We start from the raw sequence: 72,089 nt of genomic DNA on the forward strand, positions 1-72,089 counted from the left end.
CATCAAGCTGGCCAGACGACGACCTCGAGTGGGACACCAGAGCAGATGACAAAAGGAACCGGAAAGCAAACGTCTTACACACTTCGGTTTCGTCAGGTCCACCGCCAATTGATACAGCCAAGTACAGCACTTATCAACGACTGATAAGGGTTACTGCGTGGATCCTTCGTTTTCTGAACAACATGCGGAAGCCGGAAAACCGACAATCCGGTTGTTTGGTTGATGAAGAAATGAAAAGAGCGGAGAAATTCTGGGTGCAGCAGGCCCAAGCGGAACACTATGCGGAAGAAATTGCTCAGCTTCAGACGGATCGGACGGTAGCACCGGAATCCAAACTCGCCGCGCTGCGACCCTACCTCGATGACAGCGGGATTATTCGTTTGCAGACACGGCTACAGTACGGTTCAGAAGCAGAGGACGTGAAATGCCCCGTCATTCTTCCACGCGAACATCACTTCACGAAGTTGGTCGTCGATCAAGGTCACAGGAGGGCCCTGCATGGTGGACTACAGGATACATTAAACGACATACGAGAGCGCTGGTGGATTCCACAGGGCAGACAAATAACAAAGAAAATTATATTTCGATGTGCCACCTGCTCACGTCATCGCCTGCAGGCGGCTTCAGCTCCGACCGCCCCATTGCCACCTGAGAGGATTGTTCGAAACCAACCGTTCGAGGTAGTGGGAGTGGATTTCGCGGGCTCAGTAATGGTGCGCTCCGGAAGTGGAACATCGAAGTCATACATTGCTCTTTTTACGTGCGCTACCACGCGGGCAGTGCATCTGGAACTTGTCTCAGATCTCACTGCGAGGTCATTTCTTTTGGCGTTCCGTCGTTTTATCGCCCGTCGAGGACTTCCCACTACCGTGTACTCGGACAACGCACTCACCTTCAAAAAAACGTCCCGTGAGATTCAAAAGCTCCAAAGCAACGTCCGGAAGAATGAAGTGCAGGACTATTTCGCCAATCATAGAATAAAGTGGAGGTTCATAGCCGAGAAGGCAGCGTGGTGGGGTGGATGGTGGGAGAGATTGGTCCGCACCATGAAGCAATCTCTCCGAAAAGTCCTTGGGCGACAGTCCTTAAAGGGACTATGAAACGATTTTTTTCTTCGTTTCGTTCGAAAGAAGACATTTTTCTGAGTCTAGAACCGAAATTTTACTTTCGTCGCGCGAGCGGATTTCTCGGGAGCGAATTTAAACGGAGCGGCGAAGGGAGGACAGCTAGCGCCGCGCCGTGGCGAGCTGCCGAGCGGGGACACAACGGGCAACTTGACGCGACCACGGCCGGCTCAGCAACACGTCATCGTGACGTGTTGCCGAGCCGATGAATCTCGCCAGGAGCATGCGCCGTAGGATCCCGCGTATGCGTTCATCGGGAGTTGCCATTGTGCAACAGCGGTGACGTAACGGGGAACCGAAGTGCGGTCCGTACAGTTACACCATCGGCAGGGAAATATGCGCGGGAGAGGAGGAACGCGGAAGAGACATTTCCAGCGCGCGCTCCTCGCAGAGTGGAGCGATTTCGTCCGGAAAAATTTGTGGCATATTAGTTTCTCTGCGGGAAGTACAGTTTCCATCGAAAAAAAAGTATGGGGGTTCGGGAAATTTCATAGTCCCTTTAACGTTCGAGGAAATGATGACCGTTTTACAAATCGCCGAGGCTTCGATAAATTCAAGACCTCTCACATATTTACATGCATCGCCGGATGAACCAGCTGCGTTGACGCCTGCTCATTTGTTGATTGGCCGACGATTGGTCGCACTTCCAAACGGTCAAGATCAAGCACCGCCGCGGTCGACAGTGACAGATCTTTCCCGCCGATGGCGATATCGGCAGAGAGTATCAGACCATTTCTGGAAACGATGGCGCACGGATTATCTTCTTCACCTGAGGTCCGCCCACATCTCCAAGCCGGTGGGGTACCACACATTGAAGCAGGGAGACCTGGCTCTTCTTCACGAGGAAAGGACACCACGTAACCTGTGGAAGACTGTGCGAATAGTGACCCTCCACAAAGGGCGAGACGACAAGGTGCGAGCTTGTACCATCAAGTTGCCAACTGGGAACATCACAAGGCGGCCAGTGCAGCTACTGTATCCCCTGGAGACTTTGGAGGAATGACTGCAGTCATTCGGCGGGGGAGGATGTTGAAAATGTATATGAATACGACGAGGTGGTAATCGACATGGTGATGCGCGTGGGACAACTTGGGTTTTCTTTTTCACTTGTGCCTAGCTTTGCTCATGTACGGACGTACGTATGAGTTTAGTAAAAGCTTTCTGGGAGTTCATCGCTGTTAGCTTTTCTCCTCCTGTTGGGCTGGCCTAGGTCTGGCAGTTGCTCCATTGCCGGTTCAAAGTTTACCGTACAACAATGGTTTGCTGAAGCGACACGTTAAAGGCGCCCTAGCATCTAGTATGCAGGTTCCCCGGTGTCCCCTGTATTGAATCTTCAATATATAGGGGTTCAATATAAAGATGTTCTACTGTGTCCGATACGACTTCATGCCAAAATGCAGTTTGCCTTGGTGGCTTACAACAGCTGTTACTAGGCTACACGGCAATAAATGATGTGTAACACTTTGTCGGTTAAGATCATCTTCCTTGCAGAGATACCAAGAGAAATGGAAGTAGGACCTGCCAAGGTTTTCAGTTACTGTGGCTCCTATTATGAACGGTGACCCACTAGATGAGAAAACGCATGCCAGGGTCTCATTACGGGTCAACCACGAAATAATCAACTCTGAGTATGTACCTGCTTTTCTTACAAGTTGCAATAACACTCGGGCAATCTTCCTTTTTTAGCGAAAACCTAATAGCAGATAAGAATTCAGCAGACCAACGCTGGCAGTATGCAGCATTAACAAGCGCTCTGGCACAAGAATATCCATACTTGCTGCGGGATAAAGCAAAGGCCGGAACGAAATTGGCTCAAGCACAACCAAGGAATGTGTGGGCAAGGTGGTTCTGATAGCTATCTTAGAATGATAGAAATAATTCAGCCAGAACTACATGTTGTGAGAACAATGACAAATTTCATTTTACCATATTGGTTATAGTGAAGGTTATATAATTTTTTGCACTTTTATATTTTTTATGATACAAATAAATCACTGGATAGTGCATTCTGTAGAGCGTTATCATTTTCAGAGTACATTCATGCATCGGCTAAGCGCCGCACGAAAAATGAGCAAGAGGGTTGCAACTGCTTCTGCAGCAGCCTTGTTGAATGCGGCTGTGAGGCCGCAACTCTGGGAACCACTCGATCCTCTTGAGGTTGTGAGGGAACTCGAGGTGAGGACAATGTGCTGTGTAGATTTGACTTATAGGATGCAGCCGCCCTGCATCTTGTCGAAGGAGGTGCAACTATTCAGCTTTGGATATTCTTGATATTCGACTCATAATCGAGAATTTGATCATCAGAATTATCCAATGAATTGTGCATAATTGTCGATATTCCCACAAAAAAGCACAGAGCCCTAGGTTTCATCTGGAATTTTGCGGAAGCGCCTTGTTCGGTGCACCTCTCATGCAAAATGGATAAACTTTCTCTGCATTTCGTTCTTCCATGTCTAATTGCTCTATCACAGATGTCTGCAAGTCCCTTCGAGTTCGGATTTTCTTTTGTAGTGACTGTAGCGCAATGTCTATACAGAGAAACTATAATTAGAATTAAACCTGTAGTTTGGAACTGACTAGCGTGCTTCACAAAGAGTGGTTAACAGAAACAAGAGGATATATTTGTGGTAGTGGAGAAGTATATGCTACTTTTGATGTAGCACCTGTTTGTAACTCCTCTGCTGCAAAGTCATGGTAAGGGCAGGGTCCCAATATTAATTAGGAGATATTGGGCCGTCCTTGTGTGTGGCAGACTGTGAGCTTTCAGATGCAGTCTTTTACTGGAAGCACACCTTTTGGGAGTATCAGCTTTACATACACACACACATAAACGTTCTATTTCCATTAGTATTTGGGAGGAGTCGAAGCGGAAAACCGAAGGGCTTGAAGGCTGCGTCGACTCCTCTACAGTAGCAGCAAATCAAGCCAGTACATTCATATGCAATGGCCTATGCATCATTAACATATATACACTACATATGTAAGCGTTAATCTATTAACGAGTAGACATGCACACTATAACAATAGCGAAGAACACACTGTCACTAGAAGGGTGATGTGCTCTAGGGAAGACAGAACACGTAAATCAATAAGTATAAAGTAATAACAGACTGTGCACGATTTACCTATAGGGTTTCTAACAAAAAAATTAACTCGTTTCCTTTAAATGTTCCTTTTAAAGCACGAAAGGATATTGTGTGTATGTCAGCACAATTTCGGTGCGAAGTGTTCAGAAGACGAGGTACTGAAGACTGCAACCTTTGGGTTCCATAATTGGCTCGAGAGAAAAGCTCAATGAATCTCTCCGCGTTGCGAACGGAAAATGTTGAGCGCTGAGTGGAACATTGGCGAGGGTGAATAACTCATATACTGTTTTTACAGACTGTTTATATAAGGCTAGACGAGAGGGGAAGTGCTGAAATACGGGGAGAATGCCGTGCTTGCGAAACAGTGTTTGAGCCGTGGCATCATATGGAATCCCCTCGATGAACCTGAGGGCTTTTTTTTGTAAATCAAAGAGTGATATTAAACGGTAGGAACAACTTATTTATTTACACATGGTAAACAAGACTTTCGTGCACGAGACTGCACTTCTTCAGATTACAAAAATATAAACATAAACCTGAATAAAATATAACCTGAAAAAGTGCACTCTCGTGCACGAAAGTCTTGTTTACCATGTGTAAATAAATAAGTTGTTCCTACCGTTTAATATCACTCTTTGATTTACTCACCATCGGCAACTTGACATCGCCTATTTTTTCTGCTTTTTTGTAGTAAGAATAGATGATGGAGAGTACTTTTGGTGTCAGATCTCCAGAGAAGAGTGCAATAACTTTAACGTGAGTGAATTAGTGTCTGGTAAAGCACAGGCTTGCACCAGCTTGGCAATATGTACCTAATGCGCCGAGAACCTCGCTAATTTAGGATGCTATTTCAGAGACGTGGTGGTGCCAAAGCAACTTATTGTCTAAGGTGACGCCAAACAATTTCTATGCATTCAGCGAATCGCACCTTTGACCCTCCCACGTACAAATACATAGTTGAGCTGACAAATTGCCCGCGTGGAACAAATAAGGTGGCGACAGTTTTCTCAGCATTTATGGAGAAGTGGCTATGCTGCTCCCAGTCAGTAATGTTTCCAAGAACACAGCTTGCTTCATGAAGCGTTCGTGATATGTATTTCCAGTAACTAGGAGTGACAAATCGTCCGTATAAAGAACAATATTTGGATGAAGTGTAGTGATGTCATTTATTTAGATGAGGAACAAAACAGGTCCGAGAATGCTGCCCTGAGGAACCCCCGTTGTAATGCAAAGATGCTCCGAAGTGAAAGTGTTATTAATAGAGACAAACTGGTAGTGATGAGCTAAGTCAGACTGAAAGAGAAGAAGGGTGGAACCGCGGACCCCGTAGTGGTTTAATTTGGCTAGAGCAGTATAGGGCCGTTGCAGTGAAGTTTCCACACATTTCGGGCCCAAACGGCCACGTATCCCAACACTAAGTCGTTTCATCAGCGGGTTTTGCATGGTGTTTCAAACGGTATGGTGCCAAGGAATGCTACAAAACCTGTAGGAAATCCACAGAAAAAGTGGTGCTTCTTGAAAAGTGCGAACACGAGACCGTGTATTTGAAAGTGCAGCGTCGTCTGCTAAACTACCGCTTGTTGCATAATTTGGGACGCTGACCTTGCTGCTCACTCGTGCCACCTGGCCCAGAGCAACGGGTCTATTATGATTAATTGTGTGAAACGCTTGGAGAAATCAACGAAGACCCCCAGAGTGACGTTCTTTGCTTCAAAATTGTGCAAGATTAATTCTTTCTGCACGACGAGTGCAAGTTCTGTGTATTTATGTTGACTAAATCCACACTATTTCGGTGAAAGAATGTTGTGTTCAAGGTAAAGCGACAGCGTTTTGTAGATTATTTTCTGCCTGACCTTGGAGAAGTGTGGGAGAATAGGGATCGGCCGGGAGCCTGTCCCGATCACCTTTTTTGAAAATGGGTTGCACTGGCAATTTTCATTTTCGCCGGAAATCTACCTCATTGGATGCATGCAAGATTTATGATGTGTGAAAGACGGGAAGCAATAGTGTGGGCAGCATGTCTAATGCTCTTTACACTTAGACCAAAAGCATCAACGACTTTGCTATTGTTCAAGAGCTTAAAGGGATTATGAAGTTATTTTTTTCTCGTTTTCATCAGAAAGAAAACCTCCTTCCGAGTCTAGAACAAAAATTTTACCTTCATCAAGCGAGGAGTATTTTCGGGAGCGAATTTAAACGAAGCGGCGAAGGGAGGACAGCTGGCGCCGCGCCGTGGCGAGCTGCCGAGCGGAGACACAGCGGGCAACTTGACGGGACCACGGCCGGCTCCCGGCGAAGGATCCCGCCAGGAGCATGCGCCGTAGGATCCCGCGTATGCATTCTTCGGGAGTGGAAATCTCCATGACGGCAGCTTCCGCGCGATGGTCGCAGTCTATCGCAGTCGCATAGTCGCATCCTGTGGTTTTCGTCGACATGCCGAGACGATGTTGGATATTTGGTTGCCCTAATTTACGTCAATATTCGCCTGGTATCCAATGTCTCATGCTTCCCAGTGGAGAGACGGGCGGCTTTTGATGCCACAAAGCAATCGGACCGCGGGAGTGGAAAGACGATGTGGTGCCATCGACTGATCGTGTTTGTAGCGGAATTTGCATGATCGAATTTACGAAGGGTACGCTGAATCTCTTCAACGTACCGGATAACGAGCTCAGCGTCGTCTGAATCAAGGTGTAGCACCATCACAATACCTGTCCACACCGGGGAAAGAACATCCACCTAAACAGCGCAAAGGTGTGAGTATTTTTCATTATTGGGGCTAACAAAGGTCTCTCAGTCCGTGTGGTTCAAATGCTATCATAGATTTCAAGATTGCGTGAATGGGTTAACTCTCATCTGCGTGACCCTGAACCTTGCCGCCGCTTACTGCACAGAGAGAGTATAAAAAAAAAAGAAAATAGAAGTTACCGAATCTAGTCCCTAAACTCAGGTGGCCTGAAACCCCTTAGGTGAGACAGCATGATCATTGTAACCCACTATTCAGAGCAGACAAATGCTGTTCACCCTCTTTCCAGATTCCCCTTTAATGCAGTGTCATGCCTACCATTCGGGCTCTGTATATTGTTCCCAAGTCTTTTAACCTTTTTTTTTTAATTTGATTTACAGTTTGCTGTATCAGGTGCACAAATATGATATTGAGGGGGACATTTTCTTGTTTACGCATTTTATCTTATAATCATTGCTCAGTTAGATTAGATCATTTGCATTCACCAGAACTGGAGTTGTATACTGTGTTATTTTCTTCTCTCAAATCAGAGCAGCCCATGTGTATGGCAGCTGAAGTCATTCACCAAGGTAACATGCGAGGACAACTACAGCAAGTGCTCTGCAGGTCACCTCTTAATTAAAGGAACCTACCTTTGATGCGCTATGTCCTCATGAGATTTTGTTCCTGCGACAACTCTGCGCTTTGTTTCACACTACCAAAAAATAAACCTATCAACCATGATCATACCAGTGGTGTACTGCTGTGTTCAACCAGATCAACTTGCTCTGGGCATCCTTCAAGGCCGTGCAGCATAGAAATCATGAAACTATGCTCTCTCTCCTTATGATTTCTATGCCGTGCAGCTACTTCAGCCCTTATTTGCTGGTAACACTGGTGCCAATACAGTTGTTAGATGAGCTGTGTGACGGTGTAAAATAGAACATATCCTATGTTCTATTAAAAATAAAAATTATGCATGTATAGCATATAATGTGTACATGTAGAGGTCTTAGTTATTGTACTATTTTAGCTAAATGTCGACATTTCAGCTTTTGAGCCTGATGCCCTCGTCCTTGACGCACATACAAGTGTGTCCCAGTGGCAAATGGAACAGTTCTTTCACAAAGAAAGCAGATTTCTGCCAGAAGACCAACAAGCAGTTTGCTTGAAATAGTAGCAATCGCTTGTCTTTTTTCTAATTGCAAAATATTGGGCATGCTACGTGACTACTGGAGGTTTTTGCTTCTTTCCAGTTACCTCAACTGGTGACTTCAAGCTTACCTAACACAATAATATAAGAGGGCAATGAAGCAGGCGAACTGGTGTCGTGAGATTGTGTCCCCCAGTCTTAGGGTTATGGATGCATTACACAGTATTGGAAACCTGGTTGAACGATAAATTTGTTTAACGGCAAACACTTATCAGAAATAAATACGATGTGCAGAATACTCTTGCACAATACGCTACAGCTGAGTTTTTGTACGCGTGATGGTTGGCAATGCTAAATGTTCAGATTTACGACGTGCTCAACATTGAATACAGAATACGTGACGTGCTCATAAATGAATTCTTGCATGAAACATAATCTTAGGCATACAAGAAGTCCTTCGACGGAAGGAAATACAGCCATCTGTAGAACAATAAATGCAGAGTAAATCAAAATCGCCTGAGGCCACGAAGCTGCTTTGAATAATAACAGTAATGATGACGAAGAACACGAGTTGAAACAAAGTAAAACAAAACATTAGACCACCCAGCCTTTTACGATAATTCGTGCAAACAAATCGAGCAACAAAGGGGGCGTCTTCCAAATATCACAGTCGCACTTCACAAAGCACTTCCTTTGTTGTCAGATTGCCAACGCGTAAACATAACTGCAACTGACGTAAATATAACTGCAATGCAAAGCAACCACCAGACACTTTCCATTGGTGACGGCGATACAACCAATACACGTTGCGGTGAATCGCTAGAGGCCCACGTAAATCGTTAGCAAAACTCTCAAAGCCACGGAGGCACTTGAGTTCCTTGTTGTGAACGGCCGCAGTGCAGAGGACGAATACATTCGATCCATTCGATGAAAAAGTACAGCTCACATGTCATACTTGCCAGCTCAACTGTAGTAAACGGTTCACACGCAAAAGCTGTTCATTATAACGTGTTATCCGAACGCCTCCAACCAAGAAAGCGTAAGGCTTCAACTTCAACCCTCAGACGCGCACAGAGACCTTGTGACCTTGACCTTCTATGTGCGACTGGACGGCGACACTCGACAGCTCACAGCATTGCTTGCCATTGCGCAACACCGGTGACGTAACGGGGCACAGAAGTGCGGTCCCTACCATGGTCCCCACAGTTACACCATCGACGGGAGAATGTGCGCGGGAGAGGAGGAACGCGGAAAAGACATTTCGGGCACGCGCTCCTCGCAGAGTGGAGCGATTTCGCCCGGAAAAATTTGTGGCATATCAGTTTATTTGCGGGAAGAACAGTTTCCAGCGAAAAAAAAGTATGGGGGTTCGGGAAATTTCATAGTCCCTTTAATGGTGCCAAGTACTTCGGGTACGTCAGTCGGACCAAGAAACAATCACTCAGCATGGGACTCATCATGGAAGAGTGTAGTCACTGGTGCCAATTAAGTGACCTGACAAAGTGACGGCTAAATGCGAGGAAAGCTCTGTGCCACTAATTTCCCGGCCGTCAACACGAATGGAAGAACAGTGATGCCCAAGTGGAAAGTGCCGACTGCCAACCATCGGCCAGTGGTCGGTTCTTGATCGGCATGCGACTAAGTCGGCCATGCAACTTGGAGCAACGTCGGGATGATGTCGCTCACAGTTGTTGTCGAACGACGTTGTGCAGCGATTCGCGGGCGGGCTATTGAGAGTTTTGTATAATATACTGGCCCTGCACTGCAAACAAACCGAAAACAAAGCAGCTGCTACTCGAAAAAAGAAAAAGTAATAAAGAAAATACGCTTTGACGGTTGGCAAAAAGTCGAATGACAGTTGGCCAACGACTCTTTCGGCAAGCCAACGTTGGCGCAATCTTGCATAGTGACAGGCAGAGCGTGGTTTCGCAAGCCGAAAGCCTGGGGGCAGACCTATACCAAGAACGAGCTCGTTGCCAAGCACTTGCCAATAGACCTGTGCGCCGCCGCCGCCGCCTTTTCTCCGCGCGCTGACGCCGCCGCTGGCGCCAGACCGGCGCGCCGATGTCCCGCGCGCGTTCAATGCTCCGATCGGTTCTGCTGCGGAGCGGAAGCTCAAAGTGGTTTCGCGCACTTCTGCCGGTCTTAGCCTCGCGCGTAGAACGTAGAACAGTCATGGCCTCAGAGACTGGATCTCCGTTTTTGAAGCTTGTGTCGTTGTTTCTGTTGATAAGAATTCAAGTGCATTTACAACGAACGCGGTGTGGCGTTACTTTGGTGCCTTAGTTTTTCAAGACGGTGACAAGAGGGGGAAGATTGGCCCTAATTTGTTCTGCGATGAGTGCCTGACAAACGCAAAAGAGAAGGATGGAGATAAGCCCTTCGATAAGTGAGTATGTTGGTACATGAAAGTCTTCTCACCGTTGCCGAACGAATGCAAAACATTAGTAAAAGGAAACGTGTAGAAAACGCTTGAGCTTTGTGGCTCTTATCCTGTCACTACTGTCGTTGTTGTTTTCATTCATTCGTGATAGTATTAGGTTGATCCCCATGGGCATCGCGAAGGGGGCGCAAGGGGGCCGTTGCCTCTCCTCCCCCCGTTGGCCGGGTTGATTTTGGTGCATGACGACTAGGCCCTCTGTAAAAACCATGTGCAACCATGTTACTGTGCACAGATCACGGGCTTTCACGGCTTGTTCTAGTCAAAATGTGATCAAAGTATATCTATTGTTCGTTATAAATTTGATACGGTTAGACTTTTTTTTTCTTCGAATAAAGGTGAAACCTTTTTGGATGTGGTGTCGACTGTAGTCTAGACAGTATACACCTCGCAGGCCACCAGTGCTTGTGTACTCTTGTAAACGGCTTACGCGTTTACGCCCTCGCGCCGCTGACACCGCCCCCGCCGCCTGTGACGAAACCGGCTCTACGCCGCCGCCGGTCAAAGTGCCATCGGCGCATAGGTCTACTTGCCCTAGCACGGCTAGGTTGGCCAACCAAACTCTTGCCAAGCTTGGTCCAATCTCAGTACGTTTCCTTGGGGGGAAGGAAAGTCGGAATGGTGTAGCACTGCATAAGTTCGACCTACTATTGGCCAAGTGATTGTCTCAAACCAAAAGCAGTAAGAAACAAAGACGTTATATTCATGGTGATATAATACAACCAGCAATTCCTCATTTCAATATTGTTTGCATACGCGTTGAATTAAACTTAGACATCTCACCCTTCATTTTTACTAACAGGCAAAGAGGACTCTCGAATTTGTGGAAGCTTGCATACATAGGTTGTCGCACAGACAAAGGACAAGGTAGAATCACAAATTCTACAACTGACAAAAAAGCTAAATTGCAAGTCAACTCATGCATATAATTCAAAGGACTAGGGACATCTGTCACACTGTTGTGAAGAGCACCCGGAACAAGAACTACTCTACAGTGCGCAGTCACTTGCGGTTCCAGGGCCAGACAAATCCATGTACGTTGGGGGTGTAGGTGGCCTTGGGGGTACATAGCTGTTACAGTCTGAATCTGTTTCCCTGTCCTCATCATAAAGGCATCTCACCGTAAGCCTCGTCGATATTTTTGGCAGTCCTCCGCTTTCTTCTTTTGCCCCGACCCAGCTCTATATCGGTCGAAAGGTCAGATCTCTCTTGAGCCTTGTTTAGTTTCTGCGGTGCTCCTCCTTGTGTATCTATAATATAAATAATATAATATAAAAAGCACAAGCACAAAAAGCACCAAGATTTATAATGTTACATGCATACTTGTACATGTGCTGTAAATATTACAACTTACCAAATGACGAAAGCACAATACAGTTGTGCTTAGCCCAGCTCTGTTGTGATCTTGCGCCGTGTATTACCATCTGACGCAGCCTTGACGGATCCTTCTTGTTTGGCCAAAGACGTTTCTCCCCTGCCATCCAATTAATGTGGACAGTGGCGATGCTTTCTTCTTGATCAGGAAACTTCACAACAAGAAATTTATTGTTCCCTAACGAAAAGCTAAAATGTGAACTATGCATAAAAAATTAAAATTCAGAAACATTTGTAACAAATTGCTGCATAAGTGATTATCATTAATAGCGTCTCCGAGAACCAGCTCCCATGGCACAGTGGTTAGGATGATCGCTTTTTGTGACGAGACTGGGAAATGACACGGGTTCGAATCCTGTCACCGGCTGTGCTGTATGAGGTATTGCAAAGACTTTCGAGACGAGTGTCAATCAAGGATGCATATTAACCCCCCACTGTCCCCCACTCCTTCCTGTTGTCCTCTCCCCACACGTCCAACCATAGTCACTGATGCTTCACGGCATTAACACAAAATATAAAAAAATAACATATAGCGTTACGTTGGGAAACAACTGTGACCCCGATGGGTTGGTCTGTCCATTAGGCCCATAATTGGAAATGAAGCAGTGGGAAAATGGCGAACGACTTCTTGAAAGGTAGTCTCTAACACTTTTGAAAGACATCTCTCAGTGGCCAAGCAGTCAGCGCTGAAAGACCGTGCACTAGCCTAATCCCAAATTATGATGACTTGCATGGGTGATCGCATAAGTCGGATACGTTCAAAAATTTCCTCCCAATGACAACCAGCTGTCCAGTAGTGGAGCTAAAGGCAACGTTTTCGATATGCACAATGGACCCGTTGGTCATCACACATGTGCGATCACGTTTGTTTGTTTGCAATGTGAATTTTTGAAAGACTGTCACTTTTTTGTATTCCAGTCCCCTACAGCCCACTGGTAGAGGTCCGGCACTATGGGTCATGCCATACTGCGTACCGTTCCGTGAAGAGCAGGTGGTGACGTGAGCAAGCTTTCGTTCCTCCATGACACGGTTGTACAATTGTTCTAAAGGGCGGTCTGGCTTCCTTAAAATCCCCCTTAGACTCTACATTGCGTTCTCAAATGGAAAGGCGCTCCATGTATCTAGATGGCCATGTTCACGGGCGTCATTTGCCAGGTGGATCATGTTATGAACCTTGTGCGACACATTATCCTCTCTGTACAGGGTGATGAAGACTTCAACGAAATGCCGTAGCAGCTTCTCCGCATAAACAATATACTGCTCACAAAAAAGAGGACTGCACACAATTGTTATCCCTGTGTGCAACACCATCAAGTTAGAAAGATGGGCCCCTGAAACTTTTGACTGCAGAACTATTGGTCCGATACACAGTACAAGCATTCTAAACTCTGTAGCCTTCCAGCGGTCTAATTCTGTCAGCATGCGAGGCTTTCTTCCAAAATATGAGCACACATACGGCTCAACCTTTAGAAACTCAAGGGATATTTGGTCCTTCACGACACTTCTGAGACGGTAGGGCTTCTCGCCTTTAATCCAGAGCACGAGAAGCTTATGAACAACGCCAAGACATACCAGATGCATGTAGTCCAAGGGGACGGTTTTCACCAGGTCAATTGGCAAATCCTTCCAAATTGTCTCGCGTACGTGGTGCTCCTCATTTCCAAGATTACGGAAACATTCGTCCGTCATTAGTGGAGCGCCGAGGTCAAGAAACCAAACACGACCATGCTTATAGCTTCCCTCAGTCATACATTTTGTGCAGCTGAAGTAGGCGTTGTGACCTTTGATCCCATACGCCTTCGCTGGTGCATCGCAAACAATAGATGCAAGCTTAACTCGCACAGTACTGTCACCTATGCGCAATCCGCTCATCGAAAGGTCGTTCAGCTCTGACACAAAAGGCTGAAGGAAGATGTTTGCACAGACGGGCTTGGAGTTTCCATAGTACACCCCGATAAGGAACGGCTCGCACTTACTGTAATTCTAGACTTTACATTGCATAGGCCAGAGCTGATTTTCTGCGCTTTTAGCGAGTCGTACACCGTCAATATTCACGTTTATTAACACTTAATGGCGGAGAATACGCTGTGCCCTGAGTGAGCGCTGCAGGCCGACGGCAAGCCCAAAATGGCGGTATTTGCCTTCGCAAGCGTTTGCCGGGACGAATGCACCTCCTCCCGATTGGACATTGTGTATGACGTCATGCTCAAACCTCATTTGAGAAAACCGCCGGCAGTGTCGTCTGCTGCGCGATGGACAGGGTGGCATCGGGTATAACCTGAATGGTCAGACCCTATGCACGTGTTGTTTTATAATATGAAATATAATCTGTCACTGCAGCACATCATACCTGCAATCCTTGCATTTTTGTTGGGTGACAGTGAAAACAGTGTGGGTCAACACCATGTCTTGTGTGCTGTTCCCGCATCTTCACTCGTGCACCAGCGGTTCCTTCCTCTCTTGTTACACCCGTCGAAGCGAAGCGGTGACTCCCTATCCTGCATGACCTTTGCGACTTGAGCACCCTTTTCCCCGTTCCTAGACTGGGAAACTTCAACACAATCCTGAAACCACGTGGTTCACACACCAATCACACAAACAAGCGGGACGTGGAGCTAGACAGACAGCGGACCATGCAGCAGACGACGCTGCCGGCGTTTTTCTCCAATGAGGTTTGAGCATGACGTCATACACAATGTCCAATCGGGTGGAGCTGCATTCCTCCCGGCAAACGCTTGTTTTGCCTTCACCTACCTCTTTGACACCTCCGGCTTCACGTGGTGTTTCCAACACTTTTCACTGTTTCACTTAACGATGGTTGGGACCTCAAAACTTGGAGAAGCTTCGTCACAAAGGTATGCGGCACTACACATTCAACCGCCCAAGCTCCAAGCTGATCCTGCAATGCTGCATCCGCTGGTGTTTCAGTAGTTTCAGTGCCGCTTACTGCAATGCTTCTGGCAGGCGAGAGGTGGCCAAATTGCCCTGCAACCTCAGTACCTTGAGGGTGCTCTTCATTTTCGAATCGACGAGCAGACCATGACGATCCAGGAAACGGCTCTTCGGTTACACTGAAGTCTGTACCTTGGGTTTCGGTAAAAACCAAACTAGGAGAATCACTGCTTGCTGCTGACTCAAGTGGGTTCAAGCTATCCACAGCTGCTTGCCTCACACGGCCTGGAAAGGTTGCTTTGGATTTCTCCATGGAGTGCGTCGACAATGCGTCGCACACTCCAAAGCATTCGCCACTTGACTAACTATCCACACTATCTAATTATTACCCAAGTTAAACCAATGTTGGAAACATTTTATGTTAATAAAGGTGAAATGCGTACCTGCTTCGCCGCCCATTGCTCCCGCTCGTCGCATCACCTCACTTAAAGGTACTGTAAAGCAGTAGACGAGCATGATATGCCGGTGATATGACTGGAGACTTTGTTGCTTCTAAATATCATATGCGGAACCATACGATCGACAACGCGCTATAAATATTTTTTTAATTTGCCATGAAAGATACGGCGTAGTGGAGAGGTGCGACGCCTGGTGTCAAACAATTCCCTGTACAGCGGGCACCACTGAAAATTGGTATTACACACTATTACATCGGAACTTCGTTATTTTAGTAACCATATTATTAGTTTTCCTGTTTACGTATGCATTCTGAAACCCCTGTTAACAGTGTTGTTTGCGAAGTAACCCAGTGCTGGCCGCTGTTCAATGGAGGCCCTCCCTACTTCTCTGCTGCGCCTGCGCGCTCCTTCTGTTCGCGGCCTCTTTCGAACTAACAAACTCTCTCTGTGACTCTCTTAACAAACAAGTCCCGACGCTGCCTGGCTTCTTGAACGCCTGACACATTTTTTTCAACGGCTCAGCATTTCATTTCAGTTCCTTTATCCGTTTATCCTCAGATGTGGATCGTTGTGTGGATTGCAGGGGCGGATTTTATTGTGGATTGTGGTGGATTGTTATGTCGGTCCCAGTGTTATACGCATGCAATGTGGTTGCCGCCGTATGTGTCAGGAGTACGGATTCATTTCGAATACCTAGTACAGTGTTGCCCGTAATTTTTAATTGTAATCTTCCAATTAATTGCACCGTCGATTGCAATGAAACTTGCGCAGTTTTTGTCCTGGTGGCTTGGACTATCGAATAGCCACACTAAATGAAATTTGATCGGTGCTGCTTTACAGTACCTTTAATACTTGAAGAACAGCGCGCCGTCAAAACAGAGCACAGGGAAACAAAGGAGGTCGTTTTTCCCGCTTCGCCACGCTACAGCCGTAGTACCATACCTTAAACAATTCACACTAGCTTACAAAAGGGATGAAGTTAGTGATATACATATCTAAAGAAAAGTAAATCCCACACACGCTATTTATTTCTATGCCGTTCTAAGACCAGGCAAAATGCAGTTGTGAAGGGGGATTGTCAACCACCAGTGGCAGTACTGTCGTGCGACTCTCGCTTCACCTCTCTCTCCTCCCTCATCTCCAAAAACTTGGGAAAGGGCGCACATGAAAGAGAACAAGAAGAGAAAGAGAGGTGCGCTTTTTTGTCAGGTACGTCCCGTCAATATCTTAGGAAGAGCGCTCTTAGTACGTGGGACGTTGGGACCTTTTTGGGAAATCCGAAAAATGTTTTGTGTTGTCTGTTCTTCCTCATGAAAGAAATGCTTACGCTCGTCCCATCCAAGAGTTGGCAATACGAGATCCGTTGTGGAACATACGAGCAACAAATAAAGAATGATAAATCGTTACCTTACGCCGCGAGACAATGGTGTATGAATAACGTCCATCCAACGTCGAGCCTACTGCTCTGACTGTGGGGCCCATGGTTGGCCCATCAATAAAAATAGATTGCTAGCTAGGGTGAGGCCAGGGAGACCCCGAGCTGCAACCTATCTCGGTTTTATGCTGACACTACCTTGGCCCTGTGTCGTTTAGGTCGGCCATGTACGTTGGCCCAACCTCCCCCAGATTAACCGTACATTGGGCCGACTTTGTGCCGACGTTGTTTTTCCCCTTGGGTGTTGAGGTTCACGTCGTTCCATGAGAGAGTTTAAGTTCTTCCAGACCACCGATCTATTGCTTACTTCTGACTGCTTTCCGATGTACGCCATCTTGCTTGCTCCAAGCTCGCTATTGCGGGAACCCCTGAATTGTTTGTATTTGAGCGAGTTGGCTTGTGTGCGATGTTCTAAGAATTTCGCAAACAACTGGTTGCCAGTAGCCAGTAGTAGTAGTTGCCAGTAAACCAGAAATATCCCCAGGTACGTCCCACAAAGGTCGCACACGTCGCATATGTCCGCCACGTCTATGCGACGTTACCTGTACGTCCACAATCTGACTTCAAAAAGTGTCTTACTTTCTATATCCCTGGGACATCTCTTTCATGTAAAAATAAAGGAGCAAGCGCGCGCTATTTTTCGTAGACGTGTAGGACACGTGACCCTTAGTGTCATGACGTCAACAAACGGGGAAAATTTTTGGGTTTACTACTTTATTTACCAAGTAATCACATTGCAGACAGTAGCTTGAGTTAAAAACATGATATTTGCCAGGATGGGGTGTCAAGAACGTTCGCATGTATACACTGACGTCGTTTGCAGACTCACAAGTTGACTGCATAGACGTTGTCGCCGTTGCAAACGTGATACGCCACACTACACTTGATGAACATACTTCAAAAATTTGTATTTCGGTATATGCTCGCACTGATATCACTTAAAATCCGCGTACGCGGTGGAGGGACCAAAAAGGAAGCCTGCGTCTCGTATGGTGAAAGGCGAAAGCGCATTTAATTATGGGTGGTATGCATTGGTCTTGGATTATGGCCGAAAGGTCGCTGGGCACACCTCCCCAAGTTGTGTGTGCTGCCAAAAGCAGATGCCTTTTCGTTTTACCTAAATTAGTGTGTGCAGCATTCATTTGCTATGGCAATCAATTATTATCAATTTGAAATTGATTCAACACAAAAATAGCATATATATCCCCGGAACATGCAAATACCAAAAATAGATATCTATGCGACGGTTCTGGGATGTGAAAACAATAGGAACCTAGCAGTCGCATCAATGTACTTAATATGTGAACGGGCTCTCTGTGAAGCTCCCATGGATATCCTGACGTCCAATTTGCGATATCGCCAGGATGTACCTGGGATGTATATGGTTTGCTGGGACAGGACTTACGTGCAGCTCTATGCGCGACCTAGCTCAACATGATGTTAAGCGCCACATCAGGGTCATTTTGCACCAGTACATCAGTAGTAATGAATGGACACAGCTCCCGCAAACACACAGGTGGCCTGAAAACCATTAAATGAATTTTAAAGTGAAATTTGACCCCCCTGTTTCTGTGTGCGACCTGGTAGCGTTTGCATGTGTGATGCCTCACATAGAGCCTAAGCACTCAAAGCGGGTTAATTATTACACAACATAAACTAGAAAATTTAAATTGGATGGTAGGTTGCGCCCCGTAACAGCTAAAAAATGTCATGATGGGAGTACTCTCGTCACGTGATACCTAAGTAATACACAATCAGCTTACGACCGGCTACTAATCTCCAATAAACACTACTTTTAGAATCACAAGAAGTACTGAGACAATTCTTCATAATATCGAAGAAACAGTATAGCAAAATACTGTCAGCACGGTCAGCGCCCTCTGTTTGCTCTCCTCCCAACCATATTGCACGGTGACAGCATTTAGTTTATTACGGCCTTGCGAGGCTTGTGTATGCAAAAAACTTCATTTCCTGCCAAAATTGAACAAAGCTTCACCTGACAGCTATGCCAGGTATGTACTGTAACGTTTGGGGATGCACCAAATGTGCTCTTTCGACAGGGGACGTTGTGTACCACAAGATCCCAACGGAAAATGCATGGAAACAAAAGTTGTTGCAAGCGCTTGGTCATGACATTCGTGAGCCACGCCGTATTTGATTAATTAATTTCTCTGACGGGTTGTACAAAATGGTACCAGAGGACGGTCGAAAACTTCTCACACGGACAGCAGTCCCGACACCAGTGTTTCAACATGTGACGTCTGACGATGCGAACACCAGTGCAGGCGAGGTATGTGTTTACCGATACACTGGAATGATACATTACATGTGGTTCACTTGAAATTCAAATCGATTTTTGTGATGCCTACGTTGTGTAATGTACCAAACACAATATCCCCCTTCCCCTGCGGAGCCCTGAGCTCTCGCAGGAGAGTATAAGTGTCAAATAAGTTATGCGCTATAGATACTGACCGCATTCTTCATTCATATCAGTGACACAGGCTTCCATCGTGACTGACAAGAATGAGAAACTCAGAAGTAAAAGCGTGTCAATGCATGATTTATTGTCAACACCTCTAAACCTTTATCCAGTGATGAATTCAACACCTATTGTCCATACACACTCATGCTCACAGTTGGGTCAAGCTCTCGTTTTGTTTAACATTTTAACTTCTCCATGCCTTGCAGGTGCATGATATGACAATATCTGCAGCACTGGTGGAACCAGCTGTTGAGTCATTCCGGAAATCTGAAGACAACAGTTTTAAATGGCCTGCTGATACAAGTTTGCAGATACCAAAGCTCTTCGACTTTGCAGTGTTGTGCCTTCTGCTTCACCAGACCAGAAGAAGTACATCAAATGTGCATCATATTCAGAACTTCCGGTGCATCTCACAAAGCGGTCACAGATGTTCGCATCACGCTTCTGACCACAAAAGCCGAATGCCCAATTGAACCCAATTTATCTTGGAAACTTCGGCCAGAAGTGAACAAGATGGCTGCAGGGAACGTCCTGCACAATCCTTTTCAATGAGACCAGTGCAGCCAAGGTGTGAGTTCATAGCGCCTTATGCTGTCACAGATTCAAATGACATCTTGTAGTATTTGCTGTTGAACAGGTTCCGTGATTACTCGTGCTGATTAATATTAAAATCACCTCAATAGACCTCACCTACAACACCTACCAGAAAGGTCGCAGGCTCCCTTTACTGACACAGGTGGGATTATCAGAACTCATACTCATGAGAGACTGAAACAACCAAATAATCTTACTGAAACACAAGCTTTTGAATAGAGTCTGTCCTTCATTAGGCATGATACAAACACACATGGTACAGATACTTATACTGATGTACATTAGAGAAAGGGAACAAAGGAGGTAGTGTGGAGGAAATCCAACTTCTTGTTAGAAAGTATTGAGGGCACAAAAAAATAATACAAAACAACATACACAGGCTTTGTGTAGTTGATTTTTCTGTTACAATAATTCTATCTGCAACAATGACATAAAAGGTACACGTAATAAAAGGTAAAAAGAACAAGCTTGTACAATTGCAATATGCAAATGCCATGCTCGGGAATGCTTAGTGGCAATGTAGTCCACAAGAGGATCTTGTAACTGAGGGTTCAGGAAACAATGTGTACAAGCTTCGAGATAATGTGTCTAGGTTTGACCTGGCACGCTTTCAACAGCCATGACAGCCATGAGGGACCACGTTTCGATATAAAGAGCATAGGGAAGACACTTAGCCATGACCATATCTCATCTTCGCAGAGGATGTAGATCACCTCCTGAGTGAAACACCAACAACTTGCAAAGATATGAGCTACAGTGTAATAGTAGAGGTCTGCAAAATGCCTGAGCCTGCACCAATGGCTGCAGTTGGACTGGTAAGAGGGAAAACATGAGAAATTTATAATAAGAAATTGACAAAGTGTTGCAAAGATTGATGTGCACAGGCACAGAAAAGGTATAAAACTTTTGTCAACGATAGGGATGCCTCTGAAGAGAAGCCTCTGTTGATGCTATTGGCATGACCCCACCTAAGGCCTTCGTATACTGATAAAGTCATGAACGCGAGATGTTTTATTTATGTGTGTATTTATTTATTTCTATTTTTCTGGTGCACATGAACGGCCGAGGGCCTCCCTAATGGTGCACTATAACAACAGTCAATATAAAGAAATGAGTTAAAACACCATAATTACATAAAATAAAACAAAACAAATACTACGGCAAAGACAAAACCATGTACATGGCGAGGCAACAACTGGCCTAGCTTCGGACCCATCGTGAAGGAGGGATCGACCCAATGGGAAAAACAATGTTGGCACAAAGTCGGCCCAATGTACAGTGTCAGACTAAAAGTTGTCTGCCCGACCTACGTAAAAGTCACTGGGCCAAGATCGGGGATTGACATTGGCCTAACGTGGCCTGACTTAATCTGCTGGAGTTTGGGCCAACGTGTATGGCCGACCTAAATGACATAGGGCTACGTTAGTGCCAGCATAAAACCGAGATTGGTCGCAGCTTGGGGTTTCCCTGGCTTCACACTACGCAGCAATCTATTTTTATCGATGGGCCGACCATGGGCCCCACAGTCATGAGCAATACGCCCGACGTTGGGTGGATGTTATTCATACTCAATTGTTTCGCAGCGTACAGTGACGATTTATCATCCTTTGTTTGTGCGCGTATTTCTCACAGGGGGCACTGAGCACGCCTCTAAAGCACAGAAATTTCGCACAATGAAACAGCATTTCAAAGTGCAAAATATAGAGTGAGAATCATAAAACCTTCCAATATGCCTGTGACCACCAGAATCAAACAGATCACAAAGGAAATCAATTGCATTCCTCGTATTGTCATCTCTAGGACGGGACAAGCGTTAGCATTTCTTTCGTAAGCAGGAACAGATACTGTACATAGGTTGTCCCACGAGCTTCCACAAATTCGAGAGTCCTCTTCATGTGCGAGTCAAAATGAAGGGTGAGTTTAATTCAATGCGTACACAAACAACACTGAAATGAGGAATTGCTGATCGTATTAGCTCACCATGAAGATAACGTGTCTGTTTCTTACTCTTTGTGTTCGAGACAATGTCGTGGCCAAACCAAAGTCGAACTTATGAAGTGCTACACCATTCCACGCTTCCCTCTCCCCAAGGAAACATACTGAGATTGGACCAAGCTTGGCAAGAGTTCAGCTGGCAAACCTAGCCGTGCTTGGCAAGTGCTTAGCCAACGAGCTGGTTCTTGGTACAGGTCTGCCCCTTCGCCGACGGCTTGCCAAACCTCGCTCTGCCTATCAATATGCAACATTGCGCCATCGTTGGCCGGCCGAAAGAGTCGATGGCCAATATTACGTAAATGAGTCAGACAGACCGAAGCTCCAGGTGACCAACACCAACAAGGTTTAATCCACAAGTGCCCCGAACCCTAACTCGAGCCAGGAGCCACGCGCTAATCGCAATCGCATGCACCTAGTCGCCCATCGTCCTCCTCTAAGTTATGCAACATCATCCCGAGCCGAGACTTGGGGCGCGTCAACTTCGAGGCGACAAAGCCTTTGGACGGGTCGGACGATCGATGACCCGTTGGCCAGGCGCAGCGAGCACGCCCGTACGACGCCGTCTTGCCCTCGTATGACGCTTGACACGCGAGCCAACTTCCAAAACGATGGACGGACATGGTCTTCTTGCACTTGCACGACGTCGCGTTCTCTCAGTTGAGTCTCGGACACTGCTGGCGAGGTGGTTGCGTGCGCTGACCGCAGCTGAAGGAGGTATTCGCGCGTCCAGCGCTTCCAGAACTGCTGCCTTGCCTGTTGAATGACACGAAAAGTGAGCCGCAGGTCGTTCTGGCGTGATGCATCGGCGGCGAATTCATCAGGCAAAGCCACTGCTCGTTTCCCTAACAGAAAGTGGGATGGGGTAAGTGGCTCAAGCTCCCCGGGATCAGCTCCAATATGCGTGAGTGGGCGGGAGTTGACGATGGCTTCTACTTCACAGAGTGTCGTAGTCAACTGTTTAAAGGTGAGGCTCTTTCTCCCAAGGCAGCGTCTTAGGGCTTCCTTCACAGTTCGTATGAGCCGTTCCCACTAGCCTCCCCACCAAGGAGCTCGCTCAACATCGAATCGCCTGGCGATGCGATGCAGGGTGGCAAAATCTGGGACATCTCTTGCGCTAACCAGGGAGAGGAAGGACGAGCATTTGCGAAAGGTGCGAGCGTTGTCGGAAAAGATGAGGGAGGGTACCCCACGCCTAGAGATGAACCGTTGGAAGGCAAGCAGGAAATCAGGCATGCTCATAGAGGACACAAGTTCGAAGTGGACGGCCCTTGTGAAACCGCACGTGAAAAGGGCTACGTACGTCTTGGGAGAAGCTGACCTTGAGATATAGAGCGGTCCCACGAAATCTACGCCGACAACTGTGAACGGATTTGCCGGCGGATGCGAATTTGCCTTCTGCCCGCCGGGCCAGACGCCCACACTGTAGCAGTTTGCAGCCGAGCAATTCCCCCACTATTCTCCAGACTTGAGGCTAGTGACATCGTAGTACGGCTGAGGGGTTGCGGCGTCGAATGCTGCCTCCCCGATTGAGAAACGGGTGTCTCGCTGGTGCGCTGCGGAGCATCACGCCTCTGGATGTCGCACAGTACAGAAAGGTGCCGGCCGTGGCAATTGGCGCAGGACAACAGCGCCGCCGTTCTGCACAGTCTTGAAGGATGACCAGGTTTCCCGCATCGAAAACATCTGCCTGTTCGAGATATACGTAGCTTCTTGTCGGCGGGGAACAAATAGACTGTACAGGACTGAAGCGGGTGATCGGTAGACCCACACAACGGGCACGAGTCAGACGGGGGGCGAGAACTCGAACGTAGCTGATGATCCATTAGCCCCAGAGAACGCCCGCTCGTCGCTGCTAGGGCTGAGGCAGTCGCCGGGCTAGGGAGAATGCTTGGATTTCGGCTTGGGCGCTGGGAGGCCTGACCGGTTGCACGAGTTAAGGCAACTTCTTCCCGCGTCTCGACTTGGACTTTAAGAAAGGAGATAAGCGCCTCAACGTTTTCCGTCGGCGTATCTACTGCGCCACCTCCTCCGCTGTCTCGACGTGAGGCACCGGTAGCGCCGTCGCCGCCGCGTTCTCGACGTGAGGCATCGGTCGCATCTACCCTTCGTTGACGAAAGAGGACACAAAGATCCTCGGGAAGACACCGCGTGATGACGCGTTCAAAGATAACAGCGTAGTGCTCCTTGGGGACGTCCAACGCCGCTAACGCAGACGTGCGAAATGAGACCTCGTCAAGCAGATGCCTTAACTGGGATACCTGTCCAGAACAAGTCACCGGACGAAGAGCTAGTAGCCCGTCGATGTGCTCGGAAGTCAGTAAAACTGGCCGGCCGTACCTGTGCTTGAGGGCCGTGATGGCAGTGGGGTAATTGTCCCCATTGATGCGTATGCCTTCGATAGTGCGCTTCGCGTCGTCGACGAGGTAGGACGCTAGATACTTGAACTTCTCGACAGCGGCTAGCGCCTGGTGTGAATGAATTGACACGTCGAAATGCTCCCAAAATTGTTGCCATTCCTGAAGATTGCCGGAGAACTTTGGGATCTGGAGTTTCAGAAGTGCGACAGACCTCGAGGCATCAGAGCGCTGCTGGACAACGGGCGCCGAACTCGGGATGCGTCTCAACGACCGACGTGCTCGTGTGATGGCCTCTTCGAGGTTCAGTTCGTATTCCAACGCGCCGCTGAGCTCTGCGTCCAACTCGTCTTCTGGGGTTGCCTCTAAGATGGAACGATCAAGGTCGTAGAGAGCTTGTCGTTTCGTGACGAGATATTCGAGAACAGCTTCGATGTCTTCGCCCGATAGATTGGGCTGAGCCAACAGGTCGGTCAGGCGAACCATGGTCCTTGTTAAGAAACCACGGGTTCCACCTCGGGTTCGTTTAAGGCGTTCTATGGCTGGCTGCTGGAGCTTTCGGAGTAATCCGGCTTTGATGTGGAGGGCGGGGGGTTCCCGGGTTTCGGCACCAAATTGTATTACGTAAATGAGTCAGACAGACCGAAGCTCCAGGTGACCAACACCAACAAGGTTTAATCCACAAGTGCCCCGAACCCCAACACGAGCCAGGAGCCGCGCGCTAATTGCAATCGCATGCACCTATAGTCGCCCATCGTCCTCCTCTAAGTTATGTAACAGCCAACTATCATCCGACTTTTTGACAACCGTCAGAGCGCCTTGTCTTTTTCTTTTGAGTAGCAGCTGCGTTGTTTTAGGGTTTGTTTGCAATGCAGGACCAACATTGGCCCGCCCATATTCTGCAAAACTCAATAGCAAACCCGCAAATCGCCCACAACGTCGTTCGCCAACAATTCTGAGTGACATCAATGTGACGTTGGTCCAAGGTGTAATGGCCGACTAAGTTGCATGCCAACGAAAAGCCGACCGCTGGCCTATGGTTGGCTGTCGGCACTTTCCACTTGGGATCGAGAACAGGATATGGTTTAAATCTCGCGATATGTATTACCAAAAAACAGCGGCCTGTGCGTTCTTTTCGGTGAGTCTCTTCGCGACGGCCACCCAATGTTGGCCAGACGATGCATGCTAACGCTTGAACGACACATCAACAAGGTGTCAGGCGTGCTGTGGGGCCAGCGTCTGTTGACCAACATACCCTATTAGTGACATTGGCCCATGCTTGTTTCAATCATTCTTGACCAATCAAGTTGTTTGCCGACAGACTGCCGATAGACGGCCCGTCATCGGTAGTCGGCAAATTCCCATTGGGGAAATTGGCGTACGACGGCAAATAGGTCACCACTGAAATGATCAAAAACCCCGGAATGTGTGTTATATGCAATCTGAAGCCTCAAAGAAGGCGATTTCTCATAACTATTACCACATACATAAAATGTTTTGTGGGCTCTAGTGTTGCAATGTCGAACATAGAAATTGAGCCCTGATACGATTGCAGCTGAATCAATATACAGTCAGACCTCGTTTTACGAACCCTCGATATACGAATTCCCTCAACTTAGGAACGGCTCCACAGGGAACCAAACTTTTTCCGTGTATTTTGACCTCGTTTTACGAACCCTCGATATCCGAACTATGAACGGATTATTAGGGAACGAACCCAAAGTAGCCAAGCCATTCTGACCTCGATATACGAACGGGCGTTATGAACGTACAGAGGACAGGTCAATGGACCAGAGGATAATGAAAGTTCCTCAGTACATGCTGCCAAGGTCAAACATACAATGTCCCAACGCCACTACGTTCCACAAACATGATTCATCATTTCCTGAAAGAATAATTCGGGCGCTTACAGCCGAACGGTTGTCAGTTTGGACCAGGTCTCCGAGGTGGAAACATCTTGCCGTTCCAAGAGAAGGCGTTCAGTCCTTACAGCCGGTGACAAGCGTGATATTTGCCGTTGGAAACAGACTCATCCTTCGGCAAATATGAACGCCATACTGGATTGGTTTCATCGTGAGAGGGGAATACGGATTGTAAAGTCGACGTTGTCTGTTATTCTGAAAGAGTCCGATGCGTGGCTTCAAGTTTCTTCAGCGGACGCTTCGTCAATGAGGAAGACGTCGTTGGAACTGGAAGCACTTGAGCGATCTTTGGTGCTTTGGGTCGAAAGCATGACAGAGCGCAAAGCCGTGGTCAGCGACATGATGCTTGTAGAAAAGGCCCGTTTTCTCGGTCCCCTCCAGGGTAAGCAGCTTGTACATGCGCTCATTCTTTGCTCCATGCGTTTCCTTTTTGTCTCCGTCTTGGTGCTTATGTAGTTTTCTTGTGTTTTAGGCGTGCCTTCTGATTTTCATTATTCAAACGGCTGGCTAATGCGGTTCAAAGGGCGTCATAAGCTATCTTCACCAACGGCTCCACGGCGAGAGCGGCGGCGTTGACCCGACTACAGTAGCTGATGGGCGGAGAAGGTTTCAGACAATTCTCCAAGACTACAGCCCTGAAGACATCTACAACATTGATGAAACGGCGTTGTTTTACAGGCTCGGGCCCACCAGGACATTAGCCGCCAACCCTGTTTCTGGTACTAAACGCAGCAAAGCAAGACTCACTGTTGGTCTTTTATGCAACGCCTCCGGGACAGATAAGTGCAAGCCAGTGGTCATAGCAAAAGCGATGCGACCACGGGACTTCGGAAAGAAGTTTTCTCCAGAAATTTACTGTCACTACCATGCAAACGGGAAGGCTTGGATGACGTCCGATATTTTTGTGGACACACTACGGCAATTCAACAGGCGGCTGCAACGAGAAAAGAGGCAGGCGATACTCCTTGTCGACAACGCAGGGTGCCACAAGCTTCGCAGCGACACGTTTACGAATCTTCGGGTGGAGTACCTTCCAGCCAACTCAACCTCCAAGATTCAACCCCTAGATGCCGGCATCATCAGAGCAGCTAAGGTTGCATACCAGAGGGAACTTATGCGCCACTACATAGCCCTTGCCGAGGCTGGGGAAGAGCAGACGGTGGGTGTCCGCTGGTGCATAAGGACGTTCAGCCGAGTCTGGGCTTCTGTCTCAGAATCGACGACCAGGAACTGCTGGAGACATACTGGAATCCTTCCCAGTGCAGCATGTGACGACGACGGTAACGACGACGGCTCGTTCTCAGACGACGACCTGCCCTTAGCAGAATTAGAAAGGCAGATGCGTATCTTGGACCCATCACTTCCGGACTCGGCCGCAGAGGAGTGCATTTCCTACACTGACGGTGACGATATATGTGAGCCGCTTAATGATGATACTTTGGCGCGGTTGTCAGGCACTGTGAACACAGACAGTGAACACAGTGATAATGAAGAGCATCAGCCTGGCGGCGGAGAACCTGTGACAGCTGGATCAGCGTGGAATCACATCGAGAGCGCGATACGGTACTTTGAGGACCGTGTGGATGAGTCAAGTGTCAGACTTCTGTCATCTCTTCTAAACAGGATAGACCCTGCAGAAAGTATGGTGCAAAGCACAATTACGGAGTATTTTCGAAAATAAAACTTATTCAAATCAATTTCCCGTGGTTTTGTGAGGTATTTGTGCACTGCACACCTCGGACCTCGATTTACGAATACCTCGATTTACGAACGATTTTCTGAGAAACGAAGGGTGTTCGTAAAGCGAGGTTTGACTGTATATCCACATCGATATATAAATCGATATTAGGCAAGATGATAGCCTATGTCCTCTTAGAGCTTATGGACTGGAACGTGTTTGTGGCAAACACCTGTGCACTGAACAGAATAAAAAAAAAGCATACATACACTGCGTTACTGGTTGGTGCGAAGTAGCACTTGCAAATCGATATGAACACAGTATGGGGATGTTCTCCTTCATTGTTTGCTTGTTTATTGCTATCACTTGTATGCTCATTCATAAACACAGTGATCAATAAAGCAACATCACAAGCTTTGATGTCTGTAGAATGTATTTTAGTGTGTAATGGCTGTCTGGTTATTCCGGAAGGGTATATGGCATACCTCTATTCTTCAGTAAAGCGATACTGTTGTGATCAAGCAGTGTTCACGACCGAACCATACAGTGTACTATTGTCAAGATGGGAGGCATTCAATGCTGCCTACAAGAACCTGAAAGAAAAGTGAGAGCTTCATCTCAGTGAAAGAGAATAAACATGCTCATGGGCAGACAGCACCTACTGCATCGCACGTCAAAAAGGCAAAAACCTTTGTGTGCTTCAGAAGGAAAGTTTTCCCTTATGGCATGTACAGCACATGCTTCGAGGACTTTTCTGCAGTGGTTTCAGCTTTCCTAATGGTCCCCAGAACCACCTCGTAAACTGTTTGTGGGCAACGTACCAAACCTTCCTTCATATACCATGGACAGCGTAAAATTATTACTTTACTAAAAACAAACTGAAGGCACACATGAATGAACTGACTTGTTGACTTTGCTGTTCCTCTTAACAGCGCGTACTCGTCGCTTTCTCTCACGTAGCAGTAGGATACCTGGAGCAACTCAGTCTTCAGCCACAGTATTTTAAAGTACAGATTTCTTGAAATGCAACCGCTGCGGTGCTTCAGTAACGTCTCATCCCTATCAAAAATTCCAACAGGCCAGAAGCTGATGGACCAGTAGACACGTAATTTGGAACCTGGACCAGCACAGATCCTGCTGGAGCAGTGGACCAGCAGAAATGCTGCTGCAGCAGCATTCCTTTTCCTGTTTCTTTATATCACACAACATTTCGCTGAAACATTACTGTGCCATCAGAGTACGCAACAACTCACGCAACACGATGCTCACAGTCCTACGTTGAGGATTTGGACACGAAAAGGAACATATGATCAGTCGATCGAACACATGATTACACATCGTTAGTGCATTTATGCGATCGAGTTGCGAGATTATTTTGTTGTATGTCGTCGACTCTTCCCACTGGCGCCATGGATTTTGTAGAATGAATACAAATCACAGCACAGAATGAACAGTACACAATCAAAAGCGTGTGCAACATCGTCCTTATCTATCTGTACCTCAAAGTTCACTTGAGAGTTCACAGTAACATGGTAGGTGTAGGTATACACCGCACAAGTACTTCACCATTTCCACCAGAATGTAAACAATAACACGGTTGCCAACACGTTCTCGTCCTTTACGCCACTGCTGCCGCTAAAGTAAAAACCCAGCAAACCAGATACATCCAACAAATATCCGTAAGATATCTCGCCCGGGACGTTTGGATATCCAGTGGAGTTTGCCACAGATCCGTTTTACATCCATGCGATATCCCTGCGACTAGCATTTCTGCCATGTTTGTAGATCCACTGAAAGTCCCTGCGACGTCTGTCGCGGATATTTGGATATATACGGGAGATTACGAATATCGTACATATTTTGCTTTTAACAATTTTGTGCATCAGATATTTAGTGTTTGTAGAGTGCGTAGAGACCACTGCAACTGTGTTCCAGCAAATAATATTTATTGTGTGTTTTAACCCATTTGATACTATTGGGAACAAAAACATTACCTTAGCCTAACAGGATTCAACACAGTACAGCAACACCGTGGGATACGCCAGCACAAGTGCCGAACCCTGCCCGCCTCACTTGGACCACTTGGAAAAACCCGCAGTAACCTCTATTTGCGAGCTGGATGGAACATATACTGAAATACAAATCGTTACACACACGTTCGTTAGGGGTAGCGTGGCGTAAACCATTTGTAACGGTGACGAGGATGTATCTTCGCAATTCCTGTGTTTCTGCATCAACCCACAGTATACCCAACAACAATTCTGACATCCCTTCCTATCAACTACTGTGTTTTTAATTCAGGTTACCGTCTCTATAAGGACAAACAAATATTTCCTGGATCTCCCATAGACATCCCTAGGATCTGCAGGCTGCTTGTCATGGGACATTCAAACATCCAGAGCGCGATATCCTTCCAACATACCAGGGACATCTGTTGTTTACTGGAGTAAGCCCAAAACGCAATGAAATTGTGCGATATCCCATAGATATCCTATGGATGTCGAGATATTCAGGACGTTCGCGACCTTGTAGGGATGTCCCATGGATATTAATGGTTTGCTGGGAACGAGGCTGGGAGACGCCTCAAGCAGCGCTGCTTTAGCAGCAGAGGACTGCTCTGCTGCCATATCGCCAGTGGCGTAGCCAGACCTCCAAGTTAGGGGGGCCTCTATACAAAAACCCGCCCCACTCCCCCCCCTCCCCGCGCTGATCCTGGATGCGACAACACACAATACTTGCGCACACCGCAGCATGCAGTTGAAAAAAAAAGAACGAAAATAATTGATTTGAACATTCACAATACGATTATACTGTGATGTCCAATTAGGTGGTGTCACCAGATTGAAAGGATTTTGAAAAGCTCATACTTTGGAAACCATTCAAGTGTGCCGCTTAGATAGACGCCATGAACTGCAAGAACTTTCACGATCGTCACACTGGTCCCCCCCTCCATATATTATTTTCTTCTCGGATTTGCACGATTTGCGTAGGTCGGTCACTGGCAGGTAGGGGGGGCTCGCCCCCCCCCCCTAGCCCCCCGTGGCTACGCCACTGCATATCGCCGAGTTGCTGCCGCTCTGCTGCTGTTGCTCGATAAAAGCTATGGAACCTGGCCCTTAGCATGCGTCTCAGCAATACTCGAGGCAACCTAACATCACCACAAAAGTTAAATAAGTATTAGAATTGACACCTCTTACTTGTCTCTCTCTCTCTCTTTACCAGGCACATGATCACCTGTGTCAGCGACTCCTAATATTGTTGGTTTTGCCTTTTTCATATTTACATATTTATGTTTTTTAATGCTTCACCGTTATGCCGGGAACCCTAGCGGAACTGGTGTCGGATAACAAGGTTGGATACAAACACGATCCTGCCCGTTGGCATATTTTTTATTTTTTGAACTGTTTTCTTTATATTCGTAACAATAGGTAACCGATGTTACTTTTCTACACTTTTTGTCACAGCAAAGAGCAGTGTGTTCTTTTTTTTTTTTTTTCGTGGAGACATCTTTCTGGCTATGACACCTGTGTGAAGCCTAAACCAGGGGAGTATGGGTTAGTAAGAAGCGATATACTGTCTCATTAGGGTATCATTAGTGCGAGCTGTGCTATTTTGGAAAGTAAATGAATCGGCGCAGCGAAGCCGAAACTGTTCGCTTCTGTCAGACATATAACACTTTTCGAGTCACTTGGATAAATAACATGACTTTACAATGACATCGCATCTATTTAGTGGATGCTACATACGGAGTACCATGAGCATACGGAGAGCTTATTTCCACATTAAAAGTTACCGACATACGGGTTAGTTACGCTTTACAGCGAAAATCGTCCAGTTCAATCAGAATACTGCATTGTTGTCTATCAGGTCACAGCACTACATTACCTTTCGAAAAGCTGCCTTTATATTCGAACCCCGAACGCAATTACGTCAAGTTGTCCTATTGAATAACTATCATATTTCAAAGACAACTACCTTATTCATTTCCAAAACATTTCAGAACATGTTTTCTAGACAACGATGGGGAATATGGGCAGGAGATGATACAATGTTTTATCTCCTGTGATCTTTCTCGGTCTTTGTGAAGGACATCGTGGTCGCTCATCTTCCATTTTTGAGCGTCATCGGTGCGTCCGAAGATAGTTTGCTACAAACAATCCTCTACAGAAACAAGAAAAATGTCCAGCATGACGGTGGATTTATATTTCTCCTAGTACTTTCACCCGACTGAAGCGACCCGACAGCACCGGAGAGCACAAGGTGACCGCGGCGGCGCAGCGCACACCTCTCCCATAGCACAGGGGTGACACAAATCCGCCATTGTTGTAATTACACTCAAGCGGGTGCTTGTGGCAAAACTGTCATCTTATCCTGGCAGCACGTGATAGAAAACGTAATTTTTAGGTCATGTGACTTTGTTTACATGCCTCTTTACCGCTTGCAGAAATATTCCCGTCGGCATAAAGTCAAGAGGTGACACACAAAAAAAAATATCACAACACAAACGTGGTTGGAATCCTGCCACTGCCTGGCTTTCTTGTCGACCGCTATATTTCTTTCTCACTCATATAGTTACATCTTGAATTTTCTTTGCCGCTTTTAGGACCCCCTTCCATGCCCAGGGAGGGCGCTCGCAATGTCTCTACCAAAGGCGGACTAAGGGTCAGCTATCACTTGGGGACGCCCGACGCCGCCTCAGGACAGAGCCCTTTATTCGGATAGTTTGGCCATTAGCAGGCGGCTAACTTGAAGCGCGTCATGCGACGTCACGACTAAGCGACCTCCTCCGAATGCTCTATTGTTGTCCCGTCGTCAGGCGGTTGCCGTCGCCATATTTATGCTGATCGTTGTTTACAATATAAGGAGGGAAGACACGTGCGTATATCGTCCTTCGAAAGCCCTTCGTCCTTGAACTCTTTCAGTTTGGCCACAATGCCCCCCTTATCAGAGGTGGCTGTGTGTCATCAGCCGGTTATTCCTGTAGATTGCATTCAGAGCGACAACAAAGCTGTCGACGCGCACCAGATGGCTGATATACGGATCCTGCTTGGGTTCAGGCTTTTAGAGCGGCGCAATGACGACTCTCACGTCAAAATAAGCTCCACTCTCCCTATAAATGACCTTGCCTCTGGAGCGGGCGGAAGAAAAGGTACATTCCGCAGGGTACGCTCCGTCAAACCGCACGATTTTCATGTTCCCACCACAGTGGCATTCCGTTGGCCAAAGCACACGAAAAATCAGGGGGCGTGGCCTTTCTCTGTCACCTTATTGGTCGCCGGTACATCGTTCTCGGCAGCTCTCGCCGGAGTAGTCAAAGAAGTTCGGCGCAGTATTTTTTTTTATTTTTTTTATTTGTTGGCTCGCTGTCTGTTCTGACAACACCGGAAATGCGCGTCTATTCCCGCCGGCCGCTCACGACGTCGCATCGGGCTTCGCCAAGTGAGAGCTAGACGAAAGGTGCGCAATCCGCCGCCACGCTTTCGCCGCCCGGCAATTTTTGCTCACCGCTGCCACCGTGTCCCCTGAATATGTGCCCTGTCGCCCGCGATTCTACTGATCGGCGCGACGCTGTCGGTTATCGTTTTTCTTTTTTTTTTTTCCTACGGATTTGACAAGTCGGCTGGGTTGAAACATGCGCAGCTGGAAATAATGTGGCGACCGTCCCATAGACGTCCAGTTATATATTGAGAACTGGAGCTTCAGCTCTCAGTTGCAATGACACAACGGTTATTACTAGTCTAGATGCCAAAGCTCGTGACTTGGTTGCCCCACTTTCTGGCAATATTGCGCACGCCTGTCCTGCTAGATACCAAGCGTGAAAGGAAGTTTCCGATTATATAACTTGGAATATCCGATTATATCATTGTCTTGGAAGTGTAAATTCGTATTCGTATTAATATAATATTTTCACGAATTTATAACATAAATTCGCGAAAATTCGTAAAAAATAGGGGCGCGCGCACAATTTCGCGCATGTTTTCTTGTTGTTGTCCAAAACGACGAGCGAGCATCTCCTCGGGGAGGTGCCATGCGTGCCCATGGCAACTGACCAGCGAGGAAGTTATGTGGTTGCGCTTTCCCTATCGAGCTTTGGAAAGCGCCTTTTCCTCAAACATCATTGCACAAGCAAGTTAGTGTACCTAATGCTATGGACTTGAACAACAACAACTTTATTTCAGGAGGATGGGTGGGGAGTTTCATCGCCGGGGGCGATACTTGTTGTGCAGGAGCCGCAAGGCGGTAGAAGCAAACAGGGACGCAGACTCGGAGTCGAGGGGATCAGGCTCGTTTAATGAGACAGGCCAAGAACGAAAGTGAGCCGAGAATAGAAAAACGAGATGGCATGTCTCGAGATCCGCGAGCACAAAACTAAAACGGCAAGTGCTGCCCCCTGGCAACGACACATTGCAACAAAATATGACCAACACTCCCCCTCAATGAGTCGTCGCTACCTTCAGCCCACACGCAAGAGTTCATGTAGGCCAAGACGTTCACAATGATGATGAGTTTTCTTGCCAGTTAGAGCCTTTGTCATGATGCTACTTGGGAATAGCCGCAGGCAACAAGTCGCGCCTTATGCCTCTCCAAGTCGCCATTCTTGTCATATTTGTTACGAAATATCCATTTACATTTTACGACTCGTCTGTCGCTTGGTCTTGGTACAACCTCCCAGGTCCCATTGCGTTTTAGATTGCCCAGCTCTTCCTCAATTGCCGTCCGCCACTCCGAACTATCCGGCATAGACAGTGCTTCCTCAACGGTAGTTGGATCGGGGATGGAGTCGCTTCGCTTTACAACGCAACAATAGTTTGGGCGTGGCTTCGACGCTAGTCTCTCGGAGCGCCTCGGCATCTGAAGATCATTGGGTTGTTCTCGCTCTTCGGGTACTCCTGGTACTCCTGAGGTTGACGGCTCGTCTTGTTGCAGCACGGGAGTTATTGCCTCATTCGTCTCCCCCTCGTCTTGTGCTTCAAATGTCACCTCTGGAATCTCTTGCAGTTCGTCATCCAGATTGCTGAGGATCACCGTGCCATCGACCATGTTGGGCGCCTCTTCACTGTCGTCTGGTGCCGGGAATTCTTCTCCACATGGTCTACCACCGTACGGGAAACAGTTCTCGTCGAAGACGACATCACGGCTCACAAAGAATTTGTCGCGTTTCCGGTCCCAAAGCTTGTACCCCTTGACGCCCTCCGGGTAGCCGAGGAAAATGCACTCAATTGCCCTTGGGTCCAGCTTTGCTCTCTGCTGTCGCCGACTCTGTGCGCTCCAGGCCTTACATCCGAATACCCTCAGGTGATCGATGTTGACCTCCTTTCCCAGCCACAACACTTCTGGCACAAGACCCCCTACAGCCTTTGATGGACACTTGTTGCGTAGGTATGTTGCCGTGACAACAGCGTCCGCCCATAGTGTTTTGGTGAGGCCTGATTCGATCAGCAGGCATCGAGTCATGTCCAAGATCGTCTGATTAAACCTTTCGGCCACTCCGTTCTGCTGTGGTGTTCCAGGCACGGTGAGCTGTCGTCGAATGCCGTGTTTCACCAGGTATTGGCAGAATTGCTTCCCCGTATACTCTCCACCGTTGTCACTGCGAAGGACTTTGATGGTGGTTCCGTGGAGATTTTCTACCATTCGTCGGTACTCGTCGAACTTCTCCAACACCTCATTTTTGCTCTTCATCGGATATACGACTGCGTACCTCGAAAAATCGTCGATAAACGTCACGAAGTAGTTAGACCCTCCTTTGGACGTTGGAGTGATGTTCCCTACGACGTCCGAATGAATGAGCTCCAAAGGTACTCCAGTACGAGACGAAGAACCGCTACTGGATATGAAGCTCTTTCTTCGCTGCTTTCCCTGCACGCACGTGGAGCATATTTCGTCTCTATGCAGAACTTCTCCGCAAAGTTCTTGCACGGCTTCTTGGTGAAGGTGTCCTAGTCGACGGTGCCATAGTGCGTAGTCCGCCGCTTTGGCTAGCTTCAGCACAGGCCTCTCTTCCTCTACTCTGTATAACCTTCCCTTCCGCGATGCGGATGCAATGAGTTCATTGTTGTGGTCTCTCACCTCACAGCTTCCCTGATTGAATGTGACCTTATATCCACGTTCTTCCATCCTTCCGACGGATAGGAGGTTACCGTCCAGATCCGGTACATACAGCACATCTTTCAGTGTGACCACTGTTCCACCACATTCCTTTGGGAGCTTGAAGGTCGCCTCGCCCTTGCCTAGAATTTCCATCGCCTCTTTGTTGGCGGCTGTTGCGGATTAAAGGAGGTCGAGGCGGGTCTCGTGGTCACGGGCCTAGATTCGCCATTTTGCTTTTCGGTTTTTGGTTCATTAAAACCTTTTCCTCTCGGAAGCAGAGCGGGCGCCTCGTTCTTCCCTCACACATTTCTGGTGCCGAAACCCGGGAAGGTAGGCCGCCTGTTCCTTCGCTTTCCCTTCGACTTGCCATGGAACGCTTGAGGCGCACAAGAGGTGGACTACGTGCACACTTGACGCGCACCATGACACGGCTCTCCGACCTGCTGGGGCAGCAGGACTCGTCCGTCGAAGAGGTTGAAGCCGCGTTGGACTATTTGGTGGCAAAACGGCAATCGCTCTACGACCTCGATAGCAGCATCGCCCAGGAAACCCCCGAAGATCAGCTGGGAGCGGAACTTGACAGTGCGCTCCAGTACGAGGAAGGTCTCGAGGGAATGATCACAAGGGCACGTCGTAGGCTTCGCCAGCAGCAGAATGTTGCACCTTTGGATCAACAGCGTCCTGCGGGGCAGAAATCCGTCGCTCTCCCTAAGCTTCAGATACCCAAGTTTTCGGGAAAATTACAGGAATGGCAACAATTCTGGCAGCATTTTGATGCCACCATCCACTCCAACCAAGCACTGGCTCCGGTCGAGAAGTTTAAGTACTTGGTCTCCTACCTCACTGACGACGCGAAGCGATCCATCGAAAGCATCAGGATCAGCGGCGACAACTACGACTCTGCGGTCACTCTGCTCACACACAGGTACGGTAGACCGGAACTCCTTACGGCGGAGCACATCGACCATTTGCTTGCTCTTCGTCCCATCTCGAGTTCCCAAAACATTCCCCAGCTCCGACGTCTTCATGACGATGTGACCATTCGAATGGCAGCTTTGGATTCTTTGGGGGTAACTAAGGATAAATATGCGGTTATCTTGTACCGCGTCATCACACGATGCTTGCCCGAAAACCTCTGTGTCCTTTTTCATCAACGAAGAAGGGATACAGCCGCAGTACCTCAACCCCAAGGCAACAATGAAAGCACTGGGATAGACAAGGCCGCCGAGGATCTTCAGGCGCTGCTATCATTTCTTCAGGTGCAGGTGGAGACTCGGGAAGAGGTGTTGCTCACTCGGGCAGTTTCGCCAGCGTCGGCTGCTCGCAGCAAGAGTCCTAACGAGCCGGTTCGGCTTCCTACGGCCGCTGCCCTAGCCGCTGCAAACGCCGCACCTCCGAAGCGGACTGCTGACGCACGTTCATCACCCTGTCCCTTGTGTCATTCGCCGGACCATCCGCTGCAGTCCTGCACGGCGGTTTTACCGGCAGCCGATATGCGCCATCGTTTGTCTAGAGCGGGAAGATGTTTCAGGTGCGGCAAATCCGGACATTTTTCACGGGTTTGCCGATCTGCGGCTGGGTTGTCTTGTGCGAAGTGCCACGGACATCACCTTTCCATATTGTGTGACATTCAAAGACGTCCGGAGGCTCAGCATTGTTCGACCACTCTCCCCGCGACTGCAGACATGGAGGCACCGCGCGAAGTGTTGGACGACGTCGTCTCACAGACTGTCATGTCTTCATCACCCTCGAACGTGCATGCAAAATCTGGAATGGCACGCCTTCAGACAGTCTCAGTTTGGGCAGAAGGACCTGCAGGCAAGAAGCGAATTCGGCTGCTTCTTGACACGGGTAGTCAACAAACGTTTATACGTCGCGATCTGTTGAAGGAGCTAGGGTGCCAAATCACTGGTGAGGAGGACCTCTCCGTGTTCTCTTTCGCACGTACGCGCCACCCCAGAAGATTCCACTGCGAACGGGTGCAAGTCCGCCTCGAAGCCATCTCGGATCCGCGGTCGTGCATCGAGCTTGAAGCCCTCGGCATTTCTGAACTATGCCGCGTGTCTACGCCAGCCTTGGACGACGTAACCATGAGCCTTCTCTCGCTGCGAGGCCTCGAAGTGGCTGACACGAGCTGCACCACGGACATCGCTGTGCTGGTGGGTTCCGATTACTATTGGAAGCTGGTCACCGGCCGAGTGGAACGTCTCCCTGGCGATCTTGTTGCGGTGGAGACCATTTTCGGATGGGTCGTTCAGGGAGTCCAGCGGTCACCCGGTCGAACGCTGTCTACCGTGGTATCAGTCCTCTCCCTCTCCTGCGAGGAACAAGAACTCTTCGACCACATGGACCCTTCGGAAGCGTGGCGATTGGATGCCCTTGGCATAAGCGATCCGGTTCCTGATCCCGACGATGACTTTGCGGCCGCCTACTTTACAAGCCATGTACGCCAATGTGACGGTCGCTACGTCGTCCCGCTAATGGTTAAACCAGAACTAGGGCTCCCTGCCTGCGCCAATAACAGGAATACGGCTCTACAGCGCCTCCTCTCGCAACTACGTCGGTTTCGTTTCGACCCAGAATTGCTGGCTCAGTATGACAAGGTCATACGTGAGTATTTTGACGAAGGTCATGCTGAGAAGGTAATCCGTCGCTTCGTTTCAAGACGTGGTGTGCCCACCCTGGTCTATTCAGACAACGCCCGAACGTTTCACAAGTGCGCAGCCATCTTGTCTGCGCCCACCACAGCTGAAGTACAAGATTTTGCAACTCAGCACCGTATACAGTGGCGGTTCATAGTTGAGCGAGCACCTTGGCGGGGCGGATGGTGGGAACGCCTCATCGGCACCGTGAAGGCTGCTCTAAGGCGATGTCTCGGTAGAAGCCGCCTTACTTTCGAGCAACTAACTACAGCCCTATGCGAGGTGGAAGCTCTCGTAAATTCCCGCCCATTAACCCACGTCGCATCTGATGTCGAGGAACTCGTACCCCTCACGCCAAGCCACTTTCTGATAGGCAAACGAGCCATCTCTCTACCGGGCGAACACGCTGCCATCTCACAGCCTGACGCGGAGGACCTCCGGCACAACTTCAGAGAAATGCTGAAGGCGAAGGAACTCTTCTGGAAGCGCTGGAGATACGAGTACCTTCTGCAGCTGAGGTCTGCCCACGTGACTGCGTCTCCTACCCAAAGTCGTTTCAAGAAAGGGGATGTGGTGGTGCTTCAGGAAGATAATGTTCGTCCCCCTTTTTGGAAGCTCGGACGCATAGCGAAGTTGATACGAGGGAGAGATGGGTTAGTGCGGGCATGTTCAGTACGTCTCGCAAGCGGCACTACCATAACCCGTCCAGTTCAAAGGCTTTGCCGTTTGGAAGCAGACGTCTCGTCACCCGCGGCCGGGGATGATGTTGCGGATTAAAGGAGGTCGAGGCGGGTCTCGTGGTCACGGGCCTAGATTCGCCATTTTGCTTTTCGGTTTTTGGTTCATTAAAACCTTTTCCTCTCGGAAGCAGAGCGGACGCCTCGTTCTTCCCTCACAGCGGCTTCTACTACTGATGAGTATTCCTGGAATCCTGTGAGCTTCGTCCTGTCCGATGTCATGTGGTCTGTGGCTCCGCTGTCTAAGTACCGGATATAACTTTCCTTCATGCCTGATTTCTTCGCGGATAGCGCCCTGTGGGATGCCTTCTTCGCCCGTGATGCGTTGACATTTTCTTGAGACTGGTTTCTACGGTCATCACGGTCACCTTCTTCACAGTCCCTGGCGATATGCCCAAATCTTCCACACGCGAAGCATCTCACATGACGTTTTGCCTCATCGCGGCGTCCTCCGGGCGTATGCTCAGAAGGTCTCTCAGTCTTGGAGTCGTACTTTCCGTACCTGGGTCTGAACTTGCTTTTCGACACAAGAGCTTTCGCATCTTCGTCCGTCTCTGAAACGTGCTCTTCGTCGCGCCTCTGTTTTCTCTTTTCCTCGACGAGTAGCCTTGCCTTGACCTCTTTAGTTGTGAGCGTGGCTTCGTCTTGCTCGAGTTTGAGAATGAGTGGTTCGTAAGCTTCTGGCAAACCCATTAGCATCACTAAGGCAACTTCTTTGTCCGTAAATGCGTAGCCTCCATTGGAGAGTTTTCTGTGCAAACCCATTAGCCTGCTCAAATACTCCTTCATCGGTTCTTCGCGCTTCTTCCTCACGTTGACGAAGTCCCGTAGAAGTTGCAGGATATGTAGTAGACCATACTTCATATGGATCTCCCGCAGAATATCCCATGCGGCTTTGGCGGAGGTACAGGCCCCGATATCGTCCAAGTAACTGTCCTCAACCACGAGGAAGAGGAATGTGAGGGCCTTGTTGTTGGTCCTCCTTTCGTCAGTAGTCATCTCAGCGTCTATGTAGCCGGGGTCCACTGCCTCCCAACAGCTCTTCTGCACCAGCGCTGCTTTTGCTCTAATCGCCCAAGCGTGATAGTTTTCCGAAGTCAGTTTCGGTATCCTGAGAGCGCTATCGTCTGAGAGCGCCATGTCTCTCCGCCGCTCTCCTGGTCCCAACTTCTCACTTGCTTCTCCGCAAAGATGCGCTTGGTCAGTGACAGTCGTCGTCGAGTCACAGTCCTAGGTGTCCTGGGCCCATAACCTGTTGTGCAGGAGCCGCAAGGCGGTAGAAGCAAACAGGGACGCAGACTCGGAGTCGAGGGGATCAGGCTCGTTTAATGAGACAGGCCAAGAACGAAAGTGAGCCGAGAATAGAAAAACGAGATGGCATGTCTCGAGATCCGCGAGCACAAAACTAAAACGGCAAGTGCTGCCCCCTGGCAACGACACATTGCAACAAAATATGACCAACAATACTCTACCCCATTCCTGGAGGTAAATAATGGGTCCCGTTACAATGAGGATCCAAGTCATGTGGCCTCCAAAAAGGCGAAGACAGCCTTGAGGGCCGAGCGTTGGTGTGCTGGATGCGGCCAGGGACCAAGCGATTTTGTGAGGGAGAGACGGCAGGAGACTAGCTCGTTGAGGGATGCGGAGAGTACGGAGCGGGAAGATTGGTACTACAAACAGCGTATAGAACAGGCGCGATTCGTAACTGCCGTCTTAACCCTTTTAAAGAAAATCCATGGCGTGATGGCGCTCCAAGAGAAGAGGAGGAAGTTAGACAACAGCACGAGAAAGAAGAAGCTAGAATCAGGAACTTAGATAGTGTTTCAAGATGAAAGACGTGCTTGTAGGTGTTAGGGTTGTCCCGCGACAGGAAGACGCCGAGTCCGCCTACCGAGCCTACCTGGCCCGCGAGCTCATCTACATTCCGGCCTTCTTGGTACTGGGGACCATCTCAGCCTTTGTACTACTTTTGATCGGGGTCAGTATGCTCTTAGGTGTGTTGCAACACTCAACGACGACCTCGCACAGTGCTATAGAACAAGTTACCCAACCTATAGTTGAAGTCATCCGGGAACGACGAACATGCAACCTTCCACGATGTAGAGCTATTGGTCAGGCACTCACGTACAGTCTCAATCACACCGTCCCGCCTTGCAGCAGCATCTGGGATCATGCGTGTACCGGATGGATCACAGCTCCTGAACCGGTGTACCGGAAAGTGATTCTTGGTTCGGCAAACCTCTACGTCGAGGACATGTACAAAGACATTCAAAAAACCCTTTTGACCATGGACGTGGCAACTCGCACTCCGAACGCAATCAAGAAGGCTTGTTTCTTCTACCAGAGCTGCATTCGGCACAGAATGGAAGCGGAAGATGGAATGGATGAATTAAGATTATTGTTCCAAAGGTACTCTCTGAGAGGCTGGCCGTATGAATCATTGGCTGATAACATAATTAGCAGTGTACTTCCCAAGTACCTACACGACACGCAGGACAGCGCAATCTTAGATGTACATAGTGCGAACTCCGCGCCAACAATGTCCATCATAGAATCGCAGCTCAGGAGTAACAGGACAGTCTACCTCGCTTTGGATTGCCCTTCATTCCCCATGCCTGGATACGTATACACACGCACGAAAATGGGCCCAATGCGCAACCGCTACTCCACCTACATGAAGGATGCCATCACCAGTTACTCCGCGCATGTTGGCAATATACCTTAGCAGGAATATTTGCCTTCGAGAGAAACCAGGCTTTCATGGCTCGAAAGCACTGCTACAGGAGGAGATTCAAGCGTGTTACTGTAGCCGATTTGACTAACGACATACCAGGTGCCGACTGGGCCACATTTCTAAACGACATTGTTGGGCATCGCTCATCCTTCAAAGTTTTCCAAGGGACGGCAATTCTAATACGCTCGAAGAAATATCTTCGCTACGTGGCAAGTTTGAGGCAAGGAGCCAAGAACGTGCGTGCTGTAAACTACATCGGTTGGCGTTTGCTGCATCTTTTTGGGCGACACGCGTCGAGAGAACTGCGATGGTACGAGGACATATTTAGAGAAGTTGACATCAACGTGCACCAAGAGCAGGGCCTTTCTAAGGAATGTCTCATGTTGGCCAACGATGTGATGCCCATGGCTCTCGGTAGAGTGTACGTTGAGACTCACACCGGAGTTAAGACATTCCTTAAAGTCAACCGAATGATACAAAGCATACTCTTTGGATTCAAACACATGCTTTCGGAGGCACCTTGGATTGTCAATGGTGAGCTCCAAAGCGCCTATGCCCGTATCGATGCCATCCGAACAATAGTCAGCATTCCACCTTGGATTGCGAACGATGTTCTTCTCACAGAGTACTACAATGATCTGGTCATGGATCCATACAACGTCCCATTCTTCAGGCTGCTGGTGAACGCCACAGCGCACACTGCCCAGAAACGATTTATGTCCCTTGACATCCAAGAGGCCATTATATCGGGAACGGATGAAGAGAGGAAGAAAGCCCAAGACAGGGCTGGCATCAGCATCAAGCACCTCCATTCCTTCATCTTTCCAGCCAGGATAGTACATCTGAACCTACATAGATATAACCCGCGCCAATCCCTTCTGTATGACGTTCTCGACAACGTCATTCTACTGCCCGCTCGCATATTGCAGCCACCGTATTACGATCCGGACGTCCCGTACGCATTAAACTACGGCGGACTGGACGTACTCCTGCTGCACGACATTGTCACGGAGTTCTTCCGTTTTTATTTCAACATTGCCAACAACAACTGGAGGGTAAAGCTGAAATGCATCAACAGCGGAGTATACACCGACAAGGAGGACAGCACCGGCGCAGCCTCTGAAAGACGGGACGTGTTTACTGTCGCTTTCACTATGATGATAGTTCGCGTTGCGTACCACGCTTACCATTACTGCATGGATGCAGAGGACGATCAAGTCATCCCAGGAGTCTGGCCAGAAGCTAATCCCCACCAAATATTCTTCCTCTCCGCAGTAAGAAATGTGTGTTCCCTAATGCGCGACAGACACTGGGCGCGGCTCATGCAGGCAGACATGACCAAGTCGCAAATACCGCTTCTGGAGAAGATAAAGCACTCCTTTCAAGGTTTATCAGAGCTCCACGACACCTCTCACTGTAGCAGGAATAAAAAAGATGAGTTCTACGCATGTGTGGAGGATAAACCCGTCATGGAGGAATCGCCAGCCACCTGAATGTTTGTCGGAGCTTCTGAAAAAATAAACGTCCCCTTGATAAACAATGCGTTCCCTGACTTCTTGTTGAGCATTGAGAGCTGTTCTTTTTGTTGGTACAAAATATGCGGGGATGCACATTTGTGTCTTGATAAGCTATTTCAAAAAAATAGCTTGTTGCTTGCAGCAAAAAAGAAAAAAAAATGCTGTTGCGCCGTTTCTCTTCAGTACCATACGGCAAGACGCAAGCAATCTCTTACTCAGCAGTGCTGCTCCATTCGTTCTCAAATCCCCTTCTTCGCAAAGGAACATAGAACGCGACCCTATTCACTGTCCTACTCGTAATTCTACATCCCACCGGAAATGACATTAAATTACAAGATCCCCGTGCTAAAATCGTTCCAAGATAACCTGAAACGCGCAAAACACACTGTTAGAGTTGCTGCGTTCCCTATTGAAACATCCAGCGGGTTTTTCCGCTGGCCCAGAAAAGGGCCTGCTGGTGCAGCAAAATAGCCTACGGGTCCAGCAGTCTTTTCTGGTGGTCCAGCAAAATGGTCTGCTGGTCCAGCAGAAGAGACTACCGTTCCAGCAGGATAGACTGCTGGTTCAGCACAAGGGCCCATGGTTCAGCAAGAGGGTCGGCTGGTCCAGCAGAAGAGTCCACTGGTCCAGCAAGATGATCTGCTGGTCAGGTCATTGGTCCAGCAGAGGAGCCTAGTGGACCCTAGTGCATGGTGTGCAGATTTATATTGGTTCATTTTATTTCATGCATGGATGCTTTCGTAAGTGTGCTCACCCACACACAAATAGCATACACGCATAGTTACACAACTATATGTACAAATTTATCTCCGTGCATAAATTCCAAATTTTCGAGATAAACCCACTTTCCCCCTGAAAAAGGTTCCGATCAAGAAGTTTTCTCATTGCGGAACTGACACAGTTTGCTACGGACGTCTTACTAAAACACTTAACACTTACACCCTTCAAATACTTACTGTCTTTCAGGGAGATGGATTAAGTATTGTCCTAACCACGGCGCAGCTTTATGCCCTGTTTTCAGTCGCGAAATGTCCTGCAGCACATTTGTTGCACCTCAAAGCAATAATTTTATGCTCACTTCAAAGACTGGCAAGACCTGTATTCCGAGGGGTCTATTATCAAATTATGGTACCAGTAGAACCACAACGCCTTTATCAGCCCATTCACAGATCAACTCCACAAAGTTAATTTTGCATGATGAGCATATCTCAAGTGTGAAATGAAACAAAAAATGCAGCCACATTACAGCCTAACTTTGAAAGGAAAAAGGTGAAAAAAAATACAGCCCGGTTACACTCGAATTTTGAGAACGAAATGCAACCCAAGCCTTTACTCCGTTTTTTTAAATAAATCTGAAAAAAAAATAGCCCCTAAATATATACGCAGGACGTAAAGAGTGCATGTTGTGGATCACCTATGGTTGACATTTGCCATATCGATCAAGCAGACCCTGCCACGTACAACACCTAAACCAAATTATCATGCAATCAATACAATAAAAATCTGACCGCAGTCATTAAAAAGAGGTGTTAGAAAGTTGTGTCTAATAAGCATACGTAGGGAGGCAGCCTTCACGCATTTTATCCTACATGATTGGCATAGTGGCTACATATGTCAGCTATAGTCTACTAACACAACGGCAATTCTGAAACACACTTCATAGGCACTTGTGTGCATTATACATATTAAGCCCACATACAAGGCCACATCAGTTAGAAAAAAGCACGGGGTCAGTTGGCAGAGACTTTAAATTTATCACTCCGAAAACACATTCCAAGATGCCCTTCAAAAGTACTTCTTCAGAAAGCACTTCAAAAGCATATGTAAGCTAAACACCCACAGAAATATTGTATGGATTCATAAACTAGGGAGGTTCATTAGGATTTTCTTACTCTGAATGTAGGGCGGTGCTCTGCTCCTTGTCTGTTGACCTGCCGTTGGCCCTGACATGACCATTAGAGAAAAAAGCACAAAAGCATGTAAGGGTGTCAGTCTGTTTCACACATGTTCGGCGGCTCACACACATACGCTGAACCTTCAATCTTCACAAACACAAGTTGGCTGTTTACCTCATCATCAGGATAGACACACATTCCCTCAGAAGCAGGTGGCCAGTTAGAGCAATAAATATGCGAGGCATGGCCAAATGAAAACTGTGTGATCAGCAACTTCTTGCATAATATAGCAATTCTTTCTACTGGTTCATGAATAACAAAAATTTATCTTACAATACCGTAGCTGTTGTCGTGTATTTTTACATAAGAGGAGCACGTTCTTTCGGCACGTGTGTATTCTGCAGCAGTGTACGAGGTACTCCTTAGGCAGGACTCCATTTAGCGTGGGTAGCATGAAATACCGAGTCCAGTTTCTCTATTCCATGGCTTTCCAAAAGGAAGGCTCGAGTGAGCTTGTGAGCCTTCTGTATGACCCTGGGGACGTTGTTGCACATGAGCGCCTGTTTGCAACACTCAGTTTCTGAGGCTTCTCCAACACAGGTCATCCAGAGTTCTGTTACAAATTGTCCCCCACCAATTAAAATGCAGTGCACGTAATCTGGGGGGCACTCCCCAGAGGAGGTCTAGTCCTTTTAGCTCTAATATGGGGCGTGGTCCCTTGATGCCATCCACGTCTCTTCCTCGAAGTGTAGCCAACTTCATTGCTTTCAATACGCTACCATGGGTCCGATCGATGAGCATTTTTGCTGCACACGCTGCATACTTTAGTGTTCATGTGGAAGGTATTGAATATGAGTACAACGAACAACTAAACTTTCGTGACAAAGCGCAGTACCTAAAAACAGATTTGTCTATTCATTATTGTGACAATGCTAAATTTAAACCATGAGGAGCCCTACTTCCTTTAGACGGTATTATTCATAGCAAAGAGTAACAGACAATTTTTTGCTGCCATTTTTTCCATAACTTAAAATGAATGTCAACTATCATAATACGTTATAATTTCATTACACAAGTGGGTGCCCCAAAATAATGCAAATTTTCAAATTGAGATTTCAATATTTATTTTTGAATCCTGAAACCTCACACACGTTCGAAGTGGTCTCTGCTTGATGCGATGAACGTGTCCAGACGCCTGTTCCCCTGCTCAAAGCAAAGTTGGAACCCAAATTTGATACCCCCCAGGTAGCACAAATTGTCATGGTAACGTTTCTTGTATGTTGCCCTCGAACGTTGCTCAGACATCGCTAATGTCCGCCGCGTCAACGTTATCTGCAACCTTTATTTTTAACGTTGCATCAACATCCAACAGCAACGTTAATGCAATGTATGCCTGCACAACATTCCACCAACGTCAGGTACCAACGTTGTGGTAACAAGAATACTGCAAGCTTCACTATATCCAAAGTGTACTGTAGTGTACCATGCAACTAGCATGACAATGTGCATACTGAGATGTGTACATAGCACATGGTGGGAGAACAGGCAGCTTGATACATGCGGATGTAACAAGGGAGCTGACGAAAGTGCTTCTGCGAATCGTCGTGTCCGGTCAAAAACAGAAAACCATTCGAAGTGGCCTCCTACAATCTCCCCCGATCCCGATCTAGATATATATCACGCCATTTAAAGGAAGCCTCTGTACACCTTGCGCCCGCTACCTGTCATCCCACCATGTACTACGTACACACTTCAATGCACGTCTTGTGGATGTCCTTTCTGTGCATCTTGTATGGTGTGTCAGTGACCGCATCTCTGGTAGTCACGGTGCTGTGGAAAATTCAACAAAGAGGATGAGATGTGGTAGCATAGAGTAACTCAGTAACGAGCCGACAGTTGATGTCCCCCCATAGACGAGTAGTCTCCAAAGCACCACGTCGTGAATGCTTCCTTTATGCTCAAAATCTAGCAATGACAACATCGACATGTGAGGAATGCTGAGTATGTTTATTGCACATAAATGGCACTCTGATTAACTATGACTAGATTAAAGATGCCAGATTACTATAGATTGACTTGCCACACTTGGGCAGGTAACGGCTGTTCCACCTAGTGAGATCCACCTATTGTTCTACAATTGTTCCAGGGCGATTCTCTTCAAGCGACCTGTGAGATGAAAACAATGCTGTCAGTGATGTTACTGGGCCAACCCATTTTAGAGCTGCACTTGGGGCAGCCAAAATGTTGATCTGAACCAGCGATATGACTTTTCTGCACAGTATATAGAGTGTTTTTCGTCGATATCACTCGCGCACATTACTGATATTTAGTGAAACTGTAGCCGTATGTAGCAGTGTCACCCTCGTGGCGCTGTTAGGCGCAGCAATCATATCACTGTGATGTCTAGGTGCTGGCTCTTTGCAATACTGCTGTCTAATAACTAAGAATTTTTAAAACCCAGGTAAAAGATGAGAAAGTAAAGTGAACAACATCATGTCTCACACACTGCCACACACGCACTTGATGGTTAAAGCTAATAAATGCACGAAATTAGACAGCTTGAGCTTGACTACCCAGCAAAAGAGTTCATCAAGAAACATGTGTTGCAGTCTTCTTTGTGTACATTGTGAGACGACTATGAAACAACTGAAGTGTGTGTGTGTGAGCCTCATGTGGAACTTTTTGTTTGTTTTTTTCACCTTGGGGGTGCTCGTGTTACGAGCTGACATGCTTTTTGCTGTAGCTCTGTTCTCTGACATGGTTGAAGCTGGTCGCTGAAATTAAACGTATTTCAAGTGGCAGGTACAGTTCCTTTATTCTCGGAGTGGATATTCCACATCAGCATGCATTCAACTTTTAGCCATACTCATACCCAACAACCTAGTTGCATCTACCTCTGGGGCCACTGTGAAAAAAGAACTAGAATCTGCAGTGCTACATTGCCATGAATGCCTTACACAAGCTGAAGAACGAGTTCACATACTTTCTCTTAATACGTGTTGGGGCGTGCCGGAGCCAGTCTCCAGCAAGGCACTTCATGGCAACTTCTGTTGCCGTTGGGAACATCTTGCGAAGCGCAGCTGGAAATCAATAGGCATACATTATTTCTGCTTCTGGTTTTTATCGCAATCAGATTAGTGAGGAACAGTTTGCAAACACTACATTATTACGGGGGCACTGAGAAAGAGGAGCAGAAACTATAAGCAGTACAATTGCATCTGCAAAGGAATTTGTTCGTAAATGTTAAGCAAATAGCTTTTACTTGAGCAGATTTCTGGATTGATATGTGAAGCATCACCTTGAGCTTGAGGGAACAAAGTACACAGGATGTACGTCACACCAGCTCGCTTGTGTCGTTCCTTTCGTCATGTTTCTGGAACCTGCTTCTGCTGTGAGGCATATGAAACTACCACGACAGAAAATATCATTAACAAGAGCTGTGATGTGGAGTGCACATCAATAGAATTGATGACAAAACTGTAATAGCGTACCAAGAATCACAGACAGCAACTTCAAATTAGAAAATGCCATTTTCCCTTTTCTGCCCGTCATGCAGTACAGGCTGGCTAGGGCATCATCAACGGTACGTCGCATGACATGACGTACAGCGTCCTTTCAGGAGGACCCGCCGATCAGAGACAGGTGTGACACCTGGATCAAACAAAATACAGAAATTTACTGAACCTAGCAGATGCTGAAATGTTATCTGGAAATCCTGAAAACCGTCTGCATAAAAGATGACAACTACACCAATACCCAATCTCTCCTGCTTTGACAGTGATTTGTGCACATCTTGTGAGAGTGTGTTAAATGCACTGACAAAGCTATGGAGAACTGATAGGTATGACTCATGCAAACTCTTATGCAAACGATAGGAGTAAAACCTGGGACTGGTGTACTTAACCAGGGCAGCATGTGTAACACCGGCCGACATTTGATTAGAAGCCTAAAACCCGTCTTTCGTTCCGGCCCGTTAGATGGGTAGTGTTCAGATAATGTATCAGGCGACTCTCTTCCCGTTTTCGCGTGTTTGTGGAGAACAATAACGCGAATGTTATCCATAATGTGGAGTTTAGAAACCAAGGTTATCGGGTGGTTGCTGATACCTCTAGAAATGTACGAGTCGACGATGTTCAGGAAACCTTTCATAAAGCATTCGATCGGATTCACATATATATAGAGAATGTTGGGACAGATTAAGCAGAAGACAGCGTAGACTATGTGAGTGTTTTTGCATGTGAAACGACCAGACGTATTAACGTACCGGCCATTGGAACTATTAAGGCGCCGGTGGTTTAGGCCCACATGAGTGCATGTGAGGCAACGTGGTCCTCCCTGGCAAAGGAAACGTTCCATTTTGTGCATTGACAGTTTTCAGGCAGCTATGGACTAGGATGTATCTCAAGTTGGGGGGACGGTTATAGGAAATGATACTATTCGCAGAAAGGTGTCCAGAAGTGAAGAGGTAATCTACACCAGATTTGATTTGGTCCATTAAAGGAGGGATGGCAGGGTGGAATCCAACTGCAAGGGGAAGTCTGGACCTTTTTTCGGATGATGGATTAAGTTCGATTAAGCTGCTCGGGCTGATGCTCTATCAAGAAGATGTGAGGGATACCCCCGGGAAATGAAAAAAATAGTTTCATTCTGGACAGCTCATCATTAAGTCAGAATCAACACTACAGATGCGGCGGAAACAACAGAAATTGGGAAAAGGGGATGGTCGCCTGATACACTATCTGAACACTACCCATCCAACGGGCCTGAACGAAAGACTGGTTTTAGGCTTCTAATGAACTGTCGACCGGTGTTACACATGCTGGCCTAATTATCACGTCCACGTGCAGCCCCCTAGCGGGCAGGGCAGTATGTTTAACATCCTCAGGCACTAGCTTCCTGTTCCTCCCTTTTATTCTGATGAAGAGCGTCCGCTCGAAATTTCAAGTATATATTCCCCCCCTTTTTTCCCCTTTTTGAGTACACTAGTCCCGCTTTTACTCCTGTGTTTTGTGTACTTGGCAGCCATTTTTGTCGTTCCTATGCAAAGAGTACTGGCTGTATGAACACTGCAACAAGTAACACTAGCCAATCAACTGGTAATGCAGATTACAAGTGAATGCAAAGAGCGAGAAAAGGACGCAGAACAGTGTCCCCATGTGGTTGTTCGCCCTCCACTCCTCATGCAACAGGTACCAATTGAATGGCGTTTTCACTTACATAATTATTGCAAACAGTCATTGAAACGAGGTCGCTCCTTGAGAAATTGAAGCAGATGTTTATTTCTGATTTCCTGCAATCTCAAAGTAACGTGGCAATAATTACTCCATTTTGTTGCGGCTCCCTTTTCTTTCTAACCTGAGTCTGATGACGTCCGGCCTGCATATCAAGTCGTGGTACTGTATATGTCACTGTTATTTTTATTGTTGAAGGGGTTGCGACAGGTCGTCCCAAAATATCCCAGATAAACCTAAAAAACAGTGCTTTCCATCGATGCCGTCATGCCCTGCGAAGGCTCGGGTCGTATGCACTGTCTTTGGCACATGTTGGAGCATGTTACACTCACATGAAGTGGAATACAGGGAGTACCTCTACCATTTCACTACTTGATATTCAAGCACTGAGTATACATTACCAGGGAAACCCTCGTTTCTGCAGATTCCAAAAGTAGCTCTAACTGTAGAAGGTCCGCTTCAGAAACCACAGGAAGGAGTGAAATCACCTCCAGCTCAGTTTGTTGATGCGTGCCAGCTGCGGTATGCGTCTGTACACTGTTCAGTATCTTTGTGTGCTCGTCGAGTCTTGCACAAATATTTTCAAGCAGCTTTAAAGATTTTACCTGTAACACTGATGATAAGAAAAGGCTATGCACATCAACAAGCTCCACAAATGCCACTCAGTTATACGCTACTGTAGGACCGCGTGGCAGTGGACCAGTTTTTAGGGAAGTAAACAATCACATTTATTAAGCATCTTTCACGGCGTATAATGTGGTCAAGCATGTATTAAAACAGCAAACATCACCTTGTTGCAGGCAGTCACGAAGGTATGCATGACACTTACCTTTACAATCATGTGTCATCTCTCGTGTGGAATGCTTTACGTGCGGGTGCTGCAGCTCACGATGCAGACTATGACGTGGTGGTGGCGGGCTGACAAACGTTAGAGCTTCTGTTGAGGCCTCTATCGCTGTGCTTCTCGGGATTGTCACCTCTTCTGTGTCATCCTCCTCCTCCTCAGAAGTCGAGACAATACGCCGGGGAACTTTCCTTCTTCGTTTTGCACTGGAGTCGTCATCGGTTGTCAGATCCGATGTCTCTTCTGCCCGTTTCTCTTTGTGTTTTGCAACTTCGTAACAGTCTGTGTGCAATGGCACAAGTAGTCGAACGCAATCAGGAATACCAAAGTGACTAAGTTACAGCTGGTACCATACCAATACGTGTTGTGAATGGGAAATAAGTGGTAGCATTCAATGATATGTACTGGAGAGGTTCCAGAAGCTTTCAGAAAATAAGACATATGCTGATTGGGCTACATACAGATGGCGTTGCACAAAAGTACTGTGCACCAAAACAACTACAAACTAATATAACAAATAATATCAATAACTGAGCAAAGCACCTGGTTCCCTTCCAACTAGGCCACACAAACAGACTTACCAGGCGACGACAGCACCCTGCAACGGAATCTGCCCCAGTCGTGGCCTGGCTTTTCCATCTCTCTAACAGCCTTAGTGATTTTCAGTGCTTTTGTACGGCGGCCAGGCTGTTATCCCATTAGCTATCCATGTAGTGGGAACGACAGCAACATCGTTCTTGTCCGTAATATGAACTATACTATACATTCACGCGACCTGCAAAATAAAAGATTATTTGTTGAATGTCTCTAACATTTGACAGTACAGGACAAGAAGTCTATGCAGACATGGCATTCATACCTGTCAATGCATCCTCTGCATTGAAAAATATATAGAAAATATATACAACGGCAAACAGCAGCATTTGCATTACGAGGACTCAGGGACTTGCAAATGCAGGAGAGGGAATACTGCCGTAACTGTCAGTGCTGCATGGGAGGCAAATGCATTTGTATCCAATCTGTCCTATGTCCCACACTGACAATACTGACGAAAGTCGTGCAGCCTTGTATATGCCAAGCATTGATGAGGGCAGCCCGCTCGTGTAGAGGTCACACAGTGAAGGAAAGAAGTTTCCAGAGATGCTGGTTATTCCATTTTCATGCAGAATGTTTCTGATCAGCACAACATTTCCATCCTTCAGCTGTACACAACAGTCTGAAATCTTGAGGGAGAGTCGCATGCCACGCATTACAAGTACAGGTTGGGACAAAAGTTTACGGAACACGCGAGCGGCGTACTTTTTCCTCGGGACGACACCCTAGCGGCGGTCGGAAGCGGGAGAGCTCACTCGTTCGGAGGGGTGGCGGTAGGCCGCCGTGCTGGAAGCGACGTACTGCGGCAGTTTTGGTATTGAGCGTGTTGGGAAAATTGAGTGCTATTCATCTGTCTCGCAAGGAAGCATGTTGCAGATGCTAGGGAGCTCTCTGCTGTAGATATGATAAGAAGAAGAAGAACAGATAATGCAGATTCACAAGCAGCTTTTATTGCAATATAAAATGAAAAAGTCGTGCGCACTTGGCCGAACAGAAAAAAAAAGAAGAAGAAGAAACTGAAAGGAGAACGGCAAAGCTAGGGCTACCCTTTTACCAAAAGAGTAGTACTTTCTACCGCAATGATAGCAGCCATCCGTCGTGGCAGCGACCCATATAGGCGATGAATGAGGCAGATATCGCTCTGAAGATCTGTTCATTCGGCTAATACCATTTCCCACATTGAGTCCTTTCTTCGGATTGGCCTCTGCTGACTCATCATACGGTACCTGAGGATACCCCAGATGTTTTGTTATATTTAAATCAAGGCTTTTCGAGACGAGACGAGCTGTGGGAAGCAAAGTGGTATTGGGTACCCTGGACCTGTGGATAGAGCAGAGTTGAACCGCCCATCTGGGCGAACTTGTGGTCCGATCGAGTCGCTGATAGCTCGGGCAACCCCACACAGTCATGTTTGGCGCCTGGGCACCGGATAGCACGCGTTACACGTACTGGGGCATGAACCTTTGCGACAAAATAGTCAGTATTACAAAAACAGGGAAAGTTATCTATAAGAGTAAATAACCTGGCAGTGTATACCTGGTAGCTCAGTTAACCCCGTATATAGTAACGCCTCTTCAATGGGTCAGGACTCCACTAGTGCGACAAATGCCGCGAACTTGGATTACGCTGTTCTTTTATAAAATTCCAAGATAGAGGATGAGAAGGCTTTAGGGAGAGCCTACTAACTAAAATGGGTGAGGTATCTTGTCTTCAATAGTAATCTCTAGTCTGCATCGTAGTACAGCATCTTGATTATCACATACCGACGTAACCTCAAGAAATTCTTGGCCGCGTCTCAGATTCAAATTTTTATCATGTGATACCTGCGAAAAGCTTACAAGATGAAACAGAGCCGGTCCCAGGCACATTTCAAAATGAGTGAAGGGGAAAGTACCAGAAGGATCACTATCGAAAAGAGGCGGGAGATTATCGGACTCTCCCAGGCTGGAGTGTCCCAGCGCGCCATTGCTCAGCGAATCGGCTGTTGTCTATCTTCGGTCAACCGCATCGTCCAAGCATACAGAGACGAAAATCGAATTAAAGATGCTCCCCGAAGCGGTAGGCCATCGTCGACCACGGCCGAAGATGACAGAGCCATTATAGGAGCCACCTGCGCGGATCCTTTTTCCACGGCGGTGGATATAAAGCGGGAGCTCGGCCTGGGCGTGTCTGCAAAGACAGTAAGGCGACGACTCAAGTTTCTGGGTCTGGAGTGTGGCGTCGCCGTGCAGAAGCCGCTGCTCACTGCAGATCATATGGCAGCTAGATTACAGTTCGCCATTCGACACCAGCACTGGGACGTTGCAGAATGGGGAAACGTCGTGTTTAGTGACGAAGCGGCGTTCAGCACTCGATGGTCACAAACAAGACGGGTGTGGCGGCCCCCGAAGTCCAGGTATATAATCTTTCATTACTCTCATAGAGAACTTAGCCCCTTTTTGTAACACTGTCTATTTTGTCAAAGGTACATACCCCAGTACGTGTACCGGGTACTATCAAGTGGCCGCCAGACCGTTACCGTATGGGGCTGCCTGTCTTACCAGGGGCTCGGGCCACTTGTGCGCCTTGATGGGCGCTTCAACTCTGCGCTCTACAGTGAAGTCATCGAGAGCTCCCTGCTGCCGTACGTCCTTGACGGATCGTTCCCCGACGGCTGTTTTCTTTATTAGCACGACGGCAGCTCTATTCACATGTCCAAGAAAACCCAGGACCGCCTGGAGAACTTGTGCATCCAGCAGCCACCCTGGCCTGCGAAAAGCCCGGATTTAAACGTAATAGAAAATATCTGGGGCATCCTCAAGTACCGCATGATGAGCCAGCGCAGACCCATCAGAAGCAAGGACACGCTGTGGGAAACCGTATTAGCAGAATGGACAGATCTCCGGAGTGATATCGGCCCCATTCACCGCCTCTACGAGTCTCTGCCACGACGGATGGCTGCAGTCATTGCGGCAGAAGGCGCCGTAACAAAATATTAGGCCGTTGTAAACTGGGTAGCCCTGGCATTGCCGTTGTTCCTTTTTTTTTTCTGTTCGGAAATTAAGTGCACTCAATTTTCTTTTCATTGTATATATTAATCTCATTCTTTTCATTTTGCAATTGTATATATCATTCTCATTCTTTTCATTTTGCAATAAAAGCTGATTCTGAACTGAAAATCGCCCTGGATTATCAATCCTTCTTATCATATCTACAGCAGAGAGCTCCCTAGCATCTGCAACATGTTTCCTTGCGAGACAGATGAATAGCACTCAATTTTCCCAACACACTCAATACCAAAACTGCCGCAGTACGTCGCTTCCAGCGCGGCGGCCAACCGCCACACCTTTGAACGAGTGAGCTCTCCCGCTTCCGACCGCCGCTAGGGTGTCGTCCCGAGGAAAAAATACGCCGCTCGCGTGTTCCGTAAGCTTTTGTCCCAACCTGTACCTTGTACTGTGTACCGTTGAAGTCTGGTGGCGTGGGACCCCTCGTGTGTACCTGAAGTAGCTCCGTCTCATTTACCTGCACTGCCTTTGCATCTGTTGAACGCATCTCTGACATCCGCCTTATGATTTGCTGGAGAGGAAGTGCTCGTGATCGAAGCAGTCTTTTCAGTTGACCCAGGAAGTTTTCGAATGGAAATGCAGATATTTTATCGAGCGGTCCACGCGTACGGACATCCTCAGCTAGGTGTACCAGCGAATGGATGGTGTATACGAAAATTCCATCCCCGTACAGTCTTCCAGCTGCGCCAACCAAGTCCTTCAGGAGAGTGTCTGCAATACCCCAATGTGTGCAAGAAAGCTGTGGACTGGCAAGAATGGTCACCGCAGCACTCAGCATCAAAAAATGGTCACAAAACCGGCGTTCCATATTATTTTTCAGGGCTACAGGGCCAAAATATAACAGGACGCTCCGGAATTCAGTAGCCTTCCAGTGGTCCACTTCAGAAAGGTGACGAGGCTTTCGGTTAATGTCACAAGGAGTATGGGACTGGAAACATTTCAGCCTCTCAGAAATGTCCATCCGAGACTGCACAGGGAGCATGGGTGAAGAAGGTTTAGTGCACACCCAGTGCTTCACAAGCAGCCTTTTCATTGCTCCCAAGCAAACCAAATGCATATATTCCACAGGGAACTTTGTGACAAGGCCTATGTTCCATACCAAGCAAAGGAGAAAAGCCTTTATGGTGGTCTGCCTGATTTTGGCTTAAGAACATTTCATCTGTACGAAGAGGGCAGTCTACACGAGGAAAGATTACCTTTTTGTGCTCCTTAGAATACACCCCTTTTTGTGTGCACTTTTCGCAGCCGTAAAGAGCGTTATGTCCTCTAATGCACTTAACATAAGCCCTAGCAGGTGCATCACAAACAAAGGCGTGAACGAACACTGTGTACTTCACATTGCTGCATACAATGCCTTTCGTAGTGAGTTCAGTCATCTCGTGCACAAAGTCCTTTAGATATTCCCCAACATTCTCAGGCTTGCTGTTCCCAACATATAGAGCTGCAATGAATGGTGTCTGTGAAATCGCCTCATTTACCAAAACAAGTACGGGCCAGAACTGAGTCCTGGAGCTCTTTGAAATCGGAAGCCCGTCAATATTAATTGACAATGTTATCTTCGTACAGCGGTCGGGCAAACCGCCTGTTAAAATCAGACTCGAAAGCTTTGCGGTGACACCAAAATAATAGTAGTACCCGTTGCACATTTCAGTGACTTCTGCTTTTCGCACAGTCTGTAACAACGTCCGCGCATCGCCAGGGAGCTCAGGGTGGTACGGTAGCAAAATTTTCAGCAGCTTCGTCATATGCGACGCGCAGGTATTTGTGGTCAGAGCCCAGCTCCTGAGTTTACTTGTCAGACTTTGTGAACGCCCCTGCGTCGGTCCTTGGGATGTGGAGGCGTTTGATCCATCATGCGGTGCACTGTTTCCACGTTCTTCGTCATCAACAAGCACAGTTTGGTCGCAGTTCTGTGTCGTCCTCAATAGGGGATACATCCACACTGCTACAACTGCTGGCAGAAGAATACTTGTCTTCCACGTCACTTTCACTTTCCTGGTGTTCGCATTCTAGCTGCGACGGCATCGGTCCCCTACATGACTCGTTCTCTACGACAGTCTCACATTCTACGTCGTCCCATGCACTTCTAGTTTCCGAAGTTATTGTTGTGTCTTCGTCACGTCGGGCTGCCTCAATGTGTAAACGCATACGTTCTGCGATACGGCGACGCTTCTGCCTGCTGCCGACTTCACAAATCCCACGCTTAGTTCGTTTCATTGCTAGAATTCCTGCGCAAATGTCACTGTGATGGCATTCGTTCTTTAGCACGCACACATGTAGAGAATACACGTAAATCTTACCTTTGTAACATATCAAATGTCCAAAGGATCTTTCCGGTGCTTTGTTCCTGACGCAAGTTTCAACGTGCTGTTGGTTGTGCGCGCCTGTGTGTGTGTGTGGGGGGGGGGGTAGGACTGTAGGATGTCGTTTTTCTGATGTTTTACTTGCGAACGGAAAGAGTTTAAGCAGACAGGAAGAGTTTTTACAGACGGGAGGAGGAACATCAGTCTCCCACATATTCAACCCTCGCCCAATATATCTTTCCTTTTTTTATATGTCCATGTACCGTTGTGTGAGTTCATCATTTCATTCTGTAGCTGATCAAGCGGGGTCCACCACGCGAAAGCTTGTAATAAATTTTAGGCAGCTTCATTACCGTTTTTCAATTGTCTGCTCTACTGTTGCACCTGACCTTTCCCATCCTACTGGAGTATACCTCATCTGCTATCAGATGCTTCAAGGCAGATGTCAGCACTCTTGGCTGTGCAGTCAGCACGGGAACCACGATCTCCTTTCCGATCTCCACGAGCGGCGAAGGGAGGACAGCTGGCGCCGCGCCGTGGCGAGCTGCGGAGAGAAGACAAGCGAGGAACTTGACGGGCCCACGGCCGGCTCGGCTACACGTCATGGCGTGTCGCGGTCCCGCCAGGAGCATGCGCCGTAGGACCAGAGGGAGTGAAACACAGTGGTGGTAAACAAAGGTGACATCTCAACCAGGGTAGGTCAATAACCCTTCTTTTGCGTTCTTCGTGGGTGCCGATGTGACCTTCTTGTCATTGTTGAAGATGAATAGAAATTATCGGGGATTTTCCCGGATTCTGCAGGCACGGTCCTCGCTCAAGCTTTCAAGTTTAGACGATGAAACAATGTTCCTGAACACGCAATAACGCATAACACCGTTACGCGTTAGTTATTAGAAATGTAATGACGTTACGTTACTCATTACTTGTCTCCCAAACGTAATGCGTTACCATACTTCACTACTCGAATGTAACGCGTTACCGGTAACGCACTACTTTGTAACGCGTTACTCCCCACCTATGAATTCGGGAGTGGAAATGTCCATGACGGCAGCTTCCGCGCGATGGTCGCAGTCTATCGCAGTCGCATAGTCGCATCTTGTGGTTTTCGTCGACATGCCGAGACGATGTTGGATATTTTGTTGCCCTGATTTACGTCAATATTCGCATGGCACACAATATCATATGCTTCCCACTGACGAGACGGACAGTTTTTGATGCCACGAAGCAATCGGACCGCCGGGGTGAAAAGACGATGCGGTGCCATCGACAGCTCATGTTTGTAGCGAACATCTGCATGATTGAATTTACCAAGGGTACGCTGAATCTCTTCAACGTAGTGGATAACGAGGTATGTGTCGTCTGCATCAAGGTGTAGTACCATCACAGTACCGTCCACACCGGGGAAAGAACATCCACCTAAACGGCACAAAAGTGAATATTTTTCGTTATTGGGGCTAATAAAGGTCTCGCAGTCCGTGTGGTTCAAATGCTATTGCAGATTTCAGGATTACGTAAATGGGTTAATTCTCATCTGCGTGACTCTGAACCTTGCCGTCGCTTATGACACACAGAGAGTAAAAAAAAGACAAATATAGAAGTTACCGAATCTAGTCCCTAAACTCAGGTGGTGCACTGTTGATAAAAGTACACTTGGTTTAGCTTGATCTTAGAAACCATACTTTAACATAATATTTATGTAATATGTTAAACATACGTACGTATCCGTTCTTTTCTCTTCACTCATCTGCTTTCATGTTTAAAGGTGAATTCCTCAGTGGATCCTGAAACCCCTTTGGTGACACAGCATGATCATTCCAACCCACTATTCAGAGCAGATGTGATGTCGTGTGATGTGGCACGTTTTGGGGAGACCCATCGTCATGGTCATTAAAGGATGGAATGTGGAATGAAGGTGGTGGCTGCATGATTGGGACGACACCACAGGCTACCCATTTTGGCGACGAGGATGGGAGGCCCATCGTCATGGTCATTAAAGGATGGAATGTGGAATGAAGGTGGTGGCTGCATGATTGGGACGACACCACAGGCTATCCATTTTGGCGACGACTGGTAAATCACCTTGCATGCGGAGATTCTGCTTCCTCGGGTACGTCCTGTTTGCTGTTTATGATGTTGGGATTACCGCCACCTTCATTGTTCTTGCCGAGGCCCGGCAAACCTGCGATGTGCTGGCCGTCATGGAAGAAAGCTTTCCGGAACTACTTAATTGCGTCTGGTTTGGACAGCGAGTCCAGCGGTCGACGGAAGGCTATCCTTTACCATTGCCTTGGTTCGGAAGGCCAGAGAATATTCGACCTGTTACCTCTACCTGATTCGCCTGCTGCCACGTCAGTGGGTTCCACGAGCACGGTACCAGATGAAATGGAACTTGCCCTGCAAGTTTTGGATGCCCATTACGCCACAGCAGACAAATGGTGTGACCCTCTTTCCAGATTCCTCTTTGATGCAGTGTCTTGCCTACCATTCGGGCTCTGTATATTGTTCACAAGTTTTTTTTTACGTTTTTGTTATTTGATTTACAGTTTGCTTTATCATGTGCACAAATATGATATTGAGGGAGACATTTTCTTGTTTACACTTCTTATATTATAATCATTGCTCCGTTGGATTACATCATTTGCATTCACCGGAACCGGAGTTGTATACTGTGTTATTTTCTTCTCTCAAACCAGGGCAGCCCATGTGTATGGCAGCTGAAGTCTTTCACCAGGGTAACATGCAGAACAACTCCAGCAAGTGCTCTGCAGGTCATCTCTAAATTAAAGGAACCTACCTTTGATGCACTATGTCCTCATGAGATTTTGTTCCTGCTACAACTCTGCGCTTTGTTTCATATTACCAAAAAACAACCCTACCGACCATTATCATACCAGTGCTGTACTGCTGTGTTCAACCAGTTCAACTTGCTCTAGGCATCCTGCCAAGGCTATGCTGCTACTGCAGTCCTTATTTGGTGGTATAACTGGTGCCAATACAGTTGTAAGATGAGTTGTGTGACGGTGTAAAATAGAACATATCCAGTGTTCTATTAAAAATAAACATTATGCATGTATAGCATATAATGTGTATATGTAGATGGTAGGTCTTAGTTATTGTACTATTTGAGCTAAATATCGACATTTCAGCTGTGTGTGTCTGATGCCCTCGTCCTTGACGCACATACAAGTGTGCCCACACCCCCGGAGCAGCCTGCACAGCTGAGGACTCTGTCCTGGTGGCAAATGGAACAGTTCTTTCACAAAGAAAGCAAATTTCCGCCGGAAGACCAACAACAAGTTTACTTGAAATGCTACCAATTACTTGTCGTTCTTTTAATTGCAAAATATAGGACATGCTACGTGACTACTGGGTTTTCTTGCTTTTTTGCAGTTACCTGAACTGGTGACTTCAAGCTCATGTAACACAATAATATAAGACGGCAATGAAGCAGGCAAACTGGTGTCTTTAAATTGTGTTCCTCAGTCTTAGGGTTATGGATGTGTTGGAAACACAGTATTGGAAACCTGGTTGAACAATAAATTTGTTAAACGACAAACAGCTATCAAAAATAAATACTATGTGCAGAATACTCAATACACAATAAGCTGCAGTTGAGTTTCTGTAGGCATGGTGGTTGGCAATGCTAAATGTTCAGGTTGACGACGTGCTCAACATTGAATGCAGAATACGTGACGTCCTCAGAAATAAACTCTTGCGTGAAACATATTCTTAGGCAAACAACAAGTCCTTCGACGGAGGGACATAGAGCCATCTGTAAAGTACGAGGCGTTATCCGTGATGAGCTGGTCCGGGAATCCAAACCGGGAAAAAACGTCCAGCAGTCTGTCCCAGATCCGAGCGGACACCAACTTCCGCAGCGGGTAAAGCTCAACCCACTTCGTGAAGTGATCTGTAACAACTAACAGATACTGGTTACCACGGGGACTTCTGGGATAAGGACCCATTACGTCACATGCGACTATCTGCCAAGGTTTCTGGCTAACAATCGGTTGCAGCAAGCCGGGAGGCTGCCCTCCACGCGGCTTTGACTTCTGACATATCGGACAGCTGCGTGTATACCGCAAAACATCCTGTCTCATGCCTGGCCAAGTCGCGATACGACACAACTTAGAATAAGTCTTGCTGCCGCTACCGTGACCCGACAATGCAGAATCATGGAAGTATTTGAGGAATGACTTACGTAGCTTCCTTGGAACTACGATCCGAAAGGGGCTATCACCAACTTCCTCGTCGTCCGCCTGGGGAATGTACCGGACCAGGAGACCATCCTCACTCAGCTGATAGGAGTCGTACCTCTCCTCAGCGCCTTCTGTACCTTCCAGGTTTGACATTTCCAGCCACCTTGACACACGCTGACAAAGGCCGTCGGTCCTCTGCGCTTCCAGGATGTCGTTCCTGCTTACAATCTGTCCCCACGAGAGCTCCTCCTCCGTGACGGTCCGGTTAACGGCGGCCACAAGCTCCTGCGGAATAACGACGTCCTCAAGGGGCAACGGTGCTCGAGATAGCGCGTCTGCCGCCTTATTTGAGGTTCCCTTCCGGTATTCCACCGAGAAGTCATATCGCTGCAACGTTAAACTCCAAAGTGCGAGCCGTCCGGCTGGGTTTTTCAACCGCTTTAACCAGGACAGTGCCTGATGGTCAGTTTGAATAGTGAATTTCGCACCATCCAAATACATGTCGAACTCATGTAGTGCGAACATGATTCCTAGGCACTCCTTCTCCGTCACGCTATAGTTGCGTTCGGGAGGCGTCAGCGTACGGCTTGCAAATGCCACGGGCTGGAGTTCACGGTGATGCTCTTGTAACAAGACTCCACCAAGGCCGTAATCGCTCGCATCTGTTTGAAGTACAAATGGGCGATTGAGGTCTGGGAGATACAAGCGGGTAGTTTCCGCAATCGCTTTAGCGAGAGAGGTAAACGCCTGTTCCTGCGCTTGACCCCACGACCATCGTGCTTCCTTCCGCAAAAGCCAAGTTAGCGGTTGCGTTAGGTCTGCGCATCGCGGTATAAACTGTCTATAAAAGCCAATCATACCGAGGAAGCGCTGCAAGCTTTTCACATCCGTCGGGCGGGGGTACTGAAGGATAGCCCTTAGCTTGTCCTCGTTCGGCCTGACCGTGCCGGACTCCACCTTGAACTCGAGGAGATCGATGCTGTTGGTAGCCAACTGCATCTTGCGGGGATTGACAGTCAATCCTGCAGCCTGCATGCGTCCTAACACCACTTTCAAATGAGAAAGGTGTTCCTGGAATGTACGTGAAAAAATTACTACGTCATCCATGTACGCCATAGTGAAATTGTATTTCGCATCGCCAAGCACCTCGTCCATCACTCGCTGAAAACTAGCGGGGGAATTAGACAGTCCAAAGGGCAGTCGGACAAATTCAAATAATCCCCTGTGACAGGTAAATGCTGTTTTCTCAACATCATCCGGTGCTCTCGGAATCTGCAGGAATCCTCTACTGCAGTCCAAAGTTGTAAACACGTGGGCGGATCCCAACGAATACATGATAGAGTCTATCGAGGGAAAAGGGTACGAATCTCTTACCGTCACCTCGTTCAGTCGGCGCTAATCCACGCACAACCTTGCGGTTCCATCCTTTTTCGGCGCAAGAACCACCGGAAAAGCCCAAGGGCTGCGGGAAGGTCTCACAGCGCCGGTCTCGATCATTTCATCGAGCGCAGCATCGAGGAGCTTGCGCTTGTGCACACTCAACGGCCGAGGATTACATCGCCAGGGCCTTGCGTCGCCGGTTTCTATCCGGTGCTCCAATCCATGGGTTAGACCTGGTCTCTCTGAACACACAGGAGAATGGCCGCAATGCTTTAGCGAGCATGCGTCGCTGGTCTGGGCTTCCTGGAAATCGTTTCAGGGCGTCCTCCAAAACAGCGGTCCTCAGCGTCAAAAACAGCAAAACAGCGCCCTCCACTACGTTATCAGACAAGATAGCATGATTAGAATTCGCTTGCTTCTTATCGACATTTTCAGCAGCCGACGACAGAATTGAGTCATTCCCAATTACCGTCCCGGGTTTCCCTGCGGGGATTGTCTGGGGGTAGTAGTGGTCTGCTGCGGGCAGTTACGACGAAAATGACCGCGTTCACCGCAACCGTAACAACGGGGTTGTGTTCCTGCGTTATTACTTGCTCTAGAGTCGCGCCTGTCCTGCCGTGGTGCATGACGTGCATCACCGACTTCGCGCTCGCGCGGCTCTGCTCGTGCCGACCTCGCTCGGTTCCTTTGCTCATATGCAATGGGATCCAAAGAACGGTAAACTGGCCCGGCGGACGAACCGCCGTGTGTTCCAACAGTCCCACGGGGGTTTAGTTCCGCGTCTATCGACTGTCTCGGCCCGTTCCATGCGCAGCTAGGTTCCAGCGTTTGTTCCGGCCTAGGCGGTGGGCGGTACTGCAATTCCGCCAACAAATCTGCTTGGATGACACGGGCTTCTTTAGCGAGGTCATCGAGCGAAGAAAAGCTTCGCCCCCGCAATTAAGGCTTAAAACGAGGGTGACATTGGCGAATAGCGCGGGCCCCCTTCTCGCTTTCCGTCGCGAACGGTTCTGCTCTGCGGTACAGCTCTTGGATTGCCCGGGTATATTCCAACAGGCTCTCCTCCGCGTGCTGCGTTCGAGTCCTGAGTTCCTCACGCATACGCATTGCATAATCCGGGGGCAAAAATTCCTCCCGAAACAGCCGCTGAAATTCGGTCATAGACGGAAATGCGGGTTGAGACCGGCGCCACACAGCAGCTGAGCTTACCAATGCAGCGGGTAGTATCCGGCGCAGGACGGCTTCGTCGGTTGCTCCCACGGCTGTCTGGTAAGCCTCCAGGTCCGCAAGAAAATCTTCGACGGACTTGGCGTCGCTGTAGCCCGAAAATGTCGGTATCGTCAGGTTCAGGCGTAGCGGGGGTTCCGAGGACGGCTGGGCGGCGGACGTGCTACTGGGGAGCCGCTGCGACAATAAAGCGCAAAGGGCTGTCATCTGCCGAAGTAGGTCCTCCGCAACTGGCAGGTCGTCTTCGTAGACGGGCTCGAGAGGGGGCCTCTTGGGCGGCATGGCCAGCAAACGCACACTCCCGAACTACAAATAAACAGCAAAAGCGACAGCGAGCGAAGGGCACGGGCGACAAATGCTACTAACAACACTACAAATACAGTAGCTGTCAGTGCCCTCGGGAGTGCGGCAAGACGGGTCGGGCCCCACGTGTGGGCGCCAATTTGTGGGATTCCCTTCCCTAAACCCCACCGGTGTTTCCCTGCCGTTCCGTCTTACAGCTTCCCGAGAACACGGACACAACCAAGAAATGCAGCAATCCAACTTTTATTAAGTAATAGTATTAAGTATTAGTATTAAGATGCTTATCAGCAGTTCAATTCCAGTCCGCGGCGTACACACCTCTCTCTTTTTTCCCCGCGCTCACTTCTTTTTAAGAAGTTCCGGGGTGAGGGGGTCACGGCTCTCGCCCTTCCCTGCTGTACCGATACGTCGCCCCCTTGTGGCGTCCACAGTGAAGAAAACGTGAAGAAAAGAGACGAATGTCACACGCTCTCAACCAACAGTCAATCACTTGATTTGTATCGCCAGTTGTGTTGGACCAACATTGTGTGTTCTCACCAAAAGTGGAAGGCTTTATCGTGACAGAAATCTGAATGTGACTGTGTGGCCGTGAAGGAAACTGTTTATGAGTTATCAACTTGCTCAATCTGTAAGTAATATACTGTGCATGCATTTTGGATAGACGTCCCTAGAAATGGGCGGAGCTTGTCCAGGTTGCTCCACCCAACAGTTAAAGTAGTCAAGGTGGATCACATATGATGAGAATAGGGCCCGTATTACTTCGAGAATCACGGTATAATAAAAGCTGCTTGGAAACACTCAAGAGTTTCATGTACACTTTTGGGCTTGATAAGATGTAGAAGGTGCAGTCATCACTATGTATACCAGAAAATGCACTGACTTGACTAACAAGAACAGCATGTTTAGGGATCATTGCACTGGGAGGTTCACCGAGCTCACTGGAGATGGTGCTGTAGGGCAAGGTTTTTGCACGGGGCCGAGATGCGGTCACCCCAAGTTATCCAATCCGAAAACTTGGTCGTGTCACACGCATTACTGGCAGCAAAAAGTGATAACCACTGATGAAATCTCGCAGGAGAGGTAAGTCGCAGACAGTTTTGCATACGTCTTGTGTTTTCTGCTACCAACAGGATCTGAATAACAAGAACAATATGTTTTGTAATCATTGTGGCACTACAAAGTCCGCTGAGCAGTTGATCTCTCCAAGGAAGATATAGTCCTAAAATATCCTAGAGATCAAGAAGGGAGTTAAAGGATGTGCCAATAAAGGAGAGGGATGTGCTTTTTCCTGGATTTGACATTGGCTTGTCTATGAATAAAGTTCACTTTTAGGATTGCCTTGTCCTATTTTATCTATACACTATATACATCAATATACACTATACATACATCACTTTTACAGTGTTATAATAAGTAGACTAAGCAAGATACACCTAACAGCCTTCTTTGTAATGCTAACAAGTTTAAGGCAACATCCTTATAATGGCTATATGGCAATGAAGTGCTTAATTCATTGCTTCTTTGGGGGTCTCTTTGTTGGTTAGCATGAACAGCATGCCTGTATTGGCAATCCTGTTGTCGCACACTTCCTCATCCTTTGTATTTTGTGTATTCCTCACCTTTTGTATTCAGGAACATTCTATTGTTAGAATAAACCCCGCTATGCCTTAAAGGAACCTACAGTGCAGCTCACACATCCAGGACAGGCACCAATATCCTTTGAGACCACCCTTGTGGAACAGATCCAATGCAGTGGCGGATCTAGAGGGGGTGGGGAATTCACGATGTCTTGACCCCCTCCTCAATTTCTCTCCCTTCAAAGTGTTTAATTGACCTAGATCTACATTTACCATGATGGCCAAGCCTGTACCTCCCTCTATCAAATATCCTAGGTTTTCCCCTGATCCCATGGAACATTCATGATGTGTAAAAATGTAGTGTGAACCATCAGATAGAAGGAATACAACAAACAAAGAAATGCACGCAGAGTAAAAGAATATATGGAAGACGCATTATAGTAGCAGTTGCTGATGTTTGAGATATTCTATGTTTTGTACAAAAATTTCCACCTGTATATCCCCACAGCTTGCTGAAGAGAATAACACAAAGACTGTCACCTGTCCGTTTTGGTTCACGTACAAAGGCATCCTGATGCACACTCGTGCACGTGCATTCGTTGTTACGCGCACTTCTATGCACGAAACCTTCACTGATGGGTACTTCAATCTGTATATATGACCTCATCAGTATGCTTTTAGCCTTCAGAGACCTCACGTGGATGACTGATGGGTGTACCATCCCAAATACCACCGACTCGTTCCCGGAAAAAGAGAGAAGGAAACAGGTTTTTGTTACGGTACCCAAACCACCATAACCCCGCAGATGCCATCAGCAACACAGAGGGGAGGCGCTAGATCCTGAGGGGTATACACACACACACACACACACACACACACATATAAACGTTAAATACTCATACGGCCACGATGAAATTATGTATCTTCACTGCGATCTTGACTGTCAGGTTCAGTTATGAATGCGCCATCAGCAATTTTGCTTCTGATGGTTTATAATTACTCGCAAATCACACAACTCCACGATATTCGCTTCAAATAACAAATAACGTAAGAAACAGCTGATCTCAATGTTTCCATTCTGCACTATGAGAAAAGGCCGGCTCGTTTGATCACTTTTTTGGGCCCAGTTTAGAGGGCGCCAGTTATGATCCCATTTGACGTAACTCCTCCACATGCTCCTCCGTGGATGGAACGCAGCGAAACACACTAGTTCACGTATAGCGACCTGATCTCGCTGCCTGGAGAAGCTGAGCAATCTAAAACCAGTAACTTTTCATCTAGTTCAACTAAAAGCGCGCGTTATAATTACGTAAATTAAAGTAAGTAAATTCGATTTACAGTACGTTTTTAGCCACGTGACCTGAAATCCGCAATGACTTTCGGTTTCGCTTTAGGTTGGTTCCTGATTTGTCCTGTGCAGTATGGTCAGTCCGGTAAGCAAGGTCGTAGTAGATTGGCCCAGCTGTGATACAGTCACGAAAAATAAATAATAAATAAGAAAAAAATCGCTTTGACGTTACCCAGTTTTTCACATTCGATGAACGGTATCTTGACACCCCTTACGTTCTACTACTTTTTACCAGCTGATCTTTATTTTCCAATTTTTTGTGAGGAAACAAAAAAGAAGGGAAGTAGGTTTCCTACGTGTCGTTTTTTAGTGCTTGGACATTTCTTTGCAGAATTAAATGATATACGCAGTGATTCCACAGCTCTCTTTGTATCCCCATCTGAGTGGCGCCCTGTCAAATGTCGCCCACGGTTTCGTTGCAGACTGGGAGGCTCCCGGGTTCTAATCCCGGTGCCGGCTGTGCTGTTTGTGTCCGAGCCTTTTCTTGGAGGTTCCACACATTCTTTCAAACATGTCGAAACAGTTCCAGAAGTCAGCCCATTATGCACATTCCCCTAGGACGTCAACCACCCAGTACCGTAATTTCGCGCGTATATTAGCCGCGGCTTATGCACGACTTTTTTATATCTTTTTTTTTATTTCACAGGCGCTCTGCGTCTTATCCACCGGTGCGGCTTATCTGATGTCTATTTTTCCCTGGTATATTTTCCCCATACGCTGGTTTTAACGAAAGGGCCGACAGTGTCTCTGGAACAGCACCGCCCTGCCAATGCATAAACAATGCGCAACCGAGGCGCGTCCACAATTCTGCCTCCCCGCAGCACTCCTGCCTCCCCTCAAGCACCTTTAACGAAAGCGGTGACAGTGATTCATATCTTCCGGAAAGCCCTCGATCCATGAGAAACATACACCAAGGGCGCAATCCGATCTTCGTAGAACGCTAGAACTGACCTCCTTTGTTGTACAACATGCCGACCTCGGAGTATGAACCACAGCGTTTATAGCCTTCCCTATTGTCTCCTTTGTCCGACAAATAAGTCGTGTCGTATTGCGCACGTCTTATCTGCCCGAAATTTTTCAAAACGTTCCTAAAAACGGGTCCTGCTGCTTATATGCGGTGCGGCTTATACGCGTGAAATTACGGTACTTTCACCATCACCACCACCGCAGCCGCAGCGTGAAGACAACTGCGTCGTCGACTACGAATTTCCGCTATCTTAACGCCCACACGCATGGGGGGGGGGGGGGGGGGGACGCCCTCCACTCCGCGACACGCTCCGTTGCACATGCCTTAAAATACGTAAATGCTTTCGAACGTAACAAAATCTTTACATCCTAATAGAGGCACGCATTCTTTACGCAGTGAAATGCGAGACAAATTAAAGAAAAACGCGTAAACGGACAACCGCAAACAGATTAAGTTAGAGCACTACACGTTGAAACCGAAACTAAAACTTGATACGTCACGCCGTGTGCGCTCAAAAGCGTGTCACCCTATTTTACAATAATAAAATAATAATAATAATGATACTGTGATGTTACACCTATTCTCCAAAACATAGCTCGATGAAGCGAGCCTCCCGAACATCATCCTCTAAAACCAAGCTCACGCTATAGAGTAGCGCAACCCGCACACCTTTCAGCTCTAGAACAGGAAGAGGAGACGCGAAACGCCTCTTGAACTCAGGTAATTATTTGCGAAAATATATCAAAATTGCGAATCTGGAATATTTATGTGCCGTAAATTTGATACGTTGAATATTTGAATACACAAGGAAAATATTGAGAAGGTCCCTAAAGTGAATTATGAAAGAGGCGGGTAACCCTATTACTACGTCCTTTAGACATTGTTATAGCGCGGAAATTAATTTCCACGTATATGAGACATGATCTGGATTTACAGTAAAATATATTTGCACGCCATTTTTTTAGTGGTCCATATGTATTTTTAACAGAGAAATGAATTTACCTGTATGCAATAAGGGAATAAGTCAAGTTATCCAGTTTTAGTATTTTGTTGCAATCTCAACAAGCAACATGTGCATAGCAGTATGTGCCTGCTGAAGAAAATTCGGGACAGCATTACAATGTGACCACCACCCGTTATACAGGAGAGTAAGACACGAAAAATACGGGTGTCAAAATCAACGCTCAGATAAATACCGTTGATCCCATGATATTCAGACAAGTAGAATTGTTCATACAATTTTATGACACCTTAGGTGCTATTTCGTTTCGTATTTTCCTTTTTTTGTGTGGGGGTCGTTGAGTATTGATTGGTTTCCTTTGCTGATTTGGGTATTGCACTTTTAGACGATTCAGACACCCAACAAACGGAACAACCATGAACGATCATAAAAGAAACGCACCCAGATAGCTGAACACACACGCAAAAAATAAGAAAGAATAGATGGTAAAAGCAAACCGAACGGGAGAATTGCATTTCTGTATTCGCTACTGGTTACTGCAATGGCAATTTGCATTGATTCCGTTTAATGCCACGAAGGCTGTTCCTGGAGGTGGTGGACAGCCGGACCACTTTTTTGAAACCTCTCCACTCTTAGAAATAACCTTCACTACAAAGCATGCTCCTAGCCATCAATCATCTCGAGTGAGGTCGTTCTCTCCCTTGGTATGCTGAAAATAGGAAGCGTACGTCTTTTTTATGACAATTAAGAACTGTGTAAGTGTCACAAAATAAAAGGCGCATGTCTCCTCTTTCCAACAACAGAAGGCAGAACATGTCGTGCGGGATGGTGGTTGTCTGGGAGCGTGCCACGCTGTGAAGCTCTGTTTTGCCCGGGTTAAAATCCCGCTGCCAGCTGTGCTGTCTGTGGTTTTTCCTGGGTTTTCCGCAGACGCTTTCAGACATATGTCGGCTCAGTTCCCTTAGAAGTCGGCCCAGGACGCACATTCCTCCAGGGCGTCAGTCGTGACGTTGCGCACCTACTTGAGGCCGACAACGGCGAGCCCTTTCACCACCACCGCCACCACCACCTCTGGTTTTATAGGAGTGCAAAGGGCCATCAAAAAAAAAAAAAAAAAAAAAGAGGAAACAAATTCAGGTTAAGACATCTGGTGAAAGTGTGTGTGTCATTTTACCAGATAGCGCGAAAGGTTTTGATGTGTGCAATTCGTTTCCCCCGTTTTTTTTTTCATCAAATAAACAGGGCGTTCACCCGGGTATAACGAGGAGGAGGAGGTGGTGCCACGTCACCGATGATGTTAAAGAGAGAACTAGTTCTGGTACGCCGGTCAGTGGTGATGTGCGCCTTGTCCCTTTGCCTCCGTAAACCAGTTCTGCCGGTTCTCCCGGAGAATTGGGGATTAGAAGGAGCGGCCGAATAATGACCGAGCTTGATCTTTCAGAACGCCGAATAGCTGTGTAGCAGACGACAGCGGAGTAGCAGCCATTTCTCTGGACCAATCAGCGAGCGTGATCCTTGTAGCGTCAGCGCGGGGTTCCAGGCAGATCATAGGCTGGTGCTGCTCTCCGCCGCCGTTGCGCACGGTCACATTTTGCGGCATAGTTTGAATTCGATTTCTGCAATAATTACACCCTGTGGTGTGAATTACTTCGCATGCTGCATCGTACTGGCAACTTAACAGTTTTATAGGAAGAAAACAGGGTGTAAAAAATGACTTCTGTGGTATTTTTAAGTTCGATCATCAATACAAGCGACATCGTGCGGAACCGAAACCCGTGAACAGTTTTTTGCTTCACCAAGCACATAAACGCCTGCTATGCTTGCGTGAGCAGTAACAATCAAGCTAAGAGCCTAGAAATGCGAAAAAAAAGCCTAGAAATGCGAGAAATCGTCAATTCCGACCTCACCGAGGAAACGAGGAACGAGGTCTCAACCAGGCGCGGATCTAGGGGGGGAGCGTCCAGACCCCCTCAATTCCAGACTTCAACATAGGGTTCAATTGACCAATCCCAGCATGCACCTGGCGCTTATCCATATAGCTGCCCCCCCCCCCCTCGGAAAAATCCTTGATCCGCCCCTGGTCTCAACGACGAGTTTGGGTTGACGACCCAGGTTCGAAATCGTGAACTTTTCGCATCAACTGCCACAGTTCCCCCTGACAAGCAAAATGCTTAGAGGCTATTCAGAACAATGGCCGGAGTAACGGTCGTTATAATGTTATGTTTCGGTTTCCTACTCGCTCAAAAACAAATAAATTCCGCTGATGTTTTCCAGACACTTTCATGAGGAAAGCCGCCTAAGGCACCTGGGTCCTTTCCGAGTCTGAACTTGCACTGCCATAGTCCTGCAGACCTGTATGGGCCATGAGTACGTTCGATACCGAAACTAGCTCACTGTGATCTCTCAAGAATGATTGTAACACTGAAACGTAAAACATTTGTACATTCACACAAACAGGGTCGCTGCACTTCGGAAAATATAATAAATATAAAATATAATATATATATAATAAATATAAAATATAATATATATATAATATATATAAAATATAATATAATAAAATATAAAATATAAATATAAAATAATATATTTATTTCTCACTTTACTCTTCTTGCATCATTGCATCATACAAAATAAAAATTGCACGTCTTCGCTCCACCCTCACGCGCACGAGACGCAGAGACGTTTGGCGCGAAGATTCCCAGGCGTCAAGATGGATGTCCAATTCATCAAAACTCAGAAGGGAAAAGATGCCTTGAACGTGGACGGGTATAAGTACGTCC

The 72,089-nt window shown here is 47.5% G+C and overlaps 4 protein-coding genes across 4 annotated transcripts in view; all 4 read left to right on the top strand.

Annotated features, from left to right (window-relative positions):
• LOC135375287 (uncharacterized) overlaps positions 1–1,100 on the top strand; it is a 3,771-nt gene extending 2,671 nt beyond the window's left edge. Inside the window, exon 2 of the mRNA XM_064608028.1 lies at positions 1–1,100. This exon is cut by the window's left edge and continues 1,044 nt beyond it. Coding sequence (XP_064464098.1) covers positions 1–1,100 — 1,100 coding nt within the window.
• Positions 1,101–26,154: 25,054 nt separating this feature from the next.
• Positions 26,155–28,810, top strand: LOC135375288 (tigger transposable element-derived protein 6-like). Its single transcript, XM_064608029.1, has 3 exons — positions 26,155–26,413; positions 26,658–27,671; positions 28,788–28,810. The coding sequence occupies exons 1-3, from the start codon at positions 26,155–26,157 to the stop codon at positions 28,808–28,810; spliced, it is 1,296 nt and encodes a 431-aa protein (XP_064464099.1).
• Positions 28,811–36,222: 7,412 nt separating this feature from the next.
• LOC135375289 (uncharacterized) lies at positions 36,223–39,219 on the top strand. Its single transcript, XM_064608031.1, has one exon. The coding sequence runs from the start codon at positions 36,223–36,225 to the stop codon at positions 39,217–39,219; it is 2,997 nt and encodes a 998-aa protein (XP_064464101.1).
• Positions 39,220–41,939: 2,720 nt separating this feature from the next.
• Positions 41,940–43,406, top strand: LOC135375290 (neprilysin-11-like). The gene has a single exon (XM_064608032.1). It carries the CDS (start codon positions 41,940–41,942, stop codon positions 43,404–43,406), a length of 1,467 nt encoding a protein of 488 aa, XP_064464102.1.
• The last annotated feature ends 28,683 nt before the right edge of the window (positions 43,407–72,089 follow it).

This window comes from Ornithodoros turicata, unplaced genomic scaffold (genome assembly GCF_037126465.1).
Source record: "Ornithodoros turicata isolate Travis unplaced genomic scaffold, ASM3712646v1 ctg00000850.1, whole genome shotgun sequence".
Lineage (NCBI taxonomy): Eukaryota > Metazoa > Arthropoda > Arachnida > Ixodida > Argasidae > Ornithodoros > Ornithodoros turicata.

Excerpts from the sequence above, each read along its gene's own strand:
- LOC135375288 (XM_064608029.1), top strand. The coding sequence starts at position 26,155 with ATGAACGCCATACTGGATTGGTTTCATCGTGAGAGGGGAATACGGATT. Across the intron at positions 26,414-26,657 it reads TTTTCTCGGTCCCCTCCAGG|ACTACAGCCCTGAAGACATC; the intron begins GTAAGCAGCTTG and ends CAATTCTCCAAG. Across the intron at positions 27,672-28,787 it reads CAGGATAGACCCTGCAGAAA|GCCAGAAGCTGATGGACCAG; the intron begins GTATGGTGCAAA and ends AAATTCCAACAG.
- LOC135375289 (XM_064608031.1), top strand. The coding sequence starts at position 36,223 with ATGACACGGCTCTCCGACCTGCTGGGGCAGCAGGACTCGTCCGTCGAA.
- LOC135375290 (XM_064608032.1), top strand. The coding sequence starts at position 41,940 with ATGGCTCGAAAGCACTGCTACAGGAGGAGATTCAAGCGTGTTACTGTA.